At 43.7% G+C, this 70,535-nt stretch overlaps 11 protein-coding genes across 11 annotated transcripts; 3 read left to right on the forward strand and 8 right to left on the reverse strand.

Annotated features, from left to right (window-relative positions):
* Positions 1–5,215: 5,215 nt before the first annotated feature.
* Positions 5,216–7,309, forward strand: HRG_08276 (uncharacterized protein; the record flags this gene model as incomplete). The annotated part of the gene is made up of 11 exons (XM_044866747.1): positions 5,216–5,242; positions 5,334–5,420; positions 5,491–5,611; positions 5,672–5,790; positions 5,835–5,956; positions 6,016–6,153; positions 6,210–6,322; positions 6,370–6,461; positions 6,543–6,812; positions 6,876–7,103; positions 7,181–7,309. 11 exons carry the CDS (start codon positions 5,216–5,218, stop codon positions 7,307–7,309), a joined length of 1,446 nt encoding a protein of 481 aa, XP_044718636.1.
* Positions 7,310–8,341: 1,032 nt separating this feature from the next.
* On the reverse strand, positions 8,342–13,251 carry HRG_08277 (ribonuclease III domain-containing protein; the record flags this gene model as incomplete). The annotated part of the gene is made up of 5 exons (XM_044866748.1): positions 8,342–9,271; positions 9,329–9,907; positions 9,963–11,516; positions 11,593–12,680; positions 12,732–13,251. The coding sequence occupies 5 exons, from the start codon at positions 13,249–13,251 to the stop codon at positions 8,342–8,344; spliced, it is 4,671 nt and encodes a 1,556-aa protein (XP_044718637.1).
* A 773-nt stretch (positions 13,252–14,024) lies between these two features.
* HRG_08278 (uncharacterized protein) lies at positions 14,025–14,558 on the reverse strand (the record flags this gene model as incomplete). The annotated part of the gene is made up of 1 exon (XM_044866749.1): positions 14,025–14,558. One exon carries the CDS (start codon positions 14,556–14,558, stop codon positions 14,025–14,027), a length of 534 nt encoding a protein of 177 aa, XP_044718638.1.
* A 559-nt stretch (positions 14,559–15,117) lies between these two features.
* Positions 15,118–15,696, reverse strand: HRG_08279 (uncharacterized protein; the record flags this gene model as incomplete). The annotated part of the gene is made up of 1 exon (XM_044866750.1): positions 15,118–15,696. One exon carries the CDS (start codon positions 15,694–15,696, stop codon positions 15,118–15,120), a length of 579 nt encoding a protein of 192 aa, XP_044718639.1.
* Positions 15,697–16,026: 330 nt separating this feature from the next.
* On the reverse strand, positions 16,027–17,301 carry HRG_08280 (short chain dehydrogenase domain-containing protein; the record flags this gene model as incomplete). The annotated part of the gene is made up of 2 exons (XM_044866751.1): positions 16,027–16,289; positions 16,338–17,301. 2 exons carry the CDS (start codon positions 17,299–17,301, stop codon positions 16,027–16,029), a joined length of 1,227 nt encoding a protein of 408 aa, XP_044718640.1.
* A 637-nt stretch (positions 17,302–17,938) lies between these two features.
* HRG_08281 (alpha/beta hydrolase domain-containing protein) lies at positions 17,939–20,147 on the reverse strand (the record flags this gene model as incomplete). Its single annotated transcript, XM_044866752.1, has 3 exons — positions 17,939–17,983; positions 18,069–19,789; positions 19,853–20,147. 3 exons carry the CDS (start codon positions 20,145–20,147, stop codon positions 17,939–17,941), a joined length of 2,061 nt encoding a protein of 686 aa, XP_044718641.1.
* Positions 20,148–21,328: 1,181 nt separating this feature from the next.
* HRG_08282 (enoyl-CoA hydratase/isomerase domain-containing protein) lies at positions 21,329–22,252 on the reverse strand (the record flags this gene model as incomplete). The annotated part of the gene is made up of 1 exon (XM_044866753.1): positions 21,329–22,252. The coding sequence occupies one exon, from the start codon at positions 22,250–22,252 to the stop codon at positions 21,329–21,331; it is 924 nt and encodes a 307-aa protein (XP_044718642.1).
* Positions 22,253–22,936: 684 nt separating this feature from the next.
* On the reverse strand, positions 22,937–25,372 carry HRG_08283 (PWI domain-containing protein; the record flags this gene model as incomplete). Its single annotated transcript, XM_044866754.1, has 4 exons — positions 22,937–23,029; positions 23,091–25,105; positions 25,205–25,285; positions 25,351–25,372. The coding sequence occupies 4 exons, from the start codon at positions 25,370–25,372 to the stop codon at positions 22,937–22,939; spliced, it is 2,211 nt and encodes a 736-aa protein (XP_044718643.1).
* Positions 25,373–26,020: 648 nt separating this feature from the next.
* HRG_08284 (ribosomal protein s21 domain-containing protein) lies at positions 26,021–26,683 on the forward strand (the record flags this gene model as incomplete). Its single annotated transcript, XM_044866755.1, has 1 exon — positions 26,021–26,683. The coding sequence occupies one exon, from the start codon at positions 26,021–26,023 to the stop codon at positions 26,681–26,683; it is 663 nt and encodes a 220-aa protein (XP_044718644.1).
* Positions 26,684–26,907: 224 nt separating this feature from the next.
* Positions 26,908–29,132, reverse strand: HRG_08285 (uncharacterized protein; the record flags this gene model as incomplete). Its single annotated transcript, XM_044866756.1, has 2 exons — positions 26,908–28,794; positions 28,854–29,132. 2 exons carry the CDS (start codon positions 29,130–29,132, stop codon positions 26,908–26,910), a joined length of 2,166 nt encoding a protein of 721 aa, XP_044718645.1.
* A 3,344-nt stretch (positions 29,133–32,476) lies between these two features.
* Positions 32,477–33,184, forward strand: HRG_08286 (rad52/22 family double-strand break repair protein; the record flags this gene model as incomplete). Its single annotated transcript, XM_044866757.1, has 1 exon — positions 32,477–33,184. The coding sequence occupies one exon, from the start codon at positions 32,477–32,479 to the stop codon at positions 33,182–33,184; it is 708 nt and encodes a 235-aa protein (XP_044718646.1).
* Positions 33,185–70,535: the final 37,351 nt, after the last annotated feature.

Below are 70,535 nucleotides of genomic sequence, written 5' to 3' on the forward strand. Positions count from 1 at the left end.
AAGATTATACCTTTATAGATATTAGCCTATTAAAGGGATAAGACCCTAGTACTTCCTATCCCCCCCCTAAGTATACTTAAAGACTTTATAAAAGCGCGGATTATTTAATTAGATATCCTTCTTAATTATAATTTATTTAAATATTTATTTTTCCCCTTTAAAGTAAAGGTCGCTTATTACGTAACTTTAATAAAAATAAAGAGGTATAGAGTAAAGAAATCTCTAAGACTTATATTAATAGCCTAAGATCCTTAAAGCGACGTATAAAACTAATAATTAGATAATTATATAGTTAATTACTTTACTAATCCTTAGCTATATACTATATATACTTTAGGTATATACCCTCGTCCCTATTAAACTAAGTAGACTACTTCCTTACTAAGAGGAAGATCTAGCTAGCTTTTAAAGGGTAGGTCTAGCCCCTTATAAGCCTAGTAATAAGGGTACCTTAAGGGTCCCTTATTAGCCCTATTTTATTCCTTTTATATATAAGAGGGATACTAGCGACTAAGGGGTACTAAATATCTTATATAGATAACTTTAGTATCTTTATAACGTTAACCTTAGCTAAGAAGAACGTTTAGTAGCTAGAAGCTATAGCTACTAACTTATTCGAATAAGCTAAGGAGTAAGGGGCCTATTTTAACCCCTTTAAGACGGAACTTATCTACTTTAATAGGTAAAGGCAGCTTATTTTAAAGGGTATAATAGTAAGAGGCCTCCCTTAGTATAGTAGCTAGGAGTCTTCTTTAACTCTAGGCTACTATTTAAATAATATATTAAGAAGAAGGTAGCTTTTATATAAGCTACCTTTAAAAGACTATTCCGCTTAGTCTTTATATAAAGAGGCCTATTATTTAAAGCTTCTAAGTAGCTTTATTAAGCCTATATAACCTCTATAGTAGACTATAGGGCCTAGCTTTAATATAAGGGGCCTAAGGCCCCTAGGAGCCTTATAAAGCCCTTTTAAAGGCTTTAAAACTAAGCTCTTTTAAAGGTCTTAGGGGCCTTTAAATAATCTCTTATTAGGGCCCTAGAAGCTAAAGCGGCCCTACTACTACTAAAGGTACGATTTAAAAGGGCGTGCCTCTCTTATACCTTTTAGACCTTATACTTCTTACTTAGTTACCCTATAAAGCAAGCGTATAACCTAGCTATATAGGATAACCTTACTAACTTAGGCTTTAATCTAAGGGCCTTAAGCTATATTAAGCCCTATATATAGCTCTTTTACTTTCTTAAAGGCCTAGTAGCTATTATAGGACTAAATTATTACTTAGAAAGAAGGAAAGCTAGCTAGGAGCCCTTATAGGCCTTAGAGCCTAAGGCCTTTATAATAATAATAAAGGCCCTTAAGCCCTTAGCTAAGAAGTATTACTAATGCCTCTTAGCTAGCCTAGCTAGCTTAGAAGACTTTAGACTATAGCCCTTAGCCTTTTATACTAACGGCTCTAAGGGGTACCTTAAGGGGCCCCTTATAAAGACTAACGCTTACTCCTTTTATAAAATAGGCCTAGAAAATAAGTCTATTAAAGTATACTACGAGAACCTAGGACCCTCGATCGAAGTAGCTAATATAGAGCTATTCGCGATACTAAGGGTCTTAAAGGACCTAGCTAAAAGGCCTTAACCCTTAAGGCCTAGCCCCCTTAACCCCCTTATTAAGGCTAATATCTCTATAGATAGCTAAGCCGCTATAAGGAAGGTAATAAGCTTCTTAGACCTAGCTATATATTAAAAGGCTCTTAATAAGCCTAGAAGACTTTTATAATATATAGCTATACTAATGCCCTAGCTACCTAAGGATCTTTAGTAACGAGCTAGCTAACTAGCTAGCTAAGAAAGGCTTAGAGGCCCTTACTTAAAGGACCCCTTTAGTCTTTATTAGCTACTTATAAAGAAAGGTCTAGTAAGCTACTAAAGACTATTAAAAGGGCCTCTAGGCTACTAAGGTAGCTAAAGGCCTTAGGGCTAAAGGCCTAAGTAAGTACTATATATCTATTTAAAAGACCCCCCGCTTAGCCCTTAGCCTAGAGAAGGACCTTTTAAGGAGGCCTAGGCCGACCCTCTTAGCTTTTTACTAGCTCCTTTTTAAGGCCGGCTTCTTATTTTCCTTCTTAAAAAGGACTAAGAAAATAGAATAAGACGACTACCGCTATAGCTAAGGAAGGTATATAGCTAGGCACCTTATCTTAAGATGCCCGAACTATAGGAGGGAAAGAGAGGTCCTTTACCGGGCTTCTAAGAGATAAAAGGGGGCCCTTAGCCTACCTCTTCTCTATAGCTTTAAGGAAAGAAGGGAAGCCCTTTTAACCTTCTTAGCTAAAATAGAGATAGGGATAGCTAAGTAGCTCGAAAAGGAGTAACCTAGGGGCCCTAGGGCCCTTAAGGGGGAAAAACACTATATAGGAAGAACTAAACTAACCTTTCTATTATCTTTGCTTTTATAGCTACCCTTTCCCTAACTAGTTATAAGCCCCTAGGCTCTATAGCTAGCTAGGACTACTAATAAGGGCCTTAGCCCTTATTAGCCTTACTATAGCCTTAAAAGCTATATATAAGTAATAATAATAAAAAGCCCTTAATTAAGGAAGGGCTATTTCTAAAAGTAGAAGTAGCGTATTAAAGATTATTAATTTTATATTAAAAATAAACTATTATATTCTTATTTATTATATTTTTAGCTATAGCTTCTTTAAAGTTTAAGAGCTATACTTATTTAATCTTATTAAGTAGTTTATTAATAAATTAAGATATAATAATTTAGTTATATTATAGTAAATTAAAGTTAATTAATTATATAAATAAAAGTATATAAGTATACTAATAAGTAATAGTTAATATATTATTATTTTAAAGCGTTTAAAAAAGAGCAATAAAGAATACTTATAATATAATAGTAATAATAGAGAGATAAAAGGGTCTACTTCGATCCCTTAAAGATAGAACTTATCTACTTTAGTAGGTAAAGGCAGCTTATTTTAGAGGGAGTAATAGTAGGAGGCTTATTTTTCGAGGTAAAGCCCTTAGTATAGTAGCTAGGGGTCTTCTTTAATTCTAGGCTCCTATTTAAATAATATATTAAGAAGAAGGTAGCCTTTATATAAGCTGCCTTTAATAGACTATCCTGCTTAACCTCTATATAAAAAGGCTTATTATTTAGAGCCTTTAAATAGCTCTACTAGGCCTATATAACCTCTATAGTAAACTATAGGGCCTAGCTTTAGTATAAGGGGCCTAAGACCCTTAAGAGCCTTATAAAGCCTTTTTAAAGGCTTTAAAACTAAGCTCTTTAAAAGGTCTTAAGGGCCTTTAAAGGATCCCCTATTTAGCCCTACCGCTATTAAAAGTATAATTCGAAAGGGCATGCCTCTCTTACGCCCTCTAGACCCTATACTTCTTACCTAGTTACCTTATAAGGTAGGCTTACGACCTAGCTATATAGGATAACCTCGCTAACTTAGGCTCCGACCTAAGGGCCTTAAGCTATATTAGGCTATATATATAGCTCTTCCGCTTCCTTAAAGGCCTAGTAGCTCTTATAGGACCTAATTATAACTTAGAAAGAAGGAAAGCTAGCTAGGAGCCCTTATAGGCCCTAGAGCCTAAGGCCTTTATTATAATAATAAAGGCCCTTAAGCTCTTAGCTAAGAAGTAGTACTAACGCCTCTTAGCTAGCCTAGCTAGCTTAGAAGACTTTAGGTTACGGCCCCTAGCCTTTTATACTAACGGCTTTAAAGGGTACCTTAAGGGGTCCCTTATAGAGACTAACGCTTACTCCTTCTACGAAATAGGCCTAGAAAATAGGCCTATTAAGGCGTACTATAAGAACCTAGGGCCCTCGATTAAAGTAGCTAATATAGAGCTATTCGCGATACTAAGGGTCCTAAAGGACCTAGCTAAGAGGCCTCGGCCCTTAAGGCTTAGCCCTCTTAACCCCCTTATAGATACCTATATATTTATAGATAGCTAAGCCGCTATAAGGAAGGTTATAGGTTTCTTAGACCTAGCTATATATATTAAAAGGCTCCTATCTAGCTTAGAAGCCTTTTATAATATATAGCTATACTAGTGCCCTAGCTACCTAGGGATCTTTAGTAATAAGCTAGCCGACTAGCTAGCTAAAAAAGGCTTAAGGGCCCTTACCTAAGGGACCCCCTTAGTCTTTATTAGCTACTTATAAAGAAAGGTCTAGTAAGCTACTAAGGACTATTAAAAGGGACTCTAGGCTACCGAGGCGGCTAAAGGCCCTAGGGCTAAGGGCCTAGGTAAGCACTATACGTCTATTTAAAAGACCCCCCGCCTAGCCCTTAGCCTAGAAAAGGACCTTATAAGGAGGCCTAGGCCGACCCTCTTAGCCTTTTACTAGCTCCTCTTTAAGGCCGGCTTCCTATTTTCCTTCTTAAAAAGAACTAAAAAGGTAGACCGAGATAACTACCGCTACGGCTAAGGAAGGCATATAGCTAGGCACCTTATCCTAAGGTGCCCGAACTATAGGAGGGAAAGAGAGGTCCTTTACCTGGCCTCTAAGAGATAGAAGGGGGCCCTTAGCCTACCTCTTCTCTATAGCTCTAAGGAAGGAAGGGAAGCCCTTCTAACCTTCTTAGCTAAAATAGAGATAGGGATAGCTAAGTAGCTCGAAAAGGGGTAACCTAGGGGCCCTAGGGCCCTTAGGGGGAAAATCACCGCGCGGGAGGAACTAGACTAACCTTTCCTTTATTATTACCTTTATAGCTACCCTTTCCCTAATTAGTTATAAGCCCCTAGGCTCTATAGCTAGCTAGGACTACTAATAGGGGCCTAGGCCCCTACTAGCCTCGCTATAGCCCTAGAGGCTATATATAAGTAATAATATAAAAAAATTTAGAGATATAAAAAGAAAAAGAGTAATAAGGAATATATATAAGGTAATTTTTTTTGGTATATAACTAGCTATAAATATATATAGGGTAACTCCTTAATTCTTTTTTATATATACTTTTATATAGCTAATATAGAATATATATAAGGTAATTATTATTTTTCTTTTTTATATATATTACTATATAACTCTACGCTTATATATTTATCCGTTTAAGTATATATCTATAATTAATATAACGAAGTATAATATAGCCATAGACCCGGGTATATATATAGACGAAAAAAATCTAAAAATGCGTTTTAACTCTAACTTACCTATAGGCCGCCGTAAGGAGGCCAAGGCGCACTTATGGCCTTGGCTATAACCCCGCAGCTAGCCAGTTAGTCTCCCACGGCCAATTAATCCCAACTGCCCTAACATTGCGACTTAAACGACTGACGACACCCGCCTCCTTACGGCTCTCTAGCAGGCCGGCCACCCAGCAGGCCACCTAGCAGGCCACCTAGCAGGCCACCTAGCAGGCCACCTAGCAGGCTACCCAGCAGGCCACCCTGTCGGCAAGCCTGAGCACCGTTGGAAAACCTATCCTTCCTGCATGCGCCCGTGCCCTCTCTGCTATAAAGGGCATTCTCAAGGCGTGGGCCAGCCGCTCTCGCGCGACACCGTCCAAGGCCGTGCAAGCGAAGCTGCTAGACGCTGCTGCAGACAAGAGCCAACAAGTTTCGACGATTGTTAACTCCTCGGGTACAGAGCTTCCGCGAGGCCACCGAGAGTAGTCTCCAGTCAACGGGGGCCTCACCCGAGACGCGGCGACGGCCAAGAGGCAACTGGACGCGACACCCGAGAGCGATCCGTTGCCGGCCAAGAGGGCCCGGTGGACGCCAACCGACGCACAAGAGCCTGTTTTCAAGCAGACGGACAAAGTATGCAGACGTTGCCTGGCGCAAGCCAACGGCTAACGGATCAGACGACTCTGCAACAGCTAGAGCCTAGGCGGCCATACGCCTCATTCCTTAACGACTTGGTCGACCTAGTCCACCAGCACCCCCGTCCACAGTCTCTTTACACCTTTGTATCCGACTGGCTCGAGTTCGTTGGATCGGACAGAAGAAAACGCTGCCGTTCAGACAGCCATTGTTGCCGTTCAGACGACGACCCTGTTTCGAGGCAGCTCACGAGATCGGCGCCCTAGATGGCTTACACACGAGATGCCCATGGTTTTGCGGTGCCGCCGACGCCGTCTTTTATTGGATCTCGCTCGTCCCGAACCGATCCGGACGAAGACCGTAGCCGATCCTCGGCTTCTAGCACAGCCAACGTTCGCAATCCACGGTACCGCTAGAACAACCTACGATTTAATCATATTCATGTTCGACACGCTACTTCTCCGCTACCGGTCATCGTATCCGAACACATCGATTCACTTGGCGCTCAGCGGGACTCCCCTGGGCTCTCGTCTGATGAGTTGAACCAGGCAATACACCGGGTACATGTTCTCGCAGAGGGATGTGATGAGGACCAGGTCACCAAGTTCCTTGATGATACAATATTCCCCGATCCCGAAGTCGACACCACATATGGGACTGCGGGATTGGTGAGTAATTCCAGCACGCTCATGGCGCAGCATCTCGTTCCTGCTGATCCCACAAGTCCCTACCGAGTTACGCAACCCAAGCCAGACAAGCTCTATGGATACTCGGAGAGGACCATGGGAGGGGCTTTTACCCAACCGCGGCTCCTGGCCCAGACCGTACTCGATTCACGAAACCCGGACTATCCGACTGCCACGTCGCGAGGCCTCCGGTTTCCCTTCTTCGCCATAGAGTTTAAGGCCGCCGGAGGTACGCGAGGTGAACTCTGGGTCGCCACAAATCAATGTGCGGGTGCTTCATCAGCATGCCTCAACGCTGTCAGCCAACTCAACACGGCACTTCAAACGTGTCAAGTCAGTTAAACCTCCGTATGCCACCTATGGTTATGTCGTTTCATTAATTGACAGGAGCATTAGAGCACACAATGCGTCGACGACTTATCCTACTGCATTTCTGTAGACAACAAATTGGCCGAATTGTACATCTCATGGAAAGAAGACAATCTGAGCTATTACCTTCAGCAGGTTGACACCTTCGTCCTCTCACGCCCCGAAGAGTTCAAGACCTTTCGCAGTCATGTGCGAAACATTCTTGATTGGGGAAAGGACGCGCGCCTGAAGCAGATTAGGAACGCCTTGGATATCGTCCTTGAGGAAAACAGGAAGAGAGCTTCCGAGGCCTCCAAGTCCCGCCCACCACCGTCTGATGGCTCTTCGACTAGCTGTGGAAAGAGGCGCCAATCCTCATGGCGCGGAAACAGCGGCAGATCCGACAGCGCGCCAGGACAAAGCAACGGAGCAGGGGAGCCGCAATGGGAATGGGATGGGACAATCAGGCGTTACTTTCATAGGAATGCCGATGGAACTCTTACTTGGGCTGAGGCGGAAGGACAGTTGTCATCAGCAAAGGAGTGACGGTAAAGGCCATATGGGGGTTTGAGGTTCCGAGAGACACTGCTCTGTAGTCGACCGGAGTCTCTGGTGACATGCTTGATGAGCGGCTGAGCTTCTGACACCCTTGGCTTGTGGTGTGCTGTGCCCGATTTCCCGGAATCGGGCTTTGAAACTCTTGCTTTACCAAGGACCGTAGCAGACTTCGGCCGTCTCTTCTGGCGGCTTACCCCTCGAATAGCTTGTACGTTACCTCCATCGCCGTGAGCTTCCTCGGCGGTGGACTGCTGGTGCATAGCAACCATCACGAGGCCTTGCTGCTCAATCCACTGCAGCAAGTTATTGTGCAGCTCCACCTTGGACTCGGAAGTTTTTAGCATCTCCTCATCAGGGTCTGCATTGTCGGGACCGCTAGCCTTCCTCAGGATCTAACTTCTTGCTTCAGCTCGTGTCTCTCTTCTCCAACCCCTCGTGAGCACGAAGATGGTAGTCTGGGAACTCAAGCCGGTTTTCCTGCTGGCATTGCTGTGCCGGGTCGGGCCGGAGGCGCACATGGCCTTGCAAGCGACGAGGACTCGAGCCGCGAGCTTTTTTGGGGCGCGGATGGTGAATAGGTCACCGGTTATCATACCCGGTGGCGTGGCGAGGCGTAGATGCCTCGAATGCTATCCTCACCAATCCCACACCTCGGCTCCTACAGCGCCTGCTCTCAATGCGGCCCGTTGCCAAAGAGGCACGTACAGGGGCCACAATGGGACGGGGGGGGGAAGGATTCTGCTCTGCAGACCATGAGGCAGTCCAAGCGCCATTCCGTATCCCAGCCTCAGATCAAGACACCGGTCACGGGTGTGGCCAAGAGATCACGGGGATGCCATGTCCCTACCGCTTTGATTTTGCGTCTTCTTCCTGTTACGGTAAGGCGCTGGTCTTTCTTTTCAAAGCACGTCTCACCAGACACGAGCCACGCATCGTCACGACTCCTTTGCCGGTGCTCACCCCGACTCCCCCTCCGGCTCGCCGGCCGAGCCGCAGCAGTTGCATCCCATCATCTCCCTGTAGCCAGCTCTGTCCACCCCCTCGAGCCTGCGCACCACCGTCTTGGCCACGAGCAGCTTCGCGTCCCGCCCCGTCTTGCCCGCCGCGTGCTCGACGACCTGCTCGTGCACCATGAGCGCACAAACCACGTCGTCGTCCATCATCGCCGCCGCCCCCTGGTCCACCGTGCACGGCACCGCCGACACGTACAGCCGCCAGCTGTGGCACCCGAGCTGTTCCTGGAGCAGGTGCGTCAGCGCCGTGACGGGATGCTTGCTCGTGTACGTATCGTACAGCGCCATGTCCTCAAAGTACGGCTCGATAAGGGTTGCAAAGAAGCGCCGCACGACGCCGTAGTCGTACCCGGAATCCACAAACATGGCGCCGACCAACGCCTCGAGCATATCAGACAGCGCCTTTGGCGGGTGCGACGTCGTAAGCCAAAAGTCCCGACGTGCCTCGGCCCCGCTGGCCTGGGCTTCAAGCACGGCAGCCTCCTTTGCCCGTTCCAGCTCCTCGACGAATTCGCTAAGCTGGCCGACTAAAGACGACGTCGTCATCAAAAGGTGCCTCTGGAGACCGATCTGCACGCATAGGCAGCCAAAAAAGTGATTCGACGTCATGGCCATTTTGTGTTCTGTCATCCACTGGGGATCCGCGTCGGGGAAGCGCTGGAAGAGGTAGTCGACAATGACAAGGTCCAGCAGAGCATCGCCCAAGAACTCGAGCCGCTGGTAGCTAGGAATTGCCTCGTACGGGTACGACGGGTGCTTGAACGCGCTCCGAAGCAGGTTGGGCCACTGGAAGCGGTAGCCTGTTGCTTTTTCGATGGCGACGACGGCCGCTCGTGGTGCCGCAGATGCAGGCGCCGACTGCCAGGCCGGCATCTTAAAGGCATCGTAGTAGTCGCCGAATCTGAGCATTCTGTGGTTCTTACTCTTCACCATCTTGGTCACGGCCTTGACGGCCAGGTCCATGTCGCCTTCCTCGGCGCCACTCATGTAGGCCGCCCCAATCAACGCCTCGCAAACGTCTGCAACCGACTTGTCCGAGAGGCTATGCCAGACCTCCGTCTTGGGCATCTTGCCCTTTTTGAGACGAAGGTTGGGATACCAGGTGCGTCGATCGAACGACTTGGACCGCACGTACTCTTGGATTTTGCGGTCGACTGCATGGTTGAAGAGGTTCTTGTTGCAGATAAGAATCATGCGCTCAACGTGGCACTCAAACTCATCCGAGTTAGGATTCAAGGTAAAGAGGGAGATGGTTGTGGCCATCTTGAGAAAGGCGTCTCCGAGGAATTCCAGTCGCTCATAGTTGGACCCCATGCCGACTTGAAAGTCGACTTGTTCTTGACCGTGCGCCTCGCTATTTGAGCTGTCCTTTGTGAGCGCCTCCAGCGCCATGTCTGGCCGGATATCTAGGTCGAGCAGGCTACATGCCTCGAGCGCAATCAGCTCTGAGTCGAGGCGGTACATCATGACCGGAACTATCAAGGCCATAGACACTACGTTGATGGGCAGCTATCTTTGTCAGCTGCGGCTTCTTGGCGCCAGTCGATGATGACAATTCACCAACCTTGGAGATTCGTAGGGGCTCGAGAATGAGCCAACAGCGCATATCTTGCGTCTGGTCAACATTGTACTCGTCGAGGAAATTTCGTCGCAACGGCAAGAGCTCAGCATTGACAACAGGCTGGTCATCTGACCACTGCTGTCTCTTTCTGGACTTGATTGTAAGACTGTTGCTGTACTCGGCAATGGTCTGGTCGCTCAGCCGGTATGACCTGCTCTTCGGCAGAGGAGCGCCTGGGGGAACAGGGTCATGCGGCTTGATATTCTTGTTAATGCCGTGGATGATGAACTTCCGAGACCCATCCCAAGGGTCCATAACCAGCTTGTTGTCAAAGAAGTTCTCTGGCGCACCGCGCCAGCTTGGTGGCTCCGACTGCGCCAACACCTTGAGAAGTTCCCAGTCAACACGGGCAGCGCCGTTAGCCAATATGCTTTCGCCTGCGTCAAGAGCAACAGCCGGCGCCAGAAAGTACGGAATATCCTCTGGTTCCGCATCGTACTCTTTGCTGAATATGTCTGCGAATACAGTCAAGGTGAAGTCTGTCAGGGCGTCCACTTGACCAGGAGATACCTTTAGGGACAACTGCGACGGCAGCAGCCGCATGGCCGAAGTGTTCCCCTTGTCAAAGTAGAGCATTGTGGGCTTGAAGGCCGGCAGTGGGCGTCGGGTCAGAAGAACCATGGGACTTATGGGCCTCCCGACCGCGACCGGGCTGTCCAGAATAAGGACAGCCTCAAACAGCTCTGTCGGGGCCTGTGGACCGAGCTGAGACCACATGTCTGACTTGACACGCATCGGGTAGCTTTCTTTCTTGTTGGAGCTAAGCGCTAAGCGGGCATTCCGCATTGCGGGCAGCCGCTTGCTGAGAGTCGGCTGTAGATGGTTGTTGATGTACTTCTTCTTGATGAGCTCGACGCAAGCTTCAAACGCCGCCGAGCACCTGGCGAGCTGCTTGTTGCGCTGAGGGTGTCCGTTGATCGACTTGATCGGGCTTGAATCTGGCAGAATGACTGTTGCGAGGAACCTTTTGCGGGTGTAGGCAAACGTCACGACGTATTCTACCACTGCGTCGCTGGAGAGTGAGGACACAAACTTGGCGAGCACCTCAAGGCTCGAGACAAAGGTGAGGCGTGCTCCCGTCTCCTCTATCTCGTAGACTCTCTGAGCGACGCGCTCGTTGTCAGTCGCCAAGGACAAGTCAATATCATCCTGAATCTTTCTATCGGCCGGCAGGGCGGAGCAGAACCGCCGGAGGGCGTTGGCGTCTCTTGTCGCTTGCTTAAGCCGTCGTAAGTGATGCATGTTGCCCTGCTCTAGCATGCTTATGTATGTTGACTGCGCTTGACGGGCACGACCCTTGGACTGGATATACTGGATGGCGGAGTCGTAGAGGTCAAAGCGAATGATAAAGTCACACTCGGGGATATCAATCCCTTCCTCAGCGACCTGCGTGGCGAACAGACAGTTGATCTCGCCCCTTTTGAACCTTACTAGAGTCAGGACTTGGTCGCGGAAAGACATGTTTGCTATGCTCGATGAAAGGGCCTGGGAACCGACCTAGGAAGAAAGAATGAAGACGTTAGCGAAGAATCAAGGTGCCAGCGAAATATAAAAGTCTGCATAAGCAACTTACGAGATAGGACGGCCGTATTTCTGAAATACGCTGGTCAACATGTTGAAAAGCATCTGCAAGGAGGAGGGCCGTATATCGTTTCTGCACAAACACAATGCAGCGCTGCGCGTTCTGGTTCGAAAAGGCCTCGTCGAGGATTTGCCGGAGTGTCCTGAACTTGGAGGAGAAGCAGGCCAAACTGTCCCGAGTCGGCGTCTTGAGTGGATCGTAGTTTCGGATAAAGCTCTGGGCTTGGCGCATGGCAGCGAGCACGCGATCCGCTTCGCTGGATCCGTCGGGCGCGAACATGCCGCTGCTTACTGTCTCTGCCTTTGCCGTGCGCTTGATGACCTCTTCGTCGGTTATGAGGAGCTCCCAGTACCTGTCAGCACACCATGGGCCGAGGGTCGATGCTGCTTCCTGGGTGGCTTCAAAGTGGACGCGATACAGGGCGTCGTCAAAGAGTAGACTCTCGATTTGCTTCCAAAGGGGCGTCCGCGCGTCTTTGGGCCCGAGCAGCCTGTCGTAATATTCCTTGATCTCAATCTGGCGACGACGAGCTTGACTTTCGATAAGAACCTCGTCGGACACGGTGGCAATTTCGCTACAGAGGATCGTCTCCAGCTCAACTGCCGAGGCGCGCAGGTCGCGAGTCTGCGCATCGACGGGAGAAGCCGTCATTCCAAGAATGCGAGGACGGTTCACGGCCGGCTCACGGAGGTAGTGATCCTTGATGATTCTCGCGTATGGGTGGTTCTTCTTGGTATGGTGGGCCTCGTCAAAGATGAGCAGGTTGACCTGGTTGATGCGCAGAAAGCCGTTGTTGAGACAGTCGAGCAGGATCTGTGCAGTGCAGACAAAGACCATGTTGCTGGCTAGCTGCTCGTCCCAAAATTCCTTTGTTCTCATGACGCCCGCCATTTCGCCGTGGAACTTGGCGACGGGATGCTCCAAGTTGGCCTTGAGCACGCTGTACTGCTGGAAGCACAGGGCGACCTTTTCCACGAGGAAAAAGGCCACTTTGCGGGACTCGCCAACGGCGCGTCTCTCGAGCTCTTGATCCAGCGTGTGCCTGAGCAAAAGAGCGGCGATGAGCGTCTTGCCTGATCCTGTGGGCTGGTCAGATGGGAGCGCTAGAACGCATGAAGGCGAGGACTTGCCTGTATCGAGAACGATGATGATATTCTTTTCCTTGGCTCTCTCAAAGAGGTCGATCTGATACTCGCGAGGAGAGACAATGATCTTCCTGTCCTCGTTGCTCTGGATCAGGCGGGCTGTTGACAGGCGATCCACGGCTCGGGTTGAAGCGTCGGCGGCGACTCGGGTGTTGGAGCGCTGGCTCTCCTGTATCCACGTCTGAAAGGCAGCGTCACCGCGGCGTCTGGTGGCAGTCGGCAGGCGATCGACTTGGCTGTTGACGGGCAGGCGGTACTTGTCGATGCCATCATCGTCGCTCTCGCTATCATCAGCATCGCCGGGGTCGGCATCTTGGACTGTGTCTGGGCCAAGGATGTCCGGCCTGGCAACGGGCAAGGCTGAGAGAGATGACATCTGTGCCTGTGTCGCGGACTTGAAGCCTCCTTGGAGGGTGAGCTCGGCCGCTGTCATAGTCAGGTTGAGCTGCGAGTCGGACGACGTCGAGGGCAGCGAAGAAGCCTCCAACTGCTGTTGCCAGGACATGATGCCTTTGAGGGGCGCACTTGACGAATCTATCCAGGCGCGTGAGACGCCCTCAGAGTCGATCAAAGAGCATATCGTGCCACTTTAAAGAGGTTCAAGATGGTCTTGTTTCTCGGCAAAGACGGGGATGGCTGCGTGCACAAGGAGAACTGGTCAGTCGAGGACTGGTTGCGAGCCCCACAGAGTCGAGGAAGAGAGGGGAAATGAAGAAAAAGAGCGTAGAGAAGAGAAGGGTTCAAAGAAGGCATGGCGAACAGGAAACGGGCGGCCGCAGATTGCTGTGCTGGATCACAAAGGGTGTTGCCGTGCAAGGTGAACAGGTCAGCACGTGCCCTCGACTGGTTAAAAATCCACCTCACCTGACCCGATGCAGCAGTAATAACAACAAAGTGGCCCTGCTGCCCACCACCACAGCGACTTGCTACGAGCCTCGACGGACACATCAGCTCCAAGTGCTCCCGTCACTGGTCCGATGGAGGCTGGCTGTGATGCACACGACGACCAGGGCAGCAGCAACAAGCCTCAAGCCAACATTGCAGACTCGCTGCCTCCCGCATCAACAACCTCGAGCGTCAAATCACGTCACGAAAGACAACAATTGACGAGAGTGGTGGTCGTCTTGCCAGTGGTCAGGAACACAACCTGTTTCTCCGTCACCGCCCAACAGGGTGCGATATACCAGAAACTTCACACCGTCCCACGCCAACTCATGACGCCATTCGCTGCTTGAGTCACCTCCCCCATAACAAATACCACAGCTACCCAATCCCTGCTCAAACGTCAAGCCACACAATCTCATTCACGAGATCAAGGTCGGCGTACTTTCCCCGTACCCCCTTCATCCAAGCCGCCTCAATCTCTACGGCGGCCACGCGGAATCCCCTGTGCGCTTCCGTCCCAATCACCCTGTACGCGTAATATCTACGAAACTCCCTCTTGAGCCGCTCGTAGTCTTCCGTCAGCCGCTTGGTGTAGTCATCGCGCTTCTTGAGCTCCTCGGCCGCGTCCGTCTGCTTCGAAAACACCCGCTCCGCAGTAGCGTTTAGCATAAACTGCTGGAGCATCAGGCGGTACACGATGCCAAAGCACACCCGTCTCGCCTCCGTGTTTTCGTTGGCGAGGAGCGAAAAGTCGACGTCGACGTAGCAGTTCTCGGCATACATCTTCCCAACCACCTCTGCCGTCGGAAGGACAACCATGTAAAGCAGCTCCATCTCCCACAGGTCGAACTCTTCCAGGGCGCCCTCGACGTGGTCGACCATACGAACGCCGACGCACTTTGGGTTCCGGGGCCTTGACGAGCTCATGACGGCTCTTGGAAGAAGAGATTCACGGGCTGAATATTCGGAATAGCCATTTGGTGTCCAGTGTCGAATGTAGGCCGGCGAACGCAAGCTGAGGAAACTGGGAGGCTGCTTGGCGTTTGCAGCCGGGACGGGACGCATGGAGCCTCTTATATCTGGGTTTCTGCGTCGGCTGCCGGAAGAAACAGAGCCTCGGGCTCAGATTGAGCGCACTGCTTCACACCTGGTGGTCGAACAAGACAAACGCTCCGTTCCTGGCTCGGGTCGCGCAGTGAACAGAAGACGCAAACATATCTTGCGGGACGCAGAATAAAAGCTCTCCCCGTTCCAGAGCCCGAGAGATCCCTGACACAGATTATTATCTGCCAGTACCCGTAAGCCTACACCAGTGTCACCCAGATACCGAGGAAATACAAAACGCCTTGATCCTCAGCCCTGCCTGGGTTTGTTGCCCCCTTTGAATTTGCCTGTCCGAACGGGGACTTGCTTTTCTCCTTTTTCGCGACCAAAAGAGTCCATACCAAATCAACCCGTTTACGCCAGCCTCAAGGCAGCGACTCCCTCACAATGCGATAATGTTCCGAGTTCCGCAGTCTGTCGTGCCACCGAGGCTCCTCGCCGCCGTCTCGCAGGCCCAGTCCCAGTTCTGCTCCATCTCCCTGGTCAAGCACGAACTGTAGTTCTTCCTCCTGACGTCGTACGAGTGAAAGACGTGCTGGTTTTTGAGGTCGCGAATATCCCTGCGAAGTAGCCCCGTAGCCACCTGGCACTTGACAAACCAGTTGATGCGGTCCAGGCCGAGCATCTGGCGCCACATGGACGCGTACGACATGGCGTCGAGTTCCTCAATCATGTACTCGCGAAGCCGTATCCCGTGCAGCAGTCCCGCCATGTGATGCTCCGGGCCGAAGCGCCGGTCGTCGGTCGGCCGGAGGTCCAAACGCGTCGGCTCCTCGAGCAGGAATCGGGCGAGGGCTGATCTCGTGGGGATGGGGATCCAGAAGTCGTCTGCCAGGGGCCGATAGGCCAAGTAGCGGCCGAGGTCTGCCACGGAGCTGACGGGCATGCTCCCGATACCCCGTGGAATATCGTCCGACAGGCTCGGAGCCTCGTAGGACGCGCCGCCGGCGGGGACAATCATGGGTGGTGGGTAGGCGGGGAGGACGCCGATGCGCTTCTCGTGCGAGCCCGTTCAGTGTCTTTTGTCGTGCAGCGTAGGTGAAATGCAGTTGAACAGCCAGTGGAACATGTCGGCAGAGATCATTAACGCTTTTATCTCGGAGCCTGCGTTGTCCAGTGCCTGAATAACATGCGTTGAGAGCCTGAGCAGAGCAAGTCGCGGCAAGCTGCGTCAATCCGAGGGACCCAAACGCTTAACAGCAGGATATAACTCTGCGAGCACAAAGCATCCACGCAGGCTCAACGACCGTTTGACTCCCAGTAGACATTGCAATATTCCCTTTTCAATCGTTCAAGAGCTCGCTTTGCCGTCTTTCTTCTTGGGCTTTGCGCCGCCTTTTTGTTTCTGCTGCCTTTGTCGCTCCTTGCCCTTGCGAATCGTCTCAACAAGGCCGCCGACCTCTTCCATCTTTTTCCTTTCTTCCTCTGCGTTGGCCTGCCTTTCTTGCTCGACCTTGTTTGCGGCCCTCTTTTTGGCCTGCTGCTTCTCCACCCGCTCAATCAGCACGTCGCTCTCCTCCCAAAGCGTCTTGGCCACCTCGTCCTCCTTGACCTCTGCGCGCGCAAAGTCCACCTCCATGCACTCCTTGACCAGCCTGCCACCGGCGCCACGACCGAGCTCCGAGTCCATTGCCGCGTACAAAAGGGACTGCGCGGCGCGGTACGGCGACTTGAGCAGGAACCACGGCAGGGCGTAGGCGGCCAGGTAGAGGGCCAGGCCGGAGAGGGAGCCGCGGGTGAGCCAACGTCGAGATCCAGGAGTGCGACTGAAGCCCGGGTCGACGAAGATAACGCGGGCATTCATGGGCAGCTGGTCCGGCCGCTTGTAGGCGTCGAGGTGCTTCTGGAAGGCCTGGCCGAAGACGTTGAGGGCAAGTTTGCTCCGCGCGTACGCCACTCCAGGAGACCAGTTGGATTCGGCAATGGGTTGTCTGAGGGACGGCGATGCAATGTAGGAGGAGCAGGTTGCAAGGATGATGCGTACGTCGCGGTCAAAGGGCTGCGCCTTGATGGCGGGGCTCAGTATGCCCAGCAGGTGGAAGTTGGCGAGAAAGTTGACCATCCACGTCTCTTCTATGCCCTCGTCCGTCTCTTTCCTAGATCCGCCGGGCGGCGTCAGGGTGGCAGCGCAGAGGACCAGCATGTCGAGCCTACGGGGCGGCGCGTTGTCGATCCATTTGGTCGCGAAGCGGCGGATGCTGTGCAGGCTGGAGAGGTCGACCTGCTCTGCATAGATGAGGTTGTTGCCAGACTTGTCGCGGAGGTCTTGGATATACTCGACGAGAAAAGGGTCCGACGGGGCGGTGTGCGTGAGCAGGACGAGCTGGGCGCCGCGGGCCGCGAGTTCCTGGGCGGCCTGGGCTCCGATCCCCGAGGTGCCGCCCGTGATGAGCACCACCTTGCCGTGGAGGGGCCTCTCTGCGTCATTGGACCGCCCCGACGTCCAGCGCTTGAGGGTGACGAGGAAGGTAACGGTCAGGCAGGTGTAGAAGACGAGCCAGCGGTTGTCTCGAAGCCAGTCGGGCGGGCCATGCTCGACCATGTGGAAGATGAAGGGGATGGGCATGCTGGGCGAGTCGACGGACCGGGGCAGGGGAAAGACTCGAGGTTATGGACGCTTGTTTCGGCCATTGGGTGACGCTGAGGGCTGCCGTGGGATTGAGGCGTGTTGCTGAAGATTCGAGTCCACTGACTCTTCATCAACAGGGGAGGCAGGAAGCACGTGACTTGGTGATCCAATCGCGTCGCAACGTCATCACAACCTTCGACTCGGAAACTCTGCGCCTGCAACTGTTTCAATGCGAATAGACGACGACTACCATGACGGCCACAGAAGTCTGGCATCAACTCCGAGGCGCTCGCCGAGGCCATTCAGGACCGCAGGTTCCCGCATCTGCCCGCATCTGGACCTCAATCTGGAGATGGCAACGACAACAGCAATATTGAAGGGGAAAGCCGAGCACCGGCTTTTCATATTGCTCGGCTTTTTATATGGGATGGAATGGAGTTCCAGTGCCATCTATCCATGAGGGCTCCCTTCTGGCTGCTGACGCTGGATGACTTGCCATCTGCGCAGCTCGAGCCCAGCTCTTGTCCATCATCAATCTACGGGGATACAAGAGAAGCGATTGCAATACTTGAATCGAACACTGCACTTCATCCGAGCTGGAAAACTGATCTCGCTAGATATCAGAGCCCCCATCTCACTCCGGACCAATCTTCTCCGCCTCCTTGCGGTATTCGCCAATCTTACACTCATGCCTCGCCCATCGCACGCTGCAACTCCCTCAATGCCCGTTGGTCTCGGCCGGCTGCTCCTTTTTTGGACCATACCTCCCCGATGGGGTCCCCGTGCTCTGCCACACACACCCAGTCCCCGGTGCCGTACTCGGCCGGCGCCCGCCTGATGCCTCGGCCGCCCCCACCGATGATGAGGTTGCCCGGCCGGTACGTCTCGTCTTCCTTGAGCCGCCGGATGACGCTGCCGTGCACGCGCACGTTGGACGGGATGTCGCGCACCTCGCCGCGCGGCAGCGGCCACCGGATCGGCTTCCACGAGCCGTCGGCCTGGAGATCCATCCTTCGAAATGGGAGGAATTCCATCAAGTTCCACGCCGTCACCGCCATGGTGCCCAGCCCGCCGCCGTAGACGAGCGAGTCATGGATGCGCGACGTGTGCGCCCGGTGCATCAGGTCGTGAAAGTGCGACGTGTGGCCGCACCCGTCACCCCCGCCGAACTCCTTGTTGTCCGTCTCCGGGCTCGACTGGCCCGCAAGAGGACTGGCCTGCAGCCCGTTGTGCTCGTCGTTGACCCGTATGTCGGGCTTTTCAGCGGCACTTGGCGGCCGCCGGCTCGTCTTGGTCGCTTGAGTGGGGGCCCTGAATTGCTCCGCGGCGTCCCACATGCATCCCAGCTCTGATACCTTATCCATGTCAAAGGGCAGGCCGGCCTTGATGGCCTCGCGCACGATCCATGCCAGCGGCACGTGGCTTGCGCTCTTGCGGCCGTCGAGGGCCTCCCATCCGCCGCCGACGTCTCCGTGGCCGCCCGCGAACCAGATCTCGTCGACGTCCTGCTCCCCGTCGTCATCGTAGTCGTCTCGCCCCGCGTCCGAAGTCGGGCCACCGCCGGACGCGCAGGACATGGCGTCAACTTCTTCCGCGACAGACAACCGGCGGGACCTAGACCGGGGCCGGTAGGGCTTGCAGGGAGAAAGGGTGGACGGCGGTTGCTGTTGGGGCCTGGCCGTGTCGCCAGCGGAGAGGTGGTTGTCCTTGTCCCTGCCCGCGGTGGACGAGGCGCGCGGCCGGTGAGTAGAGTGGGGTCTGCCCAAGTCGAGGCTTCGTCGAAAGGGCTCCAGCAGCTGCTCCATGTGGCGGCGGTGGTGGTGGTGATGGCGATGGCGGGCCGAGGAAGCGCTCTGGTACATGAGATCCTGGCGGAACTTGGCGCGCCTCTCGTCGATGCTGACGGCATGGCGGATGACGCGGGCGCTGCTGCGGGCCGTGTAGGGGAACTTGCTGCGCTGCATCCAGGCCGTCTCGAAGCGAGGGACCGAGTTGACCGTGTCGAAGAGGCCGAGGAAGCGGATCCTGCCGACGGGGCGCGAGAAGGTCTCGCGGAAGCCCTTCATGTAGCTGTGCATTTTGCGAGCCTGGCGAGCGGCCTCCTGGGCCTTGTCATTGTCGCCGTCTCCGTCGTCGTCGGCGGCGGCGGCGGCCTCGGACATGGAGCTCTGGCGGCGGCTCTGCCACTGCGCAAAGGCCTTCCAGGCAAACTTGACCATCTCCTCGTTGCCGTGGGACAGCAGGCCGATGTGGTCGAGCATCTCGGCGAGGAAGCGGGCAATGTAGGCGCCGCGGCTGAAGCCAAACATGTATATTTCGTCGCCCGGGTTGTATAAGCGCATGAGGAAGCGGTAGCCGCCGACGACGTGCTGGTCGAAGGAGGAGCCGACGGCCGAGTCCTTGGCCTTTGTGTACCACGACTTGAGGCGGGCGCGGAAGCCCGTGTGGTCGAGGGAGCCCGAGACGACGTAGGTGCCGATGCCGGCTGATTTGATGCATCAAGTTGACTGGTTAGCAGGACTCTCGACACACGGGGAGAGCCTCTCACGCTGGTAGTAGTGGTACTGGTCGCCGGCGGTGCGGTCCAGCATGCGGAAGATCTTGAGGATGTTGCTGTCGCTCTCATCGCCGTGGAACTTGTTGCCCGTGCCGTCGAAGCAGAGGACCAGCTTGCGGGGGGAGCGGCCGCCGTCGCCGCCGCGGACATTTCTGCCGCCGCTCAGGATGGTGACGGGACTCATAGCGCCGTCGTCGGAGAGGTGCTCGGGCTCGTCGTGCCGGGCGTCCCTGGAGGCGGCGTGAGAAGTCGGCGCCCAGGACGGGTCGAGGAGGCCCGAGGCCATGTTAAGGGGACGCTGCCGCGCGCGCTGTTGCACAACCGGGGGCTGTTCCGGCGTCTCGGCATCAACACTGCCCTCCGTTTGGCCGCCCTTGTCCGGATGGAACCCTCCTCCCCGAGGCGCCCGTGGATGCAGCCCCAAGGTGACGGCAGCAGGGGATTCCGCAAAGGGCAGCCTCTCACAAGGGAGCAGGATGGCGTGTGAGTGAGTGGTCGTATGCCGTGGCGTCTCCCTGTTGTCAACTTGTCACACTTCCCCCTCTTATCCGACAAATCAGCCACGCACGGGGCGGGCTCTCGTTATGTATTACTATTCCGTAGCATATACGACTTGGCATGCACAAAGCTATCCATTGGGAGAGGGGGAAGGGTGATTAGTTGCAGCCGAAAAGAACGATTGCGGCCTGCATGCACGCGAGATGGACGGCCGCGATAACTGCGTGTCTCACTGAATGGGGCAAGCAAGTATCGGACCCCGGCCAGCTCAGCCGCTCCGGATCCCTGCCCGCGTCTGGCCCAAAAGGAATCATTCTTGGGACGGCATGGGACTATCATGCCGTAGGATGGAGCCTGCTCATCTAGGGCCGGCCGGGCCGTCCATCCCCCTCCGTCCGGAGTAATTCGTGTTACTGCCTTGAGCAAGTTCAGTGGCCTCAAGACATTGCGGCTCCCACGAGAGTCGAATCCCCAATGCGTCCATGTGGCGGCAGTGGTCGGCATCGAATCCCAGACGCTGCTGGAGAATGCCATTGGTTCGTAGGCGATGCCGCATGTCGGCTGCAGCGAAGCACATCACCATGCAGACAGCCAACATGGGCACGGATGTGGATCTTGATATGCGTGTGTATGTACTGTACTGTAGCAAATTACGGAGACTGCCCCCGAGATGCAGCATGTGCGTGCAGGACCGGACTCGGGACGGCACGTCCTTGGCTGATGGCTGATAGCAGACCGTCTTGGACTGTAGAGAAGCGCCTAGGTTCCCCCCCCGAGTTCTTACTTTGGTTCTCAAGAGTTGAAAGAAAAGGGAGGACGTGGAATCCGTGGCCCAAGTCGACACGAAACGTTGGAGAGCGTTAGACATGGACAAGGAGTTGCGTGATAGTCGGGAGTGTCTCCTCTCACGCTCAACGGGATCACAAAGAGCCGTCAAGACGATGAAAAAGGCAACACAAACCGGGCCCCTTACAGCTTGCTGTCCTTCCACACCGGCTTCCTCCTCTCCACAAAGCTCGCAATCCCCTCGCGCATGTTCTCCCCGCCCTCCATCCGGGCATACACGCCCTCGCCAACCCGCCTCGTGCTGGCCCGCGGGTCCTCGGCCTCCCACGCGCCCAGCAGGCCCTCGCGAGTCACCATGACCGCGTCGGGCGAGTTGGCCGCAACCCGCTCCGCCCACCGCAGAGCCTCCTCGACGACCGCCGCCGCCGCCGCCTGGGCCTCTCCGCCCCCGTCGCCGACGACCTTGTTGACGATACCCCACTCCCGCATCTGCGCCGCCGTGTGCCGCGTGCTCCCCAGGAGCGCCATCTCCGACGCCCGCTGCCTGCCCACGATGCGCGCCAGCCGCGGCAGCCCGCCCGCCACGGCCACGACGCCCACGCCCACCTCGGGCAGCCCGAAGCGCGCCCCGGCCGCCGCCACCACCAGGTCCGCGTTGAGCACCATTTCCACCGCGCCGCCCAGGCAGAGCCCGTTGACGGCCGCCACCACGGGCTTCCTGCCCCGGCGGTTGCTCAGCCCGCCGAAGCCGTGCCCCAGCAGGCCGTCCTCGGCCGCCGACGAGGAAGCGGACGAGTTGCGCGCGTTCCACTCCTTGAGGTCGGCGCCGGCGGAAAAGGCCCGCCCACCCGCGCTTCCCGTCACGACGGCGCACCGCAGCGACGGCTCCGCGTCGAACCATGCCCACAGCCGGTCCAGCTGCGCGTGCATGGAGTGCGTCAGGGCGTTGAGCTGCCGCGGGCGGTCGAGCGTCACGAGCAGGACGTGGGGCCGCGGGAAGGCCACGACGGCGCCGGACACGGGCGGCGGGGGCTGAGAAAGGGCTGGCTGCGATGAGGATGTGGATGAGGATGATGACGGCATGGCGGAGGGGTAGAAGAAGCGCATGGGCAGACGGCGGCGATGTTGCGCGGACCGCGGACTGGCCTGCGATCTCCCTAGCTGATGACGATTAAGGCTGCTTCTGTGCGCCCGGTAACGACGCGGTAGGGCGGGGGAAGAAAAAGGTGTTGCGTCGTTGATGAAGGAGAGAAGCGTGCCCCGGTCCAAGGCCGCCGCCGGCCCGAGTCCGGGATGCGGAGAACCAGTCCCACGAGCGGCTTCGGCATACAGTTGTGGAGAAGCCTCGGCACCGCGGAATTCGGCAATGCCCAGGACAGGCGCCAATTCGGTGACACACGTACTGCATGCACACACGAGACACGTCTTGGCGTCATTTGATTCTCGTCAATTCCTATCCGTGTCAATTCTTGCCTCCCTTTGAATGAATCCGCCCGTACGCCGACGGGCACCTCAAACTCCTACATGGTATCCCCAACACCCGCTGTCGTCGTGGCGGTCCTCAAAATTTACATATCAGTACATGGCGGCCATGAGCCACTCACCCGCGGCACATCCGCCAAATTCCCCTTTTTGCACCTTGACCGTCTGTCATGGCCCTTCCTACGGGTATCGTGCGTGCCGTGCCGTTGCTCTCGTGCCTCGACGAGCGTTGCCAAAGTCGCCTCTCGTCTTTTGCTGTTCCAGTGGTATGCCAAACGTAAACAGCTGCTCCAGGCCAGGCCCAGTCAACTAGGCCGGCAGGTTACGCTTCTCGCACTCGGTGAAGAAGATGACCATGCGCCAGAGCTTCTTGACCAGGTCCTCTGCCTCGTCGTCCAGTGCCTGCGAGTAAAGTCAGCAAGAGGGCTCTTCGTGAGAAACGAAACACAAAGAAAGGACTCACCCCCTCTAGTTCGTCGACCAAGCCACCAGCCGTCCCGTGCTTGCGGAGGTGCTCCTCGACCGTCTCCACCAGCATCTCCTCTTGCACGCCCAGGTACTCGACAATCTTCTTCTCCACAAACGGGCGTAGCCGCTCTCGCACAATGGCCTCGTCCATGTAGTCCCACTTGACGTCCCAGCCCCAGAGGCCGTCTTTGTCGGACGGAATCTCCTGCGCGAGGGCCCGGATCGCCTGCGAAATCTCCTCCTCGGACATGGCCCCCGGGCCGGACACGGGGTCCATCTGGATCGGCACTAGCTGTCGGCGAACCATGGGCTCCGCGTCTTCGTTGTCGAGCAGGCCCTCGACCTCGGCAATGGTGCGTCGCTGCGGCATGGCCCGCGATGCCTGGGCTCGCTGCGCGGCAGCTCCGAGCGACAGCTTGAAGGGCTGAGGCGCAGGAGCAGCGACTGCCGGGCGTCGGTCCGTCTCCTGGTCCTGGCGGTCCAGGAACGAGTCTGCCTGGCCTCGAGCTCGCTCCATTTGCGCCTGCTCCCGTCGTCGCTCGCCTTCCTCCTCGCGCCGATCCGCGTCGTCTCTCATCTCCTCGTCCTGCCGCTCCATGGCTCGCTTCCTCGCCCAGGCCGCGTGGTCCCTGTAGTAGGCATGCGTCTTTCGATTGGCCTCGAGGTCGTCGTCCCAAGCCATGTCGCGGGCGCGCTGCTCGTCCTTTCGCCTCTGCTTCTGCTCAGTCTCCTGCCGCTCGCGGTCCTGCTCGCGGTCCAGGGCAAGCTGCCTCGAGCGTTCTCGGTTGAGCCATTTGCGCTCCATTTCGATGAAGAGCCTATGTTCTTCGTCCTCCTTGATCTTCAGCTCTCTGCGATACAGCTCACCGTCGCTCGCGTCGGTGTCGTCGTCGTCATCAACGGCCTCATGGTGCGGGTCACGAGCGCCGCCGTTGACAAACGTCACACGATCAGTCCCGTTATGGCCTCTGGGCCACGACGGAGCGGATTGCATGGTGGAGGACCGTGGCCCCAAGGGAATGTAATTCGACCCGCCGAGCGAGGGCGCAGATGCTCCGTTTTGCTGGCGGAAACGCGCCCCGATCTCTTCCTCTCTCCTCAGCCGCTCCATGTCCCGCTGGTTGCTGCGGTCGCGAAAGGCTGCAATCTCCTTTGCCACAACCTCGCGCATTTCAGCGGGAATATCGGCCAGCTCGTCTTCCTGCGCAATTGAAATGTTGACCACTTCCACATTGCCCTGGACGTCGTTGTTGGTGGCGGCTGCGTCGGCGTCGGCATTAACACGAGTGCCGGCTGGGGGGTAGAAGAGCTCGAGCTGGAGCTGCTTGAGCGCCACGCGGGCCGATTCAAACCTGCTCTGAAACTCGGCATCCTCTCCCCTGTTCTCGTCTAACGAGGCCTGGTACTCGACAGTCGTTTCGTCAAAGGCCACACCCAGCTTCACCTTTTCAATCCCCTTAAACGTATCGTCCGGGGTTGGATTGGAGGTGGGTTGCTGTCGTTTGACGGGGACCTCGATGCCCTGTTCCCCGAGGAGCTTGAGGGCGATGGAAACCGACTCGTGGTCGTCAAAGAGGGCGAATCCGAGTTTCGACTTGTGCTCGCTCCAGAGACTGGCAGCGGGCTCCCACTTGCGAAGCCGCCCCACGGCGTTGCAGATTTTCTGCACCCCCTCATCGCCACCCAGACCGTCGGGCATCTGGTGAATGATGATTGTCCGAAGCTTCTCGTCGCTCGTGGGTGGTGTGAGTATCTGCGGCACGTCCCTGGCACGATCCCTGCCCTGATCACCACCCCTCTCCATACCCATGCCGGGTCGCCCACCCGATGGTGCCGACGGCCCGTCGCCTCGCCCGCCCGAGCCGGACGCTCCGGTGCCGAGTCGAATGACGGGGGCATTGAAGTTGATGTTGGGCATGTTGGCGGGGGGCTGGAAGCCCGAGGGGAGACCAGCGGCACGGCTCGCCGGCTGGGTGCTGGGCTGCGCAACACCGGGAGGAGGAGCCATTCCTGGAGCGGATGGCATGCCAGGAGGGGGCCCTGAGAGCTCCGAGTCAGCACTTTCTAACTCTGTCTCGTCTTCAGTCGTGTTGGATCCAGGCTCAGTACCTAGGCCGGGAGGGGGAGCGCCCATGCCAGGTGGGAGGCTGCCGTAGCCGCCGAAGCCGGGCGGCGCGCCGTAGGGGTTTCCTGCTGGAAAACGAGGGCTGGTTAGCAGCTGGACATTGCCGAGGCGGGCGGGAAGGTCAGCTTACCCCCATATTGATTGTAGGACATGTTGGCGAGTTGCTCGGCTCGGGCTGTCTCGAGTCGCAGCGAACAAACAGCTCGTCGCGTGCCGTGGCTGTTTGGCTCTCAAGAACCACCCCGAGGCAGCAGCAGCCTGCCTTTGAACGGGATGAGGACTTTCAGGCTTCGCAAAAGATAGCTAGGATGCAAGAGTGTAGCAGATAAGTGCAAGTAGGAAGAGGAGGCCGCGTGGAGCGAATGTAGGTGTTTTTTCTTTCTTTCGCAGCGAGAGCTGCAGCTGTTGTTTTTTTGACAGCTGCCGCCAGTCGAGCCTCGCCGCGGTGGGGCTCAGACGTATCGTCTTGTACTCCGTACCTTTTCTTCCCTTCCCCTCGGAGCCAAGGCTGAGAGCGGAGCCCACCGCATCAGCATTTCTCCGGATTACCGGGCAACATTTGACGCTTGTCGTGACGGTGGAAGATGAAGCTGCGGGGAAGCTCACACCAGACGCCCAATTGACGGCTGACCCATCTGCGTGATTGGTATCGGCAACATGCAAGTAACTGCCTCGGCCTGAACGTGACATTTTTCTAACTGCTTGCTCACAGGACTGCGGTGTCGAGACCCGGCATTTCGGTGCTGTCTCGCATCCTAGTCTCGTTGACGCGGCCAGCAGCCCTGCCGAGACGTCCCTCGATGCTGCTACGAGTCTCGGCCAATCCACGCCGTCACTCCTCGTCCGACGGCGACTCTCGTGGCCGGCTGAATCCTCTGATTGGCAACCTCCCTCCGCTGCAGCAAGAACATCCCACCGAGACGCCACCATGGCCTGTTGCTCCAGCCCGCTCCCCGGATCCCAGCAACGCAGACTTGCCTCCGCCCCCTCCCCCTCCGCCGCGCGCCGATGCAGCGCCTGCGTCCCCGAGCTGGACCTTGGACCCCGGGTCCTTCCCGTCGGGCCACGCTTACAATGCCGTCTCCAGCGGCAAGATGGCCAGGCTCGACCTTGACAACATCATCGGCGCCAAAGCCGGCGAGTTCGCCGCCGAAAATGCCCTCACCATCACCAACCCCATGAGCCAGCCAAAGGTGCACACAAAAGCCGTCAGCGGCCGCACAGTCTTTATTAAGTCCCGCATGTCACCCACCTCTGCGCCGAATCCAGTCGTTGCCCTCCGCGTCCTGGACAAGATGTGTCGAGACCAGAAGATTAAGCAAAAGTATCACTCGCAAAAGTTCCACGAACGCAAGGGGTTGAGGAAGAAGAGGCTAAAGAGCTCCCGGTGGCGGGCGAGGTTCAAGACGGGCTTCCAGGCTACCGTCAGTAGGGTCTTGGAGCTGAAAAGGCAGGGCTGGTAAGCGGTAGATGGCTGTGTGTTGTTTTCATCAACTGTACAGTATTCTCAAGACCCGTCATCGCGGAACACGCGTTTACTCCAGGGCAGATGCCATGACATGTCGTCCATCGTGGTGCTCAACCCCGCTGCAGCCAGGAGCGAACATGTGCCGTTGACAAGATGAAGTATTGAGAAGTCATTGGGACGACTTGTGTTCTCTTCTTGTCATTATTTTCATATCGGCATCTACTCGCATGAATCTTGACTCAAGTCTCGCGTCGGGCTAGGTATCGGACTGGCCTTGATCTTGGGCCTTGATCTAAACACGGCCTCCATGTCCTCTTCGCACACCGGATCCTCCGCCTTCAACCCCCCTTCCTCCTCCACTGTAGGAAAGGAGCTGCCCTCCTTGCGCGGCGGTGCCCTGGATTTCCGCTGGGAGCGACGCCGCTCCAGCTGTGCCTTGAGTTTTGCCTTTTCAAAGCCCGCCATGCTTCGCCGCGTGCGGCTCACAAGGTCCTCGGCCCCATCTTGATCCGCCGACGCTTTGCTGTCCACCACGGCCAAGCCCGGGCTGGCCGCGGCTTCGTCGCCGGCTGGAGATTCCAGCGGGGACTCTGGCTCGTCGCCCTCAAGGAACAGATTGTCCGTCCGCGCCATGGAGAGGCGGGTGCGCTGTGCAAGAGAGAGGGTGTGGCGGGGCTTGGCGCGCTTGTTGGGGGAAGGAGATGCGTTATCCATCGACTCGAGGATGTGGTCGGCGAGCTCTTGTGTGGGAGAGAGGGCACGCCGCGAGTCCATCAACGATTCCTGCTCAGAGCAACCCATCTCCCGCACTGGGGATGGCCGAGGCGAGGGGCTTGGCGAGGACGAGGCTTGCCAGAGGCTTTTGCGGCCGACGGGGTCCAAGACGTGCATGTCGTGATCAAAGAGCTGTGCGGCGCTCATGTATTTTTGGGACAACCCAGGGCCCTCGATCGACATAGTCTCGGCATCGTGCTGAGCACCCGGCAATCGCCCTGAGGCGTCCGGTTTGGTTGACACCGGGTCCTCGGAGGGCTTGACTGCTAGATTGCTCCCGACGTCGTCTTCCAGATCACTGATTTCCGAAACGGAGCCTTGGTCCCCGGCGTTGGACCGCTGGGCCCGGGGCCTGGGTAGCAAGCTGTTGGGAGCCACGCATGGGCTTCGAATTCGCGTCAGCTCGTCCTGCAACTTATTGACAAGGCCCGCATATTCCTGTGTCAGGGGCTGGTTTACACGGCCAATGCTTGGTAGCCCAAATTGCAGGTCCTGATGGTGGACAAAGTTGAGGTCAAGGCCACGAGCAGTGTTGGCCTCGGCGTGGGCTACTGGGCTCGACGGCTGTTGTGCGGGCTTGTGGCGAAAGGCCTCGACGCGAAACGCTTCCCACTTCTGGAGTCTCTCCCTTTGCATCCTGACGCGGGTGTCGAGCTGTTCCAAGAGGTCTCCTCCGCTTTCTTCCAGCTCCGCGAGTCTGCCTTGCTGGACTCGGCGCCACACTCTGTCAAAAGGCTCGGCGAGAAGCCCACGACTGGTGGTGTTCTCAGTGCCGGCGAGGAGGACATTTATCCAACTCTCGTTGCCAGACCAATTGTTTCGAACCGTGCGGCGCATCTCGGCCCTGACGTTTTCCGATACAGTGCCGCCACCGCCTTGCTGTTCTCGATGGCGGACCACGTCATTGCGCCGCGCCATGGCGCGCTCCTTGATGGTGAGCAGGTGAGCAAAATCCCGATACCGGGCCCTGGCCACCTCCTTCCTTTCGAGAATCCGTCGAAGAGAGAGCCTGTGTGCCAAGGCGAGGGCGACGAGCTCTGCGTTGTTTCCCTGATAGCCCCTCTCCTCCAAGACGAGCTCGGCAGCCAGGGCTGGGTGGCGGTCTACACGCTGGGCATCACGGGCGACGACTCTTTTCAAAACGGCTGTGGAAAAGTAGGCGAGGACTTCCTCGAGCCGTTCGCCCTTGCACTCGTCCAGCATGGTTTTGCGAATGACCAAGTCGCGCCCCAAGACGCCATTCTTCTTCGCGTTGTCGAGGGCGCGGAGGAGGGCTGCGCGGAGGTTGAGAGACTGCATCTGGTCGAGGGGAGGGAAAAAGGGCTTGAGCTTCTGCAAACAAGACACGTCAGCGGTGGAGCGTCAATGGAGGTGGTATAGGCAGCCCTCACATTTGCGGCCTCTTGGGGATCCCGGAGGGAAAAGAGGCGAAACAGGGCCCATTCGACACACTGAATGCGCCTCTTTTGGCCCGGGACACCGGCGCCCGACGTGGCAAACGTCATGGGAGAGATTCCGGGCCAGTCCGGCAGCAGGTCCAGATCGAGCAGCTGCAGGTTGGTCAGGAAGACGGACAAGGGCGGCGACGACGAGTCGGGAGCCGGGGTGCGATGAGGTTGGAGAGGCCGCGACGAGTTGGCGGCAGCCCGCGTCGATTGTAGCGCTGCCATTCCGGCGACGGCGGCATGGTCCCGCCCGCGCTGGCAGTTCGAGAGGTGACTGTGGTTAGGCGGCGCCGGGCAATGAGGCCGTGGCTTGCGCAGATGTCGGTGTCGTGGGTCGGGGCCAACTTTGAAGCTCTGCCAGACGCACAGTCTTATTCACAGTGTGTGCACTGTACACGCCGCCGTGAACAACCTGTCCGTGCTCGACGAACGACCCCATCCCTGATTGCTTAATATAATAATAATTACTCTGTACGTACAAAAAGGTCTTCTCGATTGGATTCAAAGCGGAGTTATCACCACAACCAACACGATAGTGACGAGAACTCGGCACGAGACTACCATCTCTCTAATCGAGGACGTCGTCGACAATTATGAGGTTGAGCTGGACAACTCATCCCAGAATACAAACGTGCCTGGCTACAGACAGAATTCAACGGTGCCAGGGTGTTAGACACCACCTTCGCTTCCTCCTATCGCCTCCATTCTACGTACCCCGTCCGTTGCGATTCTCTCCACTGCGGCTAAACCCTGGTCCATCCTCGTTTCTCTCGGTTCCCACCATTGTCATTGTCATGCCGGGCCGGCGCGGGGTAGCGACGGGCGACTGCCAAGCACATCGATGAAAGCCACCCAGTGACACCGCGATAGGAGGAGCGGATGCGCGCGGCCCGAGCAACGCGAGGAATGGGGTGAGCTGACCGACCGGAGGGAGACTGTGTGAGCGGAGCGAGTAACGAACAGGGTGAGTCCACGAGTAGAACGAGTAAACGCAGCGGGAACGAGTTAGTAGCCAGGCACTTGGGTGACGGCTCTTGCGAGCCTGCTTCCGCACTCGGGACCCTGCTCCTGCCCTGTTTGGTATGAGGGTCCCCGCGCCACCCCAGAATGCAATGGAGGAGTGATTACGCACGTGATAGACTAGTGCTAGGCTGGATGGAGTGAAACGGAAGAAAGCGGTAGATAGACGAATGTGACCGGGGGGAAATAGAAGTGGTGACTAACACCGCAGTAATAGAGGAGCGAAAGGTACGTAGTGGGGTAGACGTAGAGCATTATGCGGCCTCGAGGGGTCCCTACTTCCGGACGGACATATGCTAAGAAGCATAAAAAGGGCGAGGGCCCGACTGTTCTTCGTAGAAACCCCGAAGTTTCTACCCTTACCTTGAACCGAGTGGTTCAGCCTGCTTGTGAGCAGCACATGCACTTGTGTGCTATCTGTTGTCCAGTAGAGGCATATTACTGGCTCGATGGTGAGGGCACACACTACTCTTGCTTATGAAAGCTGATGAGGACAGCGGAGTTAGTCAGCCGGTCAGTCAGGTGACGACGCGTTTGCTATCCCGGTTCGACGCGGGGCAGAACCTCGCGCTCCACTCGCGACAACACACAAGCAGTGTGCACGTTCCAACAAACCGTGGAGAACGCCTGTTCTCGGTCTTCATTGACTGATGGGAAAAGTCTCTCGGAGACGCCACCTTCACGAGCATGGATCGTCCCCTGGAGCAACCCGATTTTGCAGAGGCTGCTGACGGCCTGAGAAGGGCTGCAGTGCATCTCGACCGTTGCCGCAATCTACCAGCAGTAGATGGAGGGGAACGCCTGGCCCAGACTTTAGAGGCTATACTGCACCGCCTTGGTGCACTCGAGCAGACGGTGAGACGTCGATTTGATGAGTTTGACTTGAAGCTGGATGGTTTCCAGCGGCGCATGGTGGTGGCGTAAGCTCGTCCTGTTGTATTGCAATTCGCTGTTCCCGCTAACGAGAGTGCGAGATAGGGAGATGAATGGAATGGCTCGACTGCAGAACGCCACGGCAATACGCCCGGAGGCGGACTTGGTCCCTCTCCTCAGCGTGGATACGGGCCAGGAGATTCAAGAATACCCTCCAACTGTTGGTGCAGTCGCGAGGTTGTCCGGTGAGTGCGCTTCCGGACTGGTAGTGTCGGCGTATCCGTGTCTAACTCAACACACGTTTAGTGCGGGATGTGGATCGCTTATTGCGAGAGCTTGGTGTTCCTTTAGCAGGCACAGTGGTTGAAAAGCGGCGGAAGCTGCTTCTTGCCTTGGGCACTACAACACGGGCTGTGTGAACAGTTCATGAGCTTGATGTTACGTTTTCAGTGCATTTGGTAGCGTTGGCGTCACAAGCAAATTGACTATCTGAACAGGATGTAATCACCATTTTTTTTTTCCTTCTTCACACTTCTCTCCACTCGCAAATGCATGACAATCCGACGCGGCCCCTGGCTGCACATGAATGCGATGAAAGCGACATGACGTAAACACACGGCACAGTGGGCCAACCCCTTCACGGGCTACCGACTCTAAGAGCACCCCCGGAGGGCCCAGGCAGGACTACGAAATCCCCCACGTGGAGCCCCGAAGACGCAGTCGGAGGGCCGTGTGAGCGTTGCGCCGAGTGTTCCACCGCAGTGACCGTAGGGAGCGAGGACTACACAACGGCAGTGGATGGAGCGTAGTGACAGCCATGCACAAGTCCGTACACACCACCCACCTAGCTACAGACAACAGCCACAAGGAGAGTCCGCGAGTAGGCGAGCGGATGGGGGGGCGCCCGAGCAACGCGAGGATGTGAACGGAGTGAGCTGTAGGAGCAGAGCGACGTGACCGACCGGAGGGAGATGTGAGAGCGGAGCGAGAAGAACGACGAGAGGAGTGCAGACGACAAGAGGAGTGTAGACAGTGAGTGGAACGAGCACACCCGGGACCCTTATGCGGCGAGAGACCGACCGACGGAGAGAAGAATGAAGGACTGAGGGAGGGAGCGAGACTCTATGTTTGGTTATAAGGGTCCCCTGCGCCCCCGCGCCCCGACCACAACGCAGTGCAGGTACGGACGGACGAAGAGAGTGGACTAGTATGTAAGCAGCCCGGACAGAATGGGAGGGACTGCAGTGCTAGACCGAATCGACAAGAGGAGGAGAAGGTGGTGGTAACACCGGGAAGGACGGAGGACGGACGGTGGTTGGTGGGATGCAGAGAATCGTGCAGCAAGGGACCCACCCCTGGACGGACACGTACATGAAGGTGTGTGGCACCTGAACCACTAGGCCGAGAGGCATATAAAAGGGACGGGGTGCCCGCTCCTTTCTCTCTTTTGTCTTGGGACAAACCTTCTCCCTCTCCCATACTCCTGTCGGAAAGACACGGCCAGCGGCAATTTCAAGTGATCAGGTGACGCGAAGAGCTCTTTGCTTCCTGGAAGCTGTCGAGTGTTGAACAACTCCCGGACGGGTCTTTTGCTTGCAAAAAGAGACAGACAGGATGTCCTTTTCGGGGAAACGTGGCGGAAGGCAGAGGACGACCAGGTGGTAACGCCGCCAGACATGAAGACGCGAGTGCTGTCTTCGCCCGACACACATTCCACCACAGGAAGTGACACGCCTTTGGCCATTCTCAACAGGCCTTTGGGGCCGGAGTTCGTGCAGCGCAGAGCAGGTCCCGGCGGGAGCAAGCTGTCGTACCTGAGTAGCTCCGATGCCACGTATGTGGCCAACTTGGTGCTTGGCAATGACCGCTGGAGTACGGAAGTACTTCGCCAGGAGGAGAGTGAACCACGCCAGGAAGGCGGTAAGTGGGTGGTTGATGCAGTGTGCAGAGTCCGTGTGACCGTACATTGGGCGACGCGAGGAGCACCTACTTTCCATGAAAGCACTGGTTACGGTGGTGGCAGCAAGGGTGCGAAGACACGCGGTGACGCTGTGGAGATGGCCGTCAAGGAGGCGGAGACGGATGCGTACAAACGAGCCCTGTGCATGTTCGGTGAAGCAACCGGGAATTGCTTCTACGACAAGAATTATCTTGCATGGATTGAGAAGATGCGTACCCGAGAAGGGAAGCACGACCCCTCGAAGCAGTTTACGCATGAGCAGCTGTTGCGGAAATCAGCGCGTACATTGCCGAGAGGCAGTCAGCAGAGCCTTTCTTTCGAGTCTCAGAAGAACGGAGTCAAGGTTGCTGGGCCGTTGCGGGCGGTGCCCCCGGATGAGTTTTACGACGATGTCTTTGAAGACGATGTAGGGTTTGAGCTATAATCACTTGAGTTTCCTGTCCGCTGTCATATAATCCGACGGCATGCCGGCCGGGGAGTGTGAAACACGTACCTTCTCTTCTCGATGACCATAATGATTGCCACTTCGTTGCACGTGAAACGACCATTCTTTCAACAACGCCTGGCTACAGACTTGAGTGTCACAAGATAAGTGATGTAGATGCAAGATAGCAAGCCAACCCCGTTCACAAGGAACCGCCTCCTTATTCAACCCCGTAGGGCCCAGGCAGAACTACGAGCCCACCGCGCGTAGCCCCGAAGACGCAGTCGGAGGGCCGTGTAAGCGTTGCGCCGAGTGACCGAAGGGAGCGCGAGCGTTCTACCGCACCGACCAACGGGAGGGAGGACAACCCCCAGTAGGGAGCCTGGAGCGAAGCGACAGGTGACTGCCAAGCACACAGACTTGAGTGGTAGAGATAGTCCGCGAGTGGGCGAGCGGATTGGGCGCACGCGAACGGAGTGAGGAGGTGAACGGATGTGAATATGTCTGACCGGAGGGAGTTGTCTGAGCGGAGCGAGCAGAGCGATAAGAGGAGCGAGAACACGACTGGAAGGAGTACACGAACAATGTGAGTCCAGTCTGATGCACGCGAACAAGAGTGAGCACCCGGGACCCTTATATGCGGAGGAAGCGAGGGAGGGAGAGAATAATGAAAGACCGACTGAGTGACTGGAGCATCTATGTTTGGTTATACGGGTCCCCTGCGCCCCCGCGCCCCGACCTCGAGACTCAGAGGGAGGATGGAACGCACGTGACTGACCCAGGGTAAGCAGCAACCGAGAGACGAAGGAACAAGGGAAGACTGCAGCCGTAACCCGAATGGACGAGAGAGACAGAAGGTGGTGGGTATCACCAATCGGACGCGAGGAGGATGGTGGCCATACTACGGTGGCATATTAGCTAAGGTCCGTAAAGTGTGCTAAAACCTAAACCTACTAAATTACTATATTACTTTATTTATAAAAATTTCTTTAATTTAGATTATATACTTAGTCTCTACTCTTTATAATACGACTAGTAAAAGACCTTAAGTATATATAAGACGTAATTCTTTTTTCTTTTTATTAAGGATATTCTAACTAGATTATCCTCTAGCATATAAATAAGCGCCTTATCGCTTAAGAGCCTATAGACTCTTTAGCGCTAGCTTTCTACTTAGGGACTATCGCGGTAGGTTAATCTTAAGTCGTTATACGAGGATATTACCGAAATTTATACTACTAAGGCGCTAGACTAAGAGATTCTTTACTAAGTTAATTAAATACTTCCTATATAAAGGAGTTAAAGTATTAGCCTATAAACCCTTAAGATATCTCTTACGTTATAGGGCCTTACCCGGTAGTAGTATACTTAAGTATTAGACTAGCTTATTTAATATATATACTTTTACTTTTATACCTATAGATTTAATATCGCTTTTATCCTTTAAGATATCTAGTATTAAGATATACTTTAAGTATCTCCTTTTATAATTCGATATATTTACTAGGAGAATAGGATAAAAAGACGTTTCTATATAAGTAAAGAAAGAGAGGCTGCCTTTTAAGTTATAATTATATTCCTTAAAAAAGGCCTTTAAGAGTCTTTTATAATTTAAGGCTTTAAAAAAGGCTACCTTTATTACTATATATAATAAAAGGGAAATATCTTAGTCTTATTAAATCGCTTTTATAATTTCTATTAGTTAATTCTCCTTAAGGAAGTTTAATAATATTAAGAAAAGAACTTTAAGTATTATATAGACTTCTTAGTCCTAGGACTAAATTTCCTTTAGTACCTTAATAAGTATAAGAAACTAAAGAAATTTAGGTTTTAGATATACGCTTATATTAATATATACTTATAGTATATTATTTAGTTTTATATTAGCTAACCTATAACTATATCTTTAAGTACTCTTAAGTAGTATTTATATATAATATAGCGGCTTAAGATATAGCTATTCTTTACTCGCTTAGACTATCGCGTTAAGACGCCTTTCTAGGTAGTAGCCTAAGTAATACTTACTTAAGCTAACTTAGCTAAAATCTTATATAAGGATAAGGTAGGGAATTAGTACTAGTACTAATTATTACGGAGTAAGTAGAGGTATAGGCTTAGGTACGGTCCGTTAAAAGAAGGTTAATAATCTATAAGGGGGAAAAGAAAGAAAAGTATAGGCCTAGCCTATATAAGCGCGGAGGCCGCTTATATATAGACTTAGCCTAGACCCTAGTCTAGGCCTATATAGGGCAAAAACCCTTATATTATACCCCTACCTAGCTTTTAAAGAGGCGCGCCTCTAAGTAATACCTAATACTACGCCTAAGGGGACGGAACCCTCGCGCGGACTATATACGCCTAGTCGTAGAAAAAATATTAGTAAATAATATATAATACCCTTCTAAGCGAGTATTACGACTACGGTTAGCGGGCTATAGGAGAGCCGGCTACGTTTACGTAATAAGGTGGCTCGGAATAATAGTTAGGATAAGAAGTTACTTAGGCTTAGCTTACCTAGAGCGTCTATAAGCTAAGTAAGCCTTATATAGATAGATTACTACTTAGGAGCATAGCTTATAAGTAAGCTATAGTAAGCTATAAAGGGGATTACGGCCTAGACCGTAATCTAAGGATAGTCTCTATAGGTATATATAGCTACCTACTTTTACTCCTTTAGATAGATAGCTCTTTAGCTTTTAATATAAATCTTTATTACGATTCTATCTTTAATTTTAATTACTTAGTTATAGTCTATAGTTTATAACCTCTAACTTATTACTAATATAATATACTTATTATTACTTAGACTACGCCCTATTATATCTACTAATATAAACCCCTTAATAGGTTTATCCCTTAAGAATAATACTAGTCGTTATACGTTAAAAGCTCTTATTTAATATAATACCGCGTTACTTTAAGTAATATCGTAACTATTAATATACCTATATAGTAAGCTAGATTAACTAACTCTAGAGCTACTATATCGCCTTAGGATATAATACGCGAAATTATCGTCTTTTAATATAAAGTATAGTTACTTAAGAACGGAAGAGGTAATAGATAAGTTAGGGACCTTAGAGAAGTAGTTAAACTAAAATAGCTAGGACTATTTAATAGTACTTATAGTACGCTTTAAGACTTTCTTACTTAACTTAAGGCCTACTATTAGTTTTACCTTACTAAACTTTTAGACCTAGTCGAAAAGGTACTCTATATAGGAAATTATTTATCTAGAATAGTACTTGCTTAGTTTAAACCTATTATAAGGAACTTTCTCGATAACTAACTAGCGCGATAAGATAATAAAATAGATAAAGTCTTTACTAGTTTCTAAGAATTTAAAGAAGCTATTATAAAGGTATTTAAAATAACTAATAAGGAATAAGAAGCTAAATAGAAACTTTAAGAACTCTAGTAAAGGATCTTAATATTAAATTATACTATAAAGTTCTATTAAGTTACCTTAAAGCTTAATTAAGATAACGAACCTCTTATATTACGATTCTATAATAAGCTTAAAAAAGAAGTTAAGGACGAGCTTTATAAGGAAAATTAACCTAATAACCTCTTAGACTATATTACTATAGTAGCATAAATCGACGATAGATAGTATATACGACGCTAAGAAAAGAAATAAGGAAGAGGAAACTAAAACCCTTCTTATAGGAATAACTTTAACCGACGCGCTAACTATAAGAAGAAGCGCGAAACTCTTATTACCTATGCCTATATAACTAACCTAAGTAGGATAGATCTAGATATAATATAGAAAAGCAAAGGAAAGTATTTTAACTATAGGAAACTTAGATATTACTTTAAAGAATATAGATAACCTTATAAGGAGAAGAAAACCTACTAAGCACTAGCCTTAGAAGGTAAGAAATACTTAAACGCTACTAATAGATAAGAACTAAAGTATAAACTCCTTAGTTAGACTATATACTATAACGACGAATATATAGTATACCTAAGCGATAAGAACGGTATTAAATAGTTCTTAAAGCTATTAAAAAAGACTATTATAATAATATAACGAAGGGATCTTAAAATATAGAAATAAGTTAAATTCGTAGAACTAAAATACCCTTATCTTAAAGGAGTCTCCTAAGACTAGATTAAGAAAAACGGTAAACGATTCTAGGAAGATATATAAAGTAAAAATCGATAATAATAATAAGCAGTCTATAAATAATATAATAAAGAAGATATAGATATAGCCCTTATACTTACGAAACTTAGATAATAACTTAAAGAGGAATAATAAAGTATTAATAATATAAGCTTTAAAGAATAAGAAATACCTAAAGAAATAGAAGATAAGAACGAACTTATACTACTACCCTTACTACTAAGGGAAAATACTATAATTAGAAAATACGCTCTATACTTTAAAGAATTTAAAGAAATACTTAAAATTAGAACCTAATAAATACCTTAAATTCTTATAGAAAACTAATAAGCTATATTAATTTAATATTAACCGGTACTATATAAAGGAGACTATACTATAGCTATCGCTATAGTTAATACCTTTATAGCTCTATAATAAGAATAGTAATTATAAGAAGAATTTAAAGACGATCTATAAATACTACTTACTTATAAGTATTATAAGTATATTTTATAGATATTATACGTTTACTTAGATTATATAATATACTTTTAGATAAAGACGTAATATAACGCCTTCTTAGTTAGGTTTAAGGGATAAGTACTTTCGAAACCCTACTTAAGTATAGAACTAAACTACTAGAAAATCGATTAACGCTACCTAAACGACTAAGTTATATTATTAAAACCTAATTATAGCACGCTACTTAAATACCGCGATAATTATAGTTTATTAACGAGATATCTTTTAGAAATATATAAAATCTATAAATACGCTAAAATAAAGGAATAGTATAGTACTACTTACTCTAAGGTATCTAAACCCTTAATCTTTTAAAGACTTAAATAATAAGTTAAATATAATAAAGAAGATTATAATAAATATATATACCTAAACTATAAAGTTTATAAATATAAAAAAGTATAAGTATAGTATAAACGATATAACAGTATACTAAAAGATTATTAGTAATATATATAAAGGCTATAAGCTATATTTAACTAAGGAAAAATCGATATAGAAATACTATATAAAAAATAAAAAGACGCTAAACGAAAACTTAACCTTTAATATTAAAATAAATAGAATTCTAAAGTATAGTATATAATTAACTATAAAGTAATATAATATAAACGATATAGCGTTAAGAAATAAGAAATCTTTAATTAGCTATAAGAAATTACTCTCTTAAGCCCTAATACGATACTATACGACGAAAATATAAAGAAATAATATTAATAATAAATTAAAGAAGAATACCTAAATAAAATAAATAAGGACTAAGTAAAAAACAAGGTATACTATCTATAAAAGGGCTATAGACTAGCACGATATAATAAGATCTAAGGACCCTATATATAGTAATAGTAAACTATAGCGACTAAATAGTATTAGATATCTAAATCGCGGGATATTATATATATATACTTTTAGACTATAGCGCGATAGGTAATTACGTTTTACTTAGAGCCGTTAATCGTTACCGACTTATATAGAGATATAAGATAGATCTATATAAACTTATAAATATTAAAGGAGAGGCCTTTAACTATAATAATAGAATTATTAATATAAAGATTAATTACCTCGATATTAATATCTAGGGCTATAATAAATAAGTTAACTTTAATATTATAGATATTAAAGAATATAACCTTATATTAAGGCTTCTATAGCTATAAGAGAGTAACCTACTAATTAACTAGAAAACTAGCTAGCTATATTAAAACGAAGATATAAGTTTCTAGGACTAATAGACTTAAAAGAAAGTAAAATTTTATAATAATTTAGCTATTAAATAGAAAAATAAGGATAACCGTTTAAGTAAATTATTATACGCTTTAGCAATATAAATAAAAATAGTAACTAAACTAGCGGATATAATAAAATCGATTAATAAGACCTACGTACTAACTAATATAGCTATATAACCTAGTATCTAATATAAATAGAATAAAGGATATAATATAAAGATCTAAAGAGTTATTACTACTTTAAGGAAAGACCTTAAATAAATTAATAAAGAGCTTAAGTTAAGAGAAACTAGCTCTTAAAAGAAAGAATAAAGCCTATAAGATAGAATAAAAAATATCCCTTAAAAATACTAGAAATATAATAAACTCTTTAAGAAAGAACTTAAGATAGGGTTACTTAAATATAGCTAATAGGACCACGAAATTTATCTTAAAGATAGAATAATGCCGACGTTCTATAAAATCTATAACTTAAACGAAAAGTAACTATAAACGCTATACGACTACCTTAATAAGAATCTATAAAAGGGATATATATAAATATTAATATCTAAAGTAAGCTATCTAGTTATATTTATTTTAAAGAAAAATAGTAAGCTACGACTAGTTATTAACTATAGACGCTTAAACGATATTATAATAAAAGACTAAATACTATTACCGCTTATATTAGAATTACGAGATTAATTATATAGTAAAAAATAGTTTATAGCCCTTAACCTTAAAAGCGCCTATAACTTAATATATATAAAAAAGGGATATAAATAGATAATAGCTTTTAGAATAAAATTCGGACTATTTAAATATCTAGTAATACTATTTAGACTTATAAATATACTAGCTACCTTTTAATAGATAATTAATAATATCCTATATAAATACTTAGATATCTTTATAGTAGTATACTTAGATAATATCTTAATCTTCTTAGATACCTTAGAAGAATATAAGGAATACGTCTATAAGGTACTCCGCGTACTTTAAAATATAAAGTTACTAGTTAAACTAAAGAAAAGTAAGTTCTATATATAAGATATAGACTTCCTTAAATATACGATCTTATTAAGAGAGATATAAATATAATAAGATAAGATTAACTTAGTTAAAGAATAGCTAACGCTAAAGAAAGTTAAGGATATATAAAGTTTCCTAGGATTTATAAATTACTACTAACGATTTATTAAAGATTTTAAAAAGATTATAGTACTACTATATAACTTAATAAAGAAGGAAAAAGAATTTATATAAGATAATAAAGCTAATAAAGCTTTTAAATATATTAAGACTATAATTATATAAGAACTAGTCTTAACTACCTTTAATCTAAAATAATAAATCGAACTTAAAACCGATATATTAAACTTTACTCTAAGAGTATAAATTAAATAAAAGGATAATAAAGGAAGACTATAACTAATTATATTTTACTCGAAAAAGCTATATAGTATAGAACTGAATTACCTTATTTATAATAAAGAATTCCTTATAATTATTTAAGCTTTTAAGGAATTTTAATACTACCTTCTTAGAAGTAAGTATAAAGTTAAGGTTTATATAGATTATAAGAATAACTTATATTTTATAACGATATAATAGTTAAACGGACGATAGATTTAATAGGCCGAATACTTATTAAAATTTAACTATAAAATAATCTATAGAAAAGGAATAAAAAACGGTTAAGCTAATACCCTTAGTCGATAAAGTAACTATAATATAAGGGCACCTATAGCGAAAGGATAACTCCTAGAAATTAACGAAAATAAAAACTACTAGTAACGATAGCTAAATATAATATTTAAAGTATAACCTAATAACTCGACTTACTAAAAGATCCTAAAATAAGTAAAAGAATATAAAGTACTAAATAGATATAATATAAGATATTTAGAAGTTCTAATATATAAAAATAAAATCTAGATACTACTAGAATTATAAGATAAAGTTATATAAGATATATATAAATATCTAATATATAGATACTAGGGAATCTAAAGAATAATAAAACGGATTAAACGATAATATAACTTCTTATAGCTTAAAGAAGTAGTATAATAAATTATTAAAGAATATAAACTTTATATATAAAGTAAAGCTAAATAATATAAACTATATAGAGAATTATAACCGCTACTAGTACTAGAGAAACTATAAGATTTAATACCTTTTAACTATAATATAAAGCTATTACTATTAAAAGAACCTATAACTAACGTTAAGTATAATAGTATATTCGTTATTACTAATAAATTAATAAAGTATAGATACTTTTTACTATATAAAGAAGTAAGTAATATACAAGAGCTAGTATATATATTCCTATAAATAATTATTAGTAATTATAGACTATTAAACGAGATTATCTTTAATAAAGGAAGTATATTTATAGCTAAATTTTAGTAAGCTCTTATAATATAATTAGGGACGAAATATAAGCTAAGTATAGCTTATTACCTATAAATAAATAGATAAATAAAACGACTTAACTAAACGATTAAATAATATTTATAATACTATATTAGCTATAAATAAAACGATTAAGTTAAATAGCTACTAATAGTATAACTAGCTTATAATAGCTTAGTTATAGAAATAACTAAGCTCTTACTAGTATACGCTAATTATAGATATAACCTAGAAGTATTTAAGGTTACTTAATAAGGACTATAAGCGGAACGAGCGATACTATAAGTAGATTAGCTATAAAAATTATATAAAGAAATATAATAAGAACTTTAATTTATTAGAGAACGAATATCTACTTACTATAATCGAAAAAGATTATAGGGACTAATCTTTTAAGAGGGGGATATAGTCTACCTTATATAACGAAATATTAAAATAAAACGACTAAGTAATAAATTAGATTTTAAGAAACTTAGACCGTTTAAGGTTAAGAAAGCTATTTTAAAAGTTAACTATAAACTTTCGCTATTAACGATAATATAGATATACCTAATATTTTATATCTTATTATTAAAACTAGTACTATAAAACGCTAAACTATAGGATAAAATTAAAGTCGACGATAATTAAGAATATAAAGCTAAATAAATACTAGATATAAGAAAATAAGGTTAGTAATAAGAATATTTAGTTAAGTAGAAAGGATATAGACTAGAAGAAAATACTTAGGAGCTACTTAAGCACTTAACCTATTATAGTTCTTTACTTCGATAGTTCTACTAATAAAATCTACCTTAGGTATCGTAAAATCGCTTAATAAACTAATAGTATTCTAATTAATTATATTAAATCTACTTATAGACTAAATATTAACTACCGCTTTAGATTCTTAGCGCTTAGCCTTATTAAGGTTATCTAAGAAATAAAGGCCCTAATAAACTATCTTAGTACCCTTTATCTTTAGCTAGCGCTTTTAATAGCGAAGCCGCGCTAAATAAGCTAAGGCTTTATTTAGATTAGCTTAAGCTTTTAATATTCGCTCCTTAGTAATTTCTTCTTCTTTATTTAATCGATCGGACTTTAGATTTATTCGGGATACTAGGAAATACGTTAGCTATAAATAATAAGTAGGATAACGAAGTTACCTATAAGAGCTAATCGCTATACCTAATATATTATAGGAACGACCCCGCTATATATATTTAGTATACTTAAAAGATTTCTTTAGTATTTTATAGCGGAAGCCGCGTAATAAATAAAAAGAATATAGTATAACGTTAAAACTAAGACGATTAATAGACTTAGCTAAATAAATACGCTTAAGGGTCTTATAAGAATAATCCTTTAATACGCGACTAGATATACTATTAGTAGTATATCCTAAGAGATAGAAAGGACGAAATAGGGAATATATATACGCGCGATAAGGGTATATATATATATAGCGGCTAAGGTAGTAGTAGGTCTTATAGATAAGACTAAAAGGAAGGGAGATATTATATTACGACTACGGTTAGTAGGCTATAGGAGAGCCGGCTATATTTATTTAATAAGGCGACTTAGAATAATAATTAGGACGAGAAGTTACTTAGGCTTAGCTTACCTAGAGTATACGTAAGCTAAGTAAGCTTTATATAGATAGATTACTACTTAGGAGTATAGCTTATAAGTAAGCTATAGTAAGCTACGAAGGGGATTATAGCCTAGACTATAATCTAAGGATAGTCTTTATAGGTATATATAGCTACCTACTTTTACTCCTTTAAATAGATAGCTCTCTAGCTTTTAATATAGATCTTTATTACGATTCTATCTTTAATTCTAATTACTTAGTTATAGTCTACGGTCTATAACCTCTAACTTATTACTAACGTAATATACTTATTATTACTTAGACTACACCCTATTATATCTACTAATATAAACCCCTCGATAGGTTTATCCCTTAGGAATAATACCGGTCGTTATAGCGAGCTTCTTAGATAGACTATATTATTAGTAGGCGCCGCGCCCTAAGAGTCGGGCTTTAGTACTTTTAGCTAAGGAGTAAAAGTATATAGAATAGCGTATAGCTAGCTTTAGTAAGCTTATAGTATCCCGCCTCCCTTATATCGGCGTATAGTAGTAGCTCTTAGTACTATAATATAAGGGACGGTACTTTAGTATATAAAGCTCCGCTCCCTCCTATATAAGGCTATATAGGTACTCCCTTTCGCTATAGTTATATTATATTAGCGGCCTTCCTATATCTTAGCCGCCCTTTCGGTCGCTATAAGTATACGTCCCGTCTATATAGTAGCTACTACTATACGCGAGGGGACGCTAATAAAGCCTATAAAGGCGTTACTAAGATTACTTATTACTAGAGTCGCTATCGTCGAACCTAACCTCCTTTCCGTCCTAGCGCGTACGCCCCTCTACTACTTAGAGTATATTTACCCGCGCCTCCTAGCGCGGGCACTTTAAAAACTAGTAGGATTTACTACCGTAGCCTATATAGAGACCCTCTTATTACTACCTCTTTCTATCCTTAGTCCTTAAGGCAGAGATAGAGATATCTATAGTATTACTAGTATTATCCTTTTCTTATACTATAGAAAAAAAAAGAAACTTATTACTACTAAGCTCGCGAAGAAGGTAGATAAGATCGGTATATATATCTAGTAATATAGATCTTTCGCTTAGATAGGTATACTAATTTATATTTAAGCTTATAATAAGGTAATTATACTTTACTATATCGGGCTAGCTATATATACTTACTCGATAAAGTACCTCTTTAAACTATATAAGGTAGGCTAGAATAGCTTTACTCCGCTTTTAATAGAGCGTTATAATCTCTTAGCCTACCGACTTAGCTATATTAAGTTCGCCGTAATTAATATAGAGCTTTATAAGGAGGTCGGCTAGTCTATTTATATTAGTACGCGTAAATAGTAAGAGATACCTTTATAGGCGTAAGGATAGGCTTACGTAAAGATAGTCGAATTAGGCGCGGATATCCCTTATTATAGCGCTATCGGTATAGAGCTTTACTTTTATATAAAGTAGCTATAGCTCGAGCTCTAAGGAAGAGCTATCGAACTTACTAAGGTATAATAGTACCGCTCTTAGTTATATAGAGCCCTACTATTATAAGAGGCTCTTAATTACCTAGGCGAACTAAGTATTATATTTACCTTAATTTTACGATTATAGGAGTATAGATATTTCGTATATATATATACTAGCGCGGGCGGTTTAACTAGACTAAGTAATTAAACGTTAGCTTTAAAGGTACCTAAAAATAGCTATTCTATATATAGGGATATAGAGAGGGTAAAATAAAGGGTAGATTATATTATTATAGAGTAGGTAAAGGTATAGGCTTAGGTACGGTCTATTAAAAGAAGGTTAATAATCTATAAAGGGGAAAAGGAAGAGAAGTATAGGCCTAGCCTATATAGGTATAGAGGCCGCTTATATATAGACTTAGCCTAGACCTTAGTCTAAGCCTATATAAGGCAAAAGCCCTTATATTAATATCGCGAAGCATAGCTTAATTTTATAGTTCTTAGAGATATCCCTAGGTATAAAGGACCTAGGAAGCTAAAAAATAGGTTTTAAAGAAGGAGCTAAAAGGAGGTATAGAAAGAAGGGTAGGGGTATAAGGGGAAGTAGAAGTAGCGATAGCTTCCTATAAAGGTAGCGAGAGATAAGATAGATATACCGGTAACAGCTAAAATAAAAGGGAAAAACTAGTAAAAAGCTTAGTAGTTAAAGGGATATTAGTAGCTTCTTTAAGTAGGATCTTCTTTATTAATTAAGATACTAAATAGGTATAAAGAAGGGCGTTAAATAAAGGAAAGAAGGAGAATTAAGGAAATATAATAATTACTCCCCTACCTTTATTACTACTCCTATAAGAATTAAATCTCTCTACCCTACCTATCCGACCCCTTACTTTTAATTTTACCTTTATATATTTTTATATACTTCTTATATCTCTCTACGTAAGAGTTATAAGCCTAGGAGGAATACTATTCCTATACCTTCCGGCTACTATAAAAGGCACCTTTCTTATATCCCTTATAGCTTCCTTTTACCCCTCTTATTAAAAAAGCCGATTTTTACCTAACTTTTCTACCCTTCCCTATAATAATAATAAAAACCGACTCCTTTACTATCCCTATAGTCTATAGGACGATTCTTATAAAGCCCTAAGATTAAGATAAGTAGGTAAAAGAGCTACGGGCTTATATAGATAGAACTATCTATAATTTAGTCTTCTTTAATAAGTAGGACCCCCTTAAGCCCCCTCTTTATCCTAGAGCAACGGAATTTATAGAGGGAGCGTCCTTCTTCTCTAAGCTAACCTCTATATAGTAGAGAGCTTTTTCTACTACCTTAGGCGACTACGAGAGTTACTAAAAGGAATACCTTTACGAGACGAAGCTACTAACTACTACTCGTATAGTAATAATAAAATCTATTAGTGCCGTAAAGCTAATCTCTCTTTAAGAGGAAAAGACTCCTAGGTAGTAGCTTTTAAAGCTTAAGACCTTAATAGCTCCCTTAAGGGGATATATAACTAACCGTATTAAGAAGACCTATATAGTATACTTAGGAGCCTTTTATACTAGGAACCTACTAGCTTCTTCGTAGCTAGCTAAGTAGGAAGAAATCCTCGAGGAAGCTAACTAATACTTCCTTATAAAAGCTCTTTCCGGCTAATAGCTATAGGATATATCTCTACTAATAAAGCTTATGAGTAACGGTTACTTAACTATCTTTTAAGAAGCTAGCTAAGAATTAAATAAAGAGGCTACTAGAGTATAATAGTAAGCAGTCTTATTCCTTCGTAGCTAGCACTCGACCTAGATAGCTCGACCTATAGCTGCTATAGCCCCTATTACTACGGCCCCCGCTGCTACGGCTGTTGCTCCTTTAGCTCCTTATCCCTTAAGAGCCTTAACCCTATCTTTAACGGCTGCCTTAGTCCCGGCCCCGGCTCCGCCTACTGCTCTAGGCCCGGTCCTATTAGTAAGACCGTCCCGACTAGTCCCCTAATAGACCTTTTAGTCCGTTAGTCGAAAAATTAAGGAACTAGTCGAAATCGAACCTCTTCGTTAAAATTAGTAATAAGGGGTAAAAAGGGGGGGTTTTTAAGCAGACCTTCTAGACTAAGATAAGGATTCCTCGAAGAAATAATATATAAGGAGGAATCGACCTACCTACTAAGTATATAAAAAGCCTAATCGGCTAAAAGACTACTAATAGGTCTTCGAGGAAAACCGACCTAAAGGAGTTAACCCTTTAAAGAGGCTATAAGAAATAGTATAATAGTCTCTTAAGGAGGACCCCTTATTATAGAAGAAGATAGACGAGATTCGGGTTACTAAGAAATAGTAACTAATAACGCCCCTACCCTTATTTAAGCTGTAAATTTAAGGAAAAGTTATTAGTATAGTAAATCTAGTATTTATCTTCCCTATAGATTAATAAGACTACCCGTTAGAACCCTCCGACTATCCCCTATAAAAATCAGCTATCCTTAACTTTAGTACTTCCCTCGATATCTATAATATACTCTTACGATTCCGGTCCTTTAAGAAGGCTCGGAGGGAATATCTTATTACTAGGGAATTAACTATATAGATAGAGGGATATAGAAGGGTAAGTTTTACGATAAAATTACTTAATAGGTCTATACGAACTCTTCGACGAAAAAGGGTAGCTTTTTACCCTCGATTTTTAATAAGCCTAATTTCCTTTCGCTTTCTTCGAAAGGAAGGAATCTTCTAGGATATAATATCTAAGCCTATAAGGCTAGTCTAGAAGAATTAGACTATTAGGCTTATCGAGGAAAAATTCGGTTAATTTATTCTCGAATTCTAACCTATTTATAAGAAGGAACTACTTAAGAAGTTAGCTTTCCCTACTAAGAGGAATAGGTCTACTATAAAGGACCCTCTTCCGGCAGCCTAAGGAGACGGTATTTTTTAGTATACACGACTTAGTTACCTAGGCTCCCTAGCTTTATATAAGCTAGGCTAATAATAAGGCGTATAAATAAGGGGCCTAAAGACCGTCGAATATAAATACTATAGCTAAGGAAAGACTAGGAGACGAATTTCTAGACGAACGCCTTTACGGCCGGACTAGCTATATAAGGAAATTTAGGTCGATTAGACCGACGTCCCTAAGGACTAGGAAAGCTTCGTTAAGGTAATGTTTTTTATAGACGCTTTTTTAGGGATGGTTTTTCCCTATTTCTTACGGACCTACCTAAGTAAGTATAACTAGTCTATACTTTAGGACTTCGTTAACTAAATAAAATCCTACTTTAGCTTTAAGGTAAAGAAGATACGGTCTAATAAAGAGCTATTTATAAAGGATATTTTAAATTAGCTTTAAAAAAGGGGCATTTTACCCCTCCTATTAGCACCGAATACCTAGGCCTAGAATAGAGGGGTAGAAAGATTAGGGGGTACTATAATAGAAAGGGCCTATATAATAAGACTTACTATAGCGCTTCTATACGACCTTTAAAGGGAAGTCGTTAAGACCGCCTATTACTTTTAGAACCGGACCCTTAGGGACCCTAAGGACCCTAGGGAACTAAACTAAGGAATAGACTAGAAATCCCCCCTTAAGCTCTTTATAAAGAAGAGGGCCTTGCTAGCCTACCTTTATGCCTATAGCTATAAAGTATATATAATAACTACCGATATATAGCTAAAAAGGAAGAAGAAAAGAAAGCTTAATCCTAGACCCTTTATTAGTTACCTCGTTAGTTATAATTCTACGAATATCTTTTAGATCTAGATTCCTTTTTTACGGAAGGTTATTTCGACTAGGGATATAATTTTCGACGAATCTAGCTTCTTCGACGGAAAGAAAGATTAATAGCCCCTCTTACTCTCTTAACGTTAGCTAATTTAAAAGATTTAAATCCCCCCTTCCTAATAGTCTTAAGAAGAGGTCCTAGACGAGGAAATAGAAGAAGAAACCGACGTTAAGGTAGTCGAGGATAACGCCGACTTTAAAGAGGAAGCTACTAGATTAGATAATCTAAATAAAGAAGGAGACTATAGGAAAGTAGTAGAGCTAGAATACGCCTACCTACATATGCCTCCTCCTATATAAGAAGAAGATCTAGAAGCAGCTTTTTTAGTTAGTCTTCCTATCTCGACCCTTAAGGGGGTAGGAAAGGCACCTCTCTTAAAGGATTACCCGGCTGCCTTTTTATCCCTGCTTTAAGAAGTAAAGGAAGGTATAGGGCCCAATATAAAAGAAGACTAACCACTTCCCTATTTCGATTATTTTTCCGACTTCTATCTAATACCTATAGAAGACGGTTCCTATAGAGCATTTATAGTAGGCCGGCTCTCTAAGCTATAGCTATTAGCAAGGAAGGTATATAAAAGAGACCTCCTAGACCTACTAGCAAACTAAAAGCAGCTAGAAAAACACCCCTTTAAAGACTAGTTTTTCTAGGCCTAGAAAGACTACTTAGCCTTATACGAGGCGATAGGGTCTTTTAAAGAGGTCCTTAAGGAAAAGGTAAGAGGAAAATAGGTCCTTAGCTATAAGTAGGTCTTTATTTATAAGACTAATAAATATAGCTTCCTTTAAAAGTATAAAGCCCGGCTAGTTATTTACGGGAACTAGTAGGAAAAAGGGGATCTTCCTACTAGGGCAACTACCCTAGTAGGGATATCCTTTCGGACCCTTATAGCTATAGTAGTAGAATTCGACCTCGAGCTTAATTAAATAGATATAGTTAACGCCTTTATTAACTACCTACTTAAGGAAGAAGAAGTTATCTATATACGCCTTCTACTAAGCTTCTAATAGCTAGGAAAGGTTCTATAGCTTAGGAAAGCTTTATACGGACTACGAAGATTACCCCTTCTTTAGTAATAGTATTTAATAGGTTCCCTCGAAGCCCTAGGCTTTAAGAAAGTCCCTTAGGAACCATATATAATATAAAAGGGTAAAGTTATAGTCTTCTTCTACGTCGATAATATTATCTAGGCCTACCTAAAAAAGGAAGAAGCAACTACTAGGGAGGCTATATAAGGCCTATAATAAAGGTATAAGATATCTAGGCTAAGGGAGCTAAAGTAGTTCCTAGGGATACGAATCCTTTAGAATAGGTCCTAACGGACTATCTAGCTTACCTAGGACGCCTATATCGATAAGGTCGCTTATAAATTCCTCCCTAATTCTCTTAATAAGAAGCTTCCCTCTACGCCTATATTAAATAAAGAGCTTTTACCTAATCCGTCCTTTTAAGCTAAGGAGTAAGAGAAACACTAATACTAATAGAAGGTAGGCTCCTTACTTTTTTTTAGCTATTTCTACTAAACCGGATATCTCTTTTACGGTCTCCCGGCTAGCTAGGCATAACTAGAATCCTAGCCCTAGGCACTAAGAAGTAGTAGACCGAGCTATCCTTTATCTCTATTTAACGAGATTATATAGTCTATACCTAGGAGGGTAGGGAAGGAAATAAGCTACCGAAATCTTCCTTTATTTAAGCGATTCGTCCTTTATAGATAATTTATTAGATAGAAAGAGCTTATAAGGGTATATTATATCCCTTTTTAGAGGAACTATTACTTAGAGAGCTTCGAAGTAAGCTACTATTACTATATCTAGTATAGAGGCAAAGCTACTAGCTCTTTTAAAAGCGTTAAAAAAAGCGATTTTCTTTATCCGGCTATTAATATCGTTATAACTATAAATTCCGACCCTATTAACTATAGAATATAATAATACATAAACTATATAAATTCTTATAGAAAATAGTAAGTTATTAACCTAGCTATAGTATATCGATATCTACTAGTATTAGTTACGCTAAGAGGTCTAAAGGGGACTTATTTCTATCCGTTAGGTTCTAATAATATTAATAAAAGCTAACGGTCTTATAAAGCCCCTACTAAAGTAGAAGCTAGCTATCTTTTTATAGTAAATTAAGCTAGAAAACGTTTAAGAGAAGCTATCCTTAAAGGCCCGCCTTAAGAGTCTACGAGAAGAGCTAATAGTATATATAAGAAGGTAATATCTATAGCCGAAGAAAAGGAAGAGGTTTTTCCCTTTAGAGGGCCCTCTATTTAATTAGGTTTTTCCCTTCTAAAACGGCCCCCTTTCTTATAGGACTTTCCCCTCTTTAAGCCCCTATTCCGTAAGTAAGTCTAAAAGAGCCTAGGGACCCGAAAAGGCCCCTACCTTCCTTAAGTAAAGGGAGAAGTATAGAGCTAAGAACCTCCTCTATACGCTTACTAGCCCGAAGCTATATTAGCTATGCCCTTAAGGGGTAGGCTATAGCTAAGGGGGTATATCGCGAAGCGTAGCTTAATTTCATAGTTCTTAGAGATATCCCTTAGTATAAGGGACCTAGGAAGCTAAAAAATAAGTTTTAAAGAAAGAGCTAAAAAGAGGTATAGAAAGGAGGGTAGGGGTATAAGGGGAAGCAGAAGTAGCGATAGCTTCCTATAGAGGTAGCGAGAGATAAGACGGATATACCGGCAACGGCTAGAAAGGAGGGGAAAAACCGGCAAAAAGCTCGGTAGTTAAAAGGATATTAGTAGCTTCTTTAAGTAGGATCTTCTTTATTAATTAAGATACTAGACGGGTATAAAGAGGGGCGTTAAATAAAGGAAAGAAGGAGAATTAAGGAAATATAATAATTACTCCCCTACCTTTATTACTGCTCCTATAAGAATTAAATCTCTCTGCCCTGCCTATCCGACCCCTTACTTTTAATTTTACTTTCGTATATTTTTATATACTTCTTATATCTCTCTACGTAAGAACTAATAAGGGGAATAAATTAACTCTTACTATATATATAGCTTAAGTATAAGGAATATATATATTAAAAGCTAATAGTCTTAGTTAAGAAAAGGGGTAACTAATTAATAGATAGTATAAGCTTTTCCCTATTTATATAAAATATATCTATACTAACTTATTTTATTAGTCTTTCTTTAATAAGCTTATAAAATATACTCTTTTTATTAAACATTCCCTTACTAATTAAATTATATTATATATAATTTATAGTACGATTTTATAAGACGAATTTACTAATTTTATATCCCTTTAAAATAAGTATAAGATCTATATATAAAGAAATCGCTAATATATTCTTTCTAGGATCTTAATAGACCTCTATTTTAGGTAATATATATATAATTAAGGCATCCCTTTAAGCTAGGATAAAGAGGACGATAACTAAGTAGCGCTTTATATAATACTTAAACTACTTAAAGACTATAATATCGATTCCTTTCTTTTAAAAGAAATAATAGCTTAGTATATAAAAGAGCTTTCCTTTTTTTACGAAGATAGACTTAATAACTATTAATAGCCTTTCTTACCTTTATATATTAGACTTCGATAGTAAATCTAAGAGTATTAGTAAAGTAGCTAACTTCCGATCTTATTACTTACTACTATCTTAAGCTCTTTAAGCTTAACTTTAAGACTTTATATAAGAAGACGTTAAAAATATCTAGTCTTTATATACGCTTTACTTTTTTATCTAAATTAGTTATCTTTCTTAAATATAGTATATATAGTACGATAGGTCGCTTTTAAGGGCTTATAGCGATACTACTTAGTTTAGTAATAAGGTCCTTATACGACCTTAAGCGGTATCCTTTTAGTTATTAGTTTTATCTTAAAGGGAAAGGCTTAAACTTACTTAAAAGAAATATAAGAGAGAACTATTACTTATATAAGAAGCTAAAGAAATACGTTCTTCCTTCTTTACCTTATCTTATATATTTAGCTAGTTTATATAAAGCGAAGGGAAAGAAGAACCTAAGAATAAAGGAGATTCTTTTTCTTCCTTTACTTTATTTTACTTTCTTCTCTTTTACTAGTTTATATATATAAGAGTTAAGGAATTATAAAGTTAAAAGTTAATCTAGAATTTAATCTTACTATTAAAGATATTCTACTTATACTTTCTATCTTATTAAAAAAGCTTATATACTATATAATCTATATTTTTAAAAGGGGTAATAAGCTTATTAAAGCTACTCTTCTTATTCTAAGACCTATTAAGTTCTTATAGAATCTTCTTATTAAACTACTTTATAAAGCTCGGTTATATATATCGCTTAATCTATTATTTTTTAGTAATACTAAAAGGTTCTTTAAAATTAAATAAAGAGAGTAGTAAAAGGTTAATAGTATTTAATAAAGGTTAAAGAAAAATATTTATTATAAGGGATTATATATATAAAGCTATATAACTTTTAGTAGAAGAAAGAAGTCCTCTTTATACTCTTTAAGAGAGAGTAGGCTATAAAGTTAAATTAGTAAGCTAGTAAGATAGTTATATAAGCTAGCTTCCTTAATAGTATAAGTAGTATTAAACGCCTCTTATACCTTTACTTAGAAGTTCTTTATAAAGTTTATTATATAGTTTTATTTAAAAAGAGAATAAGAGCTTAAGGTTCTTAAAAGAAGAGGGCTAAAGACTTAAGAGGATAATATAGACGCTATATAATAAGGACTTTCTTCTATAGTAAGGTTAATAGTCTTTAGCTAAGAGACTATATAAAATAGGTAGTAGATAGATTATAGAAATATATTCTAAATTAAGTAATAAAGGCGCTAAGATTTTAGGTAATTTTCTTAGTAGAAATAAGGCGGTATTATATATAATAAAAAAAATAAAAAAAGAAGAAAAAAGGAAAGAAAAGAAAAAAGGGAAAAAGAAAGAAGAAAGAAAGGAAAAGAAAAAAGAGAAAAATCTTACTTTACTATATAAATAGAATAGCACTATATATTTATATAAAAGTATAATATATAGTCTTCTTATAATAAAGCTATTATTAATATAAGCTATTTTCTTATTTTACTTACTACGACCTACTAGCTAATAGCTAATAGCTACTAGCTAGTAGGTTATATACCTTAGGTATTACCTACTTATTTAATCTACGCTTATATATATAAATTCCTTTTCTTCTTTTTATTATTACTAGTAGTAGTAATAATAGTAATAGTAGTAGTAATAGTAGTAGTAATAATAGTAAAAGTATTAATAGTATTACTACTATAAGTATATATATATCTCTTTCCTTAGCTCCTTATATATAGTAAGTTACTAATATATTTATATAAAAACGCTAATAACTAGCTTATCTATTAAAGCGCGTCTCCCTAAGTAAGTAAAACCTTTTTAGTACTTACCTTCTTATATAAGATACTAACTTTCTTAAGGCACTTAACTAAGATCTTATACGTAAGCTCCTATAAAGACCGCGCCTCTTTAAGGTTAATATATATAGGTAGTAACTCTAGCTATATATATAAAATATAGTATAGCGCGCTTTCCTTAACCTACCTAGCTATTATTCTCGCGAAGATAGATATAAGAAGTATATAAAAATATATAAAGGTAAAATTAAAAGTAAGGGGTTAGATAGGTAGGGTAGAGAGATTTAATTCTTATAGGAGTAGTAATAAAGGTAGGAGAGTAATTATTATATTGCCTTAATTATCCTTCTTTCCTCTATCTAACGCCCCTCTTTATACCTATCTAGTATCTTAATTAATAAAGAAGATCCTACTTAAAGAAGCTATTAATATCCTTTTAACTACCAAGCTTTTTACTAGTTTTTCCCTTCTTTTCTAGCCGTTGCCGGTATATCCGTCTTATCTCTTACTACCTCTATAAGAAGCTATTACTACTTTTACTTCCCTTTATACCCCTACCCTCCTTTCTATACCTCTTTTTAGCTCCTTTTTTTATACTAGGTGTTTTTAGCTTCCTTAGTCCCTCTTACTAAGGGATATCTCTAAGAACTATAAAATTAAGCTACGCTTTACGATATACCCCCTTAGCTATAGCCTACCCTTATAGTAAGGGCATAGCTAATACGGCTTTAGGCTAGTAAGCGTATAGAAGAGGTTCTTAGCTCTATACTTCTCCCTTTACTTAAGGATAGTAAGGGCCCTTTTTAGGTCCCTAGGCTCTTTTAGACCTACTTAAGGAATAGGGGCCTAAAGAGGGGAAAGTCCTATAAGAAAGGGGGCCTTCTTTAAAGGGAAAAACCTAATTAAAATAGGGGGCCCTTTAAAGGGAAAAAACTCTTTCTTTTCTTTAGCTATAGACGTTACCTTCTTATACGTACTATTAGCTCCTCTTATAGACTCTTAAGGCAGGCCTTTAAGGATAGCTTTTCTTAAACGTCTTCTAGCCTAATTTACTATAAAAAGATAGCTAGCTTCTACTTCGGTAAGGGCTTTATAAGACCGTTAGCTTTTATTAATACCGTTAGAACCTAATAGATAGAAATAAGTCCCCTTTAGACCTCTTAGTATAACTAATACTAATAGATATTAATATACTATAGCTAGGTCGATAACCTACTATTTTCTATAAGAATTTATATAGTCTATATATTATCGTATTTTATAGCTAATAGGGCCGGAATTTATATTTATAGAGATATTAGTATCCGGCTAAGGAAAATCGCTTCTTTTAACGCTTTTAAAAGAGCTAGTAGCTCTACCTCTATACTAAAAGTCGTAACGGTAGCTTACTTCGAAGCTCTCTAAGCAATAGTTCCTTTAAAAAGGGATATAATATACCCTTATAAGCTCTTTCTATTTAATAAACTATTTATAAAGGACGAATCGCTTAAATAAAGGAAGATTTCGGCCGCTTATTTCCTTCCCTGCCCTCCTAGGTATAGACTATATAATCTTATTAAATAGAGATAAAGGATAGCTTTATCTACTACTTCTTAATGCCTAGGGCTAGGATTCTAGTTATGCCTAGCTAGCTAGGAGACCGTAAAAGAGACATCCGGTCTAATAGAAATAGCTAAAAAAGCAGGGAGCCTACCTTCTATTAATATTAGTGTTTCTCTTACTCCCTAGCTTAAAAGGATAGATTAGATAAAAGCTCTTTATTTAATATAGGGATAGAGGGAAGCTTCCTATCGAGGGATTTAGGGAGGAATTTATAAGCGACCTTATCGATATAGGCGTCCTAGGTAAGCTAGATAGTCCGTTAGGACCTATTCTAAAGGATTTATATCCCTAGGAACTACTTTAGCTCCCTTAGCTTAGTTATCTTATACCTTTATTATAGGACTTATATAGCCTCCTTAGTAGTAGCCTCTTCCTCTTTTAGGTAGGCCTAGATAATATCGTTAACGTAGAAAAAGACTATGGTTTTACCCTTCTATATTATATATAGTTCCTAAGGGACTTTCGTAAATCCTAGGGCTTTAAGGGAACCTATTAAATACTATTACTAAAAAAAGGGTAATCTTTATAATCTATATAGAGCTTTCCTAAGCTATAGAACCGTTCCTAGCTATTAGAAGCCTAGTAAAAGGCGTATATAGATAACTTCTTCTTCCTTAAGTAGGCAGTTAATAAAGGCGTTAACTATATCTATCTATTTAAGCTCGAGGTCGAATTCTACTACTATAGCTATAAGGGTCTAAAAAGACATCCTTATTAAGGTAGTTGCCCTAGTAGGTAGATCCCCTTTTTCCTATTAATTCCTATAAATAACTAGCTAGACTTTATACTTTTAAAAGAAGCTATATTTATTAGTCTTATAGATAAAGACCTACTTATAGCTAAGGACCTATTTTCCTCTTACTTTTTCCTTAATAGCCTCTTCGAAAGACCCTATCTCTTTATATAAAGCTAGGTAGTCTTTCTAGGCTTAGAAAAACTAGTCTCTAAATAGGTATTTTTATAGCTACTTTTAGTTTGCTAGTAGGTCTAGGAGGTCTCTTTTATATACCTTCCTTACTAATAGTAGCTTAAAAAGCCGGCCTGCTATAAACGCTCTATAAGAACCGTCTTCTATTAGCGTTAGGTAGAAGTCGGAAAAACGATCGAAATAAGGGAGAGGTTAGTTTTCTTTAGTAACTATATCGGGCCCTATACCTTCCTTTGCTTTTCGAAGTAGGGATAAAAAGGCAGCCGAGTAATCCTTTAAGAGAGGTGCCTTTCCTACCCTCTTAGGGGTTAAAACGGGAAGACTAACTAAAAAAGCTGCTTTTAGATCTTCTTCTTATATAGGAGGAGGCGTAGGTAGGTAGGCGTATTCTAGCTCTACCGCTTTCCTATAGTCTCCTTCTTCGTTTAGATTATCTAATCTAGTAGCTTCCTCTTCTTTAAAGTTAGCGTTATCCTTAACTACTTTAACGCTAGTTTCTTCCTCTATTTCCTTATCTAGGACCTCTTCTTAAGACGGTTAGGAAGGGGGGATTTAAATCTTTTTAACTAGCTAACGTTATAAGAGTAAGAGGGGCTATTAATCCCTCTTTCCGTCGAAGAAGCTAGATTCGTTGAAAATTATATCCCTAGTTAAAATAACCTTCTATAAAAGAGGAATCTAGATCTAGAAGATATTTATAGAATTATAACTAATAAGGTAACTAATAAAGGCTCTAGGATTAAGCTTTCTTTTCTTCTTCCTTTTTAGCTATATATCGGTAGTTATAGTATATACCTTATAGCTATAGGTATAAAGGTAGGCTAGCGAGGCCCTCTTCTTTATAAAGAGCTTAAGGGGGGATTTCTAGTCTATTCCTTAAGTAGTCCTTCTAGGGGTCCGGTTCTATAAGTAATAAGCGGTCTTAACGACTTCCCTTTAAACGTTATAGGGAAGCCTTATAGTAAGTCTTATTATACGGGCCCTTTTTATTATAGCACCCCTTAATCTTTCTACCCCTCCGTTCTAGGCCTAGGTATTCGGTGCTAACGGGAGGGGTAAAATACTTATTTTTTAAAGCTAATTTAAGATATCCTTCGTAAATAGCTCTCCGTTAGACTATATCTTCTTTACCCTATAGCCGAAGTAGGATTATATCTAGTTAATAAAGTCCTAGAGGGCAAACTAATTATACTTACGTAGGTAGGTCCGTAAGAAATAAGGGAAAACCATCCTTAAAAAAGCGTCTATAAAAAACATTACCTTAACGAAGCTTTCCTAGTCCTTAGAAACGTTGGTTTAATCAACCTAAATTTCCTTATATAGCTAGTCTAGCCGTAAAGGCGTTCGTCTAGAAATTCGTTTCTTAGTCTTTCCTTAGCCGTAGTATTTGCATTTAACGGTCTTTAGGCCCCTTATTCGTATGCCTTATTATTAGCCTAGCTTATATAAAGCTAGGGGGCCCGGGTAACTAAGTTATACGTGCTAAAGAAGACCGTCTCCTTAGGTTACCGGAAGAGGGACCTTTATAGTAGACCTATTCCTCCTTATAAGGAAAGCTAACTTCTTAAGAGATTCCTTTCTAAGAATAGGTCGGAATTCGAGAATAAATTAACCGAATTTCTCCTCGATAAGCCTAATAGTCTAATTCTTCTAGACTAGCCTCGTAGGCTTAGACGTTATATCTTAGAAGATTCCTTCCTCTCGAAGAAGGTAGAAGGAAATTAAGCTCGTTAAAAATTAAGGGTAAAAAGCTACCCTTTTTCGTCGAAGAATTTATATAGACCTATTAGGTAATTTTATTATAAAATTCACCCTTCCGTATCCCTCTATCTATACGGTTAATTCCCTAGTAATAAGGTATTCCCTCTATACCTTCTTAAAGGACCGGAATTATAAGAGTATATTATAAATATCGAGGGAAGTACTAGAGTTAAAGATAGCTGATTTTCGTAGGGGATAATCGGAGGGCTCTAACGGTTAGTCTTAGCCTTATTAATCTATAAGGAAGACGAAGGCCGGATTTACTATACTAACGATTTTTCCTCGAATTTACGGTAGCGGCGTTAGTTACTATTTCCTAGCAACCCGAATCTCGTCTATCTTCTTTTATAACGAGTGGTCCTCCTTAAGAGACTATTATACTATTTCTTATAGCCTCTTTAAAGGGTTAACTCCTTTAGGTCGGTTTTCCTTAAAGACCTACTAGCAGTCTTCTAGCCGATAGGGCTTCTTATATACTTAGTAGGTAGGTCGATTCCTCCTTATATATTATCTCTTCGAGGAATCCTCGTCCTTTTCCGGAAGGTCTGCTAAAAAACCCCCCCTTTTTACTCGGACTAAAAGGTCTATTAAGGGACTAGTCGGGCTAGTCTAACTAACGGGACCGGGGCCGGACCCGGAATAAGATACGTAGCTAGGGCCGGGCCTTAGGCAGCTATTAAAGACGGTGTTAATGCTCTCGAGGGAGGTAGAGCCGAAGGAGCAATAGCCGTAGTAGCAGCAGCGGGGGCCGCAGTAATAGGGGCTATAGTAGCTATAAAGGTAGTAGGTCGAGCTGTCTAGGTCGAGTGCTAGCTATAAAGAAATAAGACTACTTACTATTATACTCTAGCAGCCACTTTATTTAGTTCCCGGCTAGCTTCTTAAAAGATAGTTAAGTAACCGTTACTAATAGGCTTTATTAGTAGAGATATATCCCGTAGCTACTAGCCGGAAAGAGCTTCTATAAGGAAGTATTAGTTAGCTTCCTCGAGGATTTCTTCTTACTTAGCTAGCTACGATAAAGCTAGTAGGTTCCTAGCAGAAAAGGCTCCTAGGTATACTATATAGGTCTTCCTAATACGGTAAGTTATATAGCCCCTTAAGGGAGCTATCGAGGTCTCGAGCTTTAAAAGCTACTACCTAAGAGTCTCTTCCTCTTAAAGAGAGATTAGCTTTATAGCACTAACGGATTCCGTTATCGCTATGCGTATAGTAGTTAGTAGCTTCGTCTCGTAGAGGTACTCCTTTTAGTAACTCTCGTAGTCGCCTAGGGTAGTAGAAAAAGCTCTCTACTATATAGAGGTTAGCTCGGAGAAGAGGGTAGCTCCCTTTATAAAGTCCGTTGCCCTAGGACGAAGAGGGGGCTTAAGAGGGTCCTACTTATTAGAGAAGACTAAATTATAGATAGGTCTATCTATACGAGCCCGTAGCTCCTTTACCTACTTATCCTAATCTTAAGGCTCTACTAGAATCGTCCTATAGACCGTAGGGACGGTAGAGGAGTCGGTTTTCGTTATTATTATAGGGAAGGGTAGAAAAGTCGGGTAAAAATTAGCTTTTCTAATAAGAAGGGTAAAAGGAAGCTATAAGGGATATAAGAGAGGTGCCTTTTATAGTAGCCGGAAGGTATAAGAATACTATTCCTCCCGGGCTTATAACTCTTACGAAGAGAGATATAAGAAGTATATAAAAATATACGAAGGTAAAATTAGAAGTAAGGGGTTAGATAGGCAAGGTAGAGAGATTTAATTCTTATAGGAGCAGCAATAAAGGTAGGGGAGTAATTATTATATTGCCTTAATTATCCTTCTTTCCTCTATTTAAAGCCCCTCTTTATACTTATCTAGTATCTTAATTAATAAAGAAGATCCTACTTAAAGAAGCTACTAATATCCTTTTAACTACCGAGCTTTTTGCTGGTTTTTCCCCTCTTTTCTAGCCGTTACCGGTATATCCGTCTTATCTCTTACTATCTCTATAGGAAGCTATCGCTACTTCTACTTCCCCTTATACCCCTACCCTCCTTTCTATACCTCTTTTTAGCTCCTTCTTTTATACTAGGTATTTTTAGCTTCCTTAGTCTTAAGGTATATAAGTAAAAGCGGAATTTTAGGAAATCAAGGAATCATATAAGATTACGTAATAAAGGGGAAGAAGGAGTATAAGGTAGGAATTTTAACGGAATTTATTAGTAGTGTATTAGGGTGTAGAAGAGGTGTTAAAGTTAATAATCCTCTATCTATCTACTAGCGGACATGCTGTCTTATATAAACAATTATAGCTGAACGGAAGAACCTTTCGGGACCAGATTTAGGCTGCCGTATAGCCCTAAGACTAGGAAATTCCGTGATACCTCGAGTGAATCTAGAAGTGTCTTGGTTCCACTAATATTCGTGTTTAAAGGAGGTTGGTCGTGCCGGTGTTCTTAAGAGGTCTTAGCTAGCATTCTAAGCTAGCTCTATTCCTTCGATTCCCGATTATACGATAACCGGCAACCCGTTTAATGTATAATGACATGCAAAATAACGAGCGATTCTTGCTCTAGAGGATGAGATTTTATCTATAATTAATATACTACTTATTAGCTTATATAATCGGGAGAGTATATTATAGCTGCTTTATTTATAGTAGGAACACCGTTCCTTACACTTAGTCCCTCTTACTAAGGGATATCTCTAAGAACTACGAAATTAGGCCACGCTTCGCGATAATTATATTATTTTCCTTTATAAGCGTATATAACTAAAGTAGGTTATAGGTATAAGGAACTTATATATAAACGCTTTCCTTATCTAAAGTTAAGGCGTTCTCTATCCCTATCTATATAAATCTTACTAAAATAAGACAATTATAGATAGGAACGCGTATATAAGTCCCTTTCTATACTATATTTACCTCCTAGGCTACTTTAGTAGCTACTATAGTAATTATAAGTAGCTAGATCGCGCTGCTCGCTATTCTAAAGGAGATCCTCGGTTTCTACCTAGCGTACGAGGCGCCCTTATATCTAGTTCTTAAGAGTAGCCGATCTTAGCTAATAAGACTCTAGGGTCCTCGTCTAGCTAAGTAATTTTACTACTTAAGGATAGAACTATAGACGACCTAGTTATCCTTTAAAAAGGTATATATAAGTATTTCTTTATCTATAATAATAAGCAGCGGGCACTTATAAAGCCTTAGCTAAGTAGCTTTATATAGAGGTATTATTTAGGAAGTCCTAGCTAATTTAGAACGACGACTAGCACCTTCTTATAATATTCTAGGTTAATAACCTTAGCTCGTATAAGCCTTAAGGTAAAGTAAAGACTAGTTAATTACCCGCGTATAAATAGCTTTATTTTTTATATATATATATAAGAATCTTACTAGGAACGATATATAAATAAAGTAGTATAGTAATTTAGTAGGTTTAGGTTTTAGCACACTTTGCGGACCTTAGCTAATGTGCCACCGTACACACTGCAGATGCACCATCATGCAGGTCACACGCCACGTGGATGGGATCCACAGCTGGACGGACACTCGCACGAGTATAAGAACAAGCGTTCGCCCACTTTCCAAACCCCAGCAGGTTTTTTTTCTTTCTGTCACCACAGTCCACCTGAGCAGGGGGAGGAGGCGCTACCGCACCCAGACTCGGCAGCAACGGAATGGAGTGATGTGTTTGGACTTCAGCGACATGGCGCCTGCGGCACGGCGAGAGACACGAACAAGAGTGAGTGCACAACAGACGGAGATCCTCGAAAGAGACATGATGCAAGACATGAATGTCGACTCCTCGGAGACAGCTTCTCTCCTTCCCTAACAGGGACTCTATTGGTAGCCACGTGAGCGAGCAGCATGCAGCACCTCCGGTTCAACGAGAGCAACACAAACGGAGTGAGGGCATCACACACCAGACAACATACAACCGAGAGGTTGGAGGCGGAGAGAGTCGAGGTGAGTCACGACGAGAGCCCGGAGACTTGTTCAGGTACAGAGCGAGACGGCAGTCTCCCTCACTTGGGGGCACGGGGTTCCACGCCCCGGCCTGTCCATCCTCAGCCAAAAGGGGAGATGAGTCGAAGACACACGAGAAGTCACGCGACTTTCTGGACAGCTTGAACCGTGGGAACGGACACGACAAGAGGAGCACACGACCAGGAGGAGTAGAGTCAAACGGCAACGAGCGGGAGCGCGGGAGGACAACACAAAGACGAGTGCCAACGAGGCACGGCTTGACTTCGAGCCGCGGCGTAAGCCTTCTGGAGTGTGCTCCCGGCTTTTTCCTTTGGATTTCCTGGTCTTGGGCCATACAGCCTTGGGACGACATCCGGTACTGTCTAGCAGGTGTGGGATGGGCAGCACATGCCTGGGCACACGTTGTCGTCGTGGCGGGGTATCCCCCACTTACCCCATTTGGGTGTCGCCATGCCCTCACCCACGTCTGCCCACAGTGGTGACTTGTGGACACATAGTTCCCGGGTACAGACTGAAGTCATGAGAGTGACGTGAGATGGAGCCCAGATAGTAGGCCCCGCGCCGTTCACAAGGGACAGCCCCGAGCATCACCGCCGGAGGCCTGGAGGAGAACTACGGAATCCACCCGCAACGTAGTGAAGGGTTGCACACCGGAGCAGAGCGGAGGTCTGTGTACAGAGGACATGCCCCCCTAGGGCTACCGATGAAGCCCACGTAGATAAGCAGTGTAGATGCTAGATAGTGTTCATGGACTGCCCCGGCTACCACTTGGGCCTCCACGCGTTTACAGGCGCATGTGTTGCAAGCAGCCAGCCGCTGTTCACCCCCGGAGGGATGGCAATGACTACGAAAGTCACCACATGTAGCTACCGGAACGGAGTGCAGGTCCAGCGTGAGCGTTGCACCGAGGGAGCGTAGCGAGCGCGAGTGTTCTAGCGCAACGACCGTAGGGAGTGAGCACCACGCCCGTAGGGAGTCTGGAGCGCAGCGACAGGCAACCGGCAAGAACAAGTGACCAAGCGAGTCCTGCCAGCGAGGGAAGAATGAACGAGAGTGAACAGTACAGACGGAAGTCGCACCCACGGAAGTGAGAACAGGAGCGAAGTGACTGTGGCAACGGACACGAGACAGATCGAGTGCCACCCGACGGAAGGAGCAATGCGAACAGGGTGAGTGCACGAACGGAGTGAGGCACGACGGAAGGAGTGGACGAGCAGGAGCGAGTAGGCAAGACGAGGAGACGAGTCTGACCAGAGCACGAACCGGGGTGAGTGTGAAGGGACCCTTATACGCGGAGGGAGCGACCGACTGAAGAAAGAAGAGATGAGGGAGGGAGTGACTGGAGCTCTATGTTTCGTTATAAGGGTCCCCTGCGCCCCCGCGCCCCGACTTACGTGTAATAGAGAAGGACGACCGAAGAGAGTAGACTAGGGTTAGGCAGCGACTAAGAGACGGTAAGGATTAAGGGAAGACTATAGTAGTAGACCGAAGTAACTAAGGGGAATAAAGCGTGGTAACTAATAGTAAGAGCGATTAAAAGGAGCGGGTTAGAGCTATATAATAACGCTAGTTATATAGATATACTATTATATATATTATAGTTAGTTAATAGAGTTATTTATTTATCTATAAAGATATAGCTACTTATAAGAGTATAAAGACCTTAGGTCGCTTACCCTTAGAGCCTAGACCGGTGTTTTCTTTTATTTATCTCTCTCTAAGAGATAATCTTTAAGATATATACTTTATAGATTAGCTTAGCTATTAAAGTAAATCGCTAGTTAGTATAAAGCCACCTATAGACTAGAAGGAAGGATAATAGGAATATATAACTATAACCTTATACTTAGCTAAATAATTTAAGTAAAATAGCTTAATACTTATAGGATAAAAGTAAGACGTACCCTTTAGTAAAAGGCAAGCTTCCTTTTACCCTATCTTAGGTAGTAAGATAGTAAATAAGCGGTCTTTATCTTATACTAGCGGGCGTATAATCTTTACTCGACTTACTAAGTAAAGAGTAGCTCCTTTTTATATAAACGAGTTTATCCTATATATATTACTTATAAAGGTAAGTATACTTAGTAAACTATAGGCTCTTTGCTTAGTAATAGGTCTAACTATCGTCTATCGCCCTTAGTAAAGTCGGTATTTATACTAATTATAAAGAGGCCTAAAGTTATTGCGAAGCGTAGCTTAATTTCGTAGTTCTCGGAGCTATCCCTTAGTATAAGGGACCTAGGAAGCTAAAAAACAGGTTTTAAAGAAGGAGCTAAAAGGAGGTATAGAGAGGAGGGTAGGGGTAAAAAGGGAAGTAAAAGTAGTAATAGCTTCTTATAAAGGTAGTAAGAGATAAGATAGATATACTAGTAACGAAAGGGGGGGAAAAACTAGTAAAAAGCTTAGTAGAGAAAAGGATATTAATAGCTTTTTTAAGTAGGATCTTCTTTATTAATTAAGATACTAGATAGGTATAAAGAAGGGCGTTAGATAGAGGAAAGAAGGATAATTAAGGTAATATAATAATTACTCTCCTACTATAATTACTGCCCCTATAAGAATTAAATATCTCTACCTTACCTATCTAACCCCTTACTTTTAATTTTACCTTTATATATTTTATATATACTTTTTATATCTCTCCTTATAAGAACTTTAGCTTATTAATTTAAGCCTTCCTTCTTTTATTAATAGTAGAAATACTACTAAAAAGGGATTTCTTCTTAAAAGAAAAAGAAGAAAAATATTTTCTTTTCTTAAAAATTTAAGTCTTATTATCCTTTTTTCTATTATTTAAAACCTAATATATAGGAGCCTTATTTAAGTATAATTTATAATAACTTACTATAAAATACCCTAGTATTTTATATTCCTTATAATAAAGAGTATTTAACGAATTTCTATAAGATTTCTAAGGTTTCCTTTATATTAGGAAGGCTTTCTCTAAAGATTTATTTATATCCTTAATTTATTTAAATTTATCTAAAAGACTAGCTATAAGGGATTTAAAAGTAAAAGCTATAGAATTATACTTAAGGCTCTTTATAATATTTATAATATAGCTTATAAATTCTATATTAAAGTAATTAAGAATCTATACTATAAGAATAACTTATAGAATTTTTATATTATAGGATTTTTAATCCTTATAGACTTTCTTTACCTTATAAAGGTATTTCTTTAAATTAAAGCTTAAGGGACTAAGATTAAAGAGTTACGTAATAGGTCGATATAAACTATTAAGGCTATACTATAGTCCTTATTTATAAATACTTCTTTATCTATTAAAAGAAAAAGAAATCTAAGTTTCTTTAGTATAATTTTTAAATAATTATACTAGAGCTTAGGACTTTATTTTAGGCTCTATAATACTTTCTTTAGCTTTCCTTTAATTTAACCGGTTTTATATAAGTCTAGGAATTTAGTTAATTTAATTCCTTTAGCTTTATAAGTAAGTTTATTTTTTAAATAATATTCTTTAAGAGTATATTCTTTATAGCCTCTAAGAAGATTAATAAATACCTTACTATCTATATCAGTATATATAAAGGTATTAATCTTATCTATTTATAAAGCTTTAAACCTATAGATAATAGCTAAAATAAGTAGAATTCTAATAGATATAGGTCTAGCTATAGTTAAGAAGGTATCTAGGAAATCTAAGCTATAGATTTACTTAAATCCCTATATTATAAAACGGGCTTTATATTTTATTATATTATTTTAACTATCCTTCTTAATAGTATAGACCTAGTAGCCTTTTATAGCCTCCTTATCCTTAAGGATATAGGAAAATATATAGGTTTTATATTTAATTAGCTAGATTATTTCCTTAATTATAGCTTCTTTCTAAAATACTACTTTAAGGCTATTTATTACTTATTTATAGGTCTTTAGAATTTTTAGATCTTTATTTTCTATACTTACTAAAATTAACTCTTTATAATTATAGTTTAGAAATAAATTAATATTAGGTTATTTAATATAGTTAGAATCGAACCCTTTTAGCTTCTTAGGTAATAATACTATTATTTTACTAGTAGTAAGAATATAATCGTTATTTAAAGACTCTTCTTTTAAAAAGGGTAAGGGACTTTTATCTATAGGTTCTTTAATAGCTTCCTTTATAGGGATATAGCTTTCTAGCTTATCTTTATTTAAAAAAAACTAAAATTAAAGGAATTATTACTAGAAGTTTCTAAATTCTCTATATATTTATTTTCTAGTATAGTAATATCTTTAAAGATAGTAATCTTTCTCTTAGAAAATTACTAGTATTTATATATATTTTCTAAATAGCTTACTATTATTCCCTTAAAAACTCTATTAGTTTATATATCTTTAAGGTCTTTATTCTAATAATATATAAGGCTTTTAAAGGTCTTAAATTTATTTAAGGTCTTAAAGGGTAGTATTAATAATATTATCCCTCTTTTTTTAAGACTTTTAAATCCTATCGTAGAATATAGTAATCTATTATATAAATAGGTAGCTATTAAAATAGCTTCTTTTTATAGGTATTAAAGAAGCCTTATAGTAAATAAAAGAGGTCGTACTTTTTCTAATATAGTACGATTTATTCTTTTTATTCTACTATTAGATTCTAGCGTCCTACGACGACTAGAATTAAAGGTAATTCTTTCTTTTTTATAGTAAAGCTTTATTCTATATATAAATTCTTTAGTATTATTATAAAATACTTCTTTAATCTTAGTATTCTAAGGGTTATTTTCTACTATATTTTTAAATTCTAGGAACTTATTTAAAGCTTCCCTTTTTCTTTGAAAAAGGTATATTTCTAGATATTAGGTTTTTATATCTAAGAAAGAAATATAATAGTAATATCTATTATAAGTAAGTACTTTAATTAGCCCTTAAATATCTAATACTATTTTTTTTAAAGAGGAATAAGACTTATATAAAGGTTATTCTTTAACCTTATTTAGTTCTTTAGCTTTAATATATATTTTATACTACCTTATCTTATTTTCTTCTTTTAAAGGTATTTTTATATCCTTATTATATCCTTTTAATATTTCTAAAATAGCCCTACTATTTATATACCTTAAGTATAAGTACTAAGTATAAAAACCTATATCCTTTACTTTTAAAGATATAATAAGGATTAATTAGCTTTTTAATAAAGGTTCTATAAAGATATAATATAATTTATTTTATAAAATTCCTTTAGTAAGGACCTAAGCTTTATTATTTAATAAAAGGACTTTATATCCGCTTATTAAAGCATAGGTATAATTAAAATAAGATTAAGATAGTATTTCTACCCTTAATTTAAGTATATAAAAGCAGTCTTAAAAGATATACCTTTTTCTATTATATAGGAACTTAAATTCTAAGTCTTCTTTTCCTTTTACTAATATAAAGGAAGCTTTTCCCTAGTAGTATTACGACTACGGTCTAGTAAACCGCGGAGACTAGTATATATTATAAGGATATATAATATAAGGAGCAGGGAATATTAAACGGACCGACGGGCTAATTAAGTTTAGAGCGATAGGTTATTTTAGCGCTTTAACGCTTTATAGCTAGGATTATAGGATCGCTTTAGCGCTTTAGCGCTCCTAGGCAATAGGATTACTTAGTACTCTTAGCGATCTAAGGAAGCTCTTAAGATATATAAGGAAGGAATAAAATACTCCTTTAAATAGATAGCTTAATAGTTTTAAATATATTATAATTATTATAATCTTTATTATAATCTTATCTTTAATTCTAATTACTTAGTTACTTAGTTATAGTCTATAATCTATAACCTCTAACTTATTATTAACGTAATATACGTATTATTACTTAGACTACGCCCTATTATATTTACTAATATAAACCCCTTAATAGGTTTATCCGTTAAGAATAATATTAGTTATTATACGTTAAAAGCTCTTATTTAGTATAATATCGCGTTACTCTAAGTAATATTATAAATATTAATATACTTATATAGTAAGCTAGATTAACTAACTCTAAAGCTATTATATCGCCTTAGAATATAATTATCGCGAAGTATAGCTTAATTTTATAGTTCTTAGAGATGTCCCTTAATAAGAAGGACTAAGAAAGCTAAAAATACTTAGTATAAAAAAAGGAAGAAGGAGCTAGGAAGAGGTATAAAAAGGAAGGTAGGAGTATAAGGGGAAGTATAAGTAGCGAGAGATAAGACGGATATACTAGCAACGGCTAAAAAGGAGGGGAAAAACTAGTAAAAACTTAGTAGTTAAAAGGATATTAGTAGCTTCTTTAAGTAGGATCTTCTTTATTAATAAAGATACTAGATAGGTATAAAGAAAGGCGTTAGATAAAGGAAAGAAGGATAATTAAAGTAATATAATTATTACTCCCTTACCTTAATTACTGCCCTTATAAGAATTAAATAGCTTAGCCCTACCTATCCGTCCCCTTACTTTTACTTTTACCTTAGTATATTTCTTATATACTTCTTATATCTCTCTTTATAAGAGTTATAAGCTTAGGAGGAATAGAATTCTTATACCTTCTAGCTAATATAAAAGGCACCTTTCTTATATCCCTTATAGCTTCCTTTTACCCCTCTTACTAAAAAAGCCGATTTTTACCTAACTTTTCTACCTTCCTTATAATAATATCGAAAAACGACTCTATTACCCCTATAGTCTATAGGACGATTCTTATAAAGCCCTAAGATTAAGATAAGTAGGTAAAGGAGCTATAGGCTTATATAGATAGAACTATCTATAATTTAGTCTTTTTTAATAAGTAAGACCCTCTTAAGCACCTTCTTTATCTTAGGCTAACGGAATTTATAGAGGGAGCTACCCTCTTCTCTAAGCTAACCTCTATATAGTAGAGAGCTTTTTCTACTACCTTAGGTAACTATAAGAGTTATTAAAAGGAATACCTTTACGAGATAAAGCTACTAACTACTACTTATATAGCGAAAATAGAATCCGTTAATACTGTAAAGCTAATCTCTCTTTAAAAGGAAGAGACTCTTAGGTAGTAGCTTTTAAAGCTCGAGACCTTAATAGCTCCCTTAAGGGGCTATATAACTAACCGGATTAAGAAGACCTATATAGTATATTTAGTAGCCTTTTCTACTAAGAACCTACTAGCTTCTTCGTAGCTAGCTAAGTAAGAAGAAATCCTCGAAAAAGCTAACTAATACTTCCTAATAGAAGCTCTTTCCGGCTAGTAGCTATAGGATATATCTCTACTAATAAAGCCTAGTAATAATAGTTACTTAACTATCTTTTAAGAAGCTAGCTAAGAACTAAATAAAGAGGCTACTAAAGTATAATAATAAGTAGTCTTATTCCTTTATAGCTAGTACTCGACCTAGATAGTTCGACCTATAGTTACTATAGCCTTTATTACTATAGCCCCCGCGGCTACTATTATAGCTATTACCCCTTTAGCTCCTCCTCCCTTAAGAGCCTTAACGCCGTCGTTAACTATAGCTATAGCCCTAGCCCTAGCCTTATATCTTACTCTAGGCTAGGTCCTATTAGTTAGACCGGCCTAACTAGTCCCTTAATAGACTTTTTAGTCTATTAGTCGAAAAATTAAGGAACTAGTCGAAATTAAACCTCTTCGTTAAAATTAGTAATAAAGGGTAAAAAGTAGGGGTTTTTAAGTAGACCGTTTAGACCGGGATAAGGATTCCTCGAAGAAATAAATAAGGAGGAATCGACCTACTTACTAAGTATATAAAAAGCCCTATTAGCTAAAGGACTACTAGTAGGTCTTTAAGGAAAACCGACCTAAAGGAATTAACCCTTTAAAGAGGCTATAAGAAATAGTATAATAGTCTCTTAAGGAGGACCCCTTATTATAGAAGAAGATAGCCGAGATTTAAGTTACTAATAAATAGTAACTAATAATAAAGCTGCCTTTATTTAAGCTATAAATTTAAGGAAAAGTCATTAGTATAGTAAATCTAGCCTTTATCCTCCTTATAGATTAATAAGACTACCTATTAAGACCCTCTAACTATCCCCTATAAAAATTAGCTATCCTTAACTTTAGTACTTCCCTTAATATCTATAATATACTCTTATAATTCCGGTCCTTTAAGAAGGTATAAAGGGAATATCTTATTACTAAGGAATTAACTATATAGATAGAGGGATATAGAAGGGTGAATTTTACGATAAAATTACTTAATAGGTCTATACGAATTCTTCGATAAAAAAGGGTAGCTTTTTACCCTTAATTTTTAATAAGCTTAATTTCCTTTCGCTTTCTTTAAAAGGAAGGAATCTTCTAGGATATAACGTTTAACCTTATAAGGCTAGTCTAAAAGAGTTAGACTATAAGGCTTATTAAGGAAAAATTCGGTTAATTTATTCTCGAATTCTAACCTATTCTTAGAAAGGAATTACTCGAAAAGTTAGCTTTCCCTACTAAGAGGAATAGGTCTATTATAAAGGACCCTCTTTTAGTAGCTTAAGGAGACGGCCTTCTTTAGTACGTATAACTTAGTTACCTAGGCCCCCTAGCTTTATATAAGCTAGGCCTATAATAGGACGTATAAATAAAGGGCTTAAAGACCGTCGAATATAAATACTATAGCTAAGGAAAGACTAAGAGATAAATTTCTAGACGAACCCTTTTATAGCTAAACTAACTATATAAGGAAATTTAGGTTAACTAGACCGATATTTC

This window comes from Hirsutella rhossiliensis (assembly GCF_020360975.1).
Source record: "Hirsutella rhossiliensis strain HR02 chromosome Unknown scaffold00009, whole genome shotgun sequence".
Taxonomy (NCBI): Eukaryota; Fungi; Ascomycota; class Sordariomycetes; order Hypocreales; family Ophiocordycipitaceae; genus Hirsutella; species Hirsutella rhossiliensis.